General features: G+C 32.4%; 14 protein-coding genes and 1 pseudogene across 18 annotated transcripts in view; 9 read left to right on the forward strand and 6 right to left on the reverse strand.

The window, feature by feature from the left end:
• The first annotated feature begins 355 nt into the window (after nt 1–355).
• LOC107023794 (cell division cycle 20.2, cofactor of APC complex-like) lies at nt 356–3,233 on the forward strand. Its single transcript, XM_015224602.2, has 5 exons — nt 356–786; nt 1,422–1,697; nt 1,857–2,126; nt 2,209–2,790; nt 2,876–3,233. The coding sequence occupies exons 1-5, from the start codon at nt 688–690 to the stop codon at nt 3,014–3,016; spliced, it is 1,368 nt and encodes a 455-aa protein (XP_015080088.1). The 5' UTR covers nt 356–687; the 3' UTR covers nt 3,017–3,233.
• Nucleotides 3,234–3,490: 257 nt separating this feature from the next.
• LOC107023795 (late embryogenesis abundant protein At5g17165-like) lies at nt 3,491–4,321 on the reverse strand. The gene is made up of 2 exons (XM_015224603.2): nt 4,102–4,321; nt 3,491–3,953 (listed from the first exon to the last, which is right to left on the reverse strand). The coding sequence occupies exons 1-2, from the start codon at nt 4,191–4,193 to the stop codon at nt 3,713–3,715; spliced, it is 333 nt and encodes a 110-aa protein (XP_015080089.1). The 5' UTR covers nt 4,194–4,321; the 3' UTR covers nt 3,491–3,712.
• Nucleotides 4,322–12,515: 8,194 nt separating this feature from the next.
• Nucleotides 12,516–13,817, forward strand: LOC107021762 (late embryogenesis abundant protein At5g17165-like). The gene is made up of 3 exons (XM_015222470.2): nt 12,516–12,615; nt 12,703–12,833; nt 13,243–13,817. The coding sequence occupies exons 2-3, from the start codon at nt 12,715–12,717 to the stop codon at nt 13,502–13,504; spliced, it is 381 nt and encodes a 126-aa protein (XP_015077956.1). The 5' UTR covers nt 12,516–12,615; nt 12,703–12,714; the 3' UTR covers nt 13,505–13,817.
• A 2,775-nt stretch (nt 13,818–16,592) lies between these two features.
• Nucleotides 16,593–18,166, reverse strand: LOC107022470 (annotated as a pseudogene).
• Nucleotides 18,167–18,523: 357 nt separating this feature from the next.
• On the reverse strand, nt 18,524–20,143 carry LOC107021835 (UDP-glycosyltransferase 73C4-like). Its single transcript, XM_015222554.2, has one exon. The coding sequence runs from the start codon at nt 20,105–20,107 to the stop codon at nt 18,635–18,637; it is 1,473 nt and encodes a 490-aa protein (XP_015078040.1). The 5' UTR covers nt 20,108–20,143; the 3' UTR covers nt 18,524–18,634.
• Nucleotides 20,144–24,256: 4,113 nt separating this feature from the next.
• On the reverse strand, nt 24,257–26,178 carry LOC107022697 (UDP-glycosyltransferase 73C3-like). Its single transcript, XM_015223294.2, has one exon. The coding sequence runs from the start codon at nt 26,147–26,149 to the stop codon at nt 24,671–24,673; it is 1,479 nt and encodes a 492-aa protein (XP_015078780.1). The 5' UTR covers nt 26,150–26,178; the 3' UTR covers nt 24,257–24,670.
• A 2,752-nt stretch (nt 26,179–28,930) lies between these two features.
• Nucleotides 28,931–31,888, forward strand: LOC107021917 (WUSCHEL-related homeobox 11). 3 transcript variants are annotated; one of them, XM_027917615.1, is made up of 6 exons: nt 28,931–29,723; nt 30,214–30,392; nt 30,650–30,758; nt 30,852–30,981; nt 31,126–31,202; nt 31,296–31,883. In XM_027917615.1, the coding sequence occupies exons 1-3, from the start codon at nt 29,210–29,212 to the stop codon at nt 30,665–30,667; spliced, it is 711 nt and encodes a 236-aa protein (XP_027773416.1). In that variant the 5' UTR covers nt 28,931–29,209; the 3' UTR covers nt 30,668–30,758; nt 30,852–30,981; nt 31,126–31,202; nt 31,296–31,883. The 3 variants fall into 3 exon arrangements, with proteins under 3 accessions (XP_027773416.1, XP_015078117.1, XP_015078116.1); XM_015222631.2 differs by having other exon boundaries at nt 30,214–30,758; nt 31,296–31,888; XM_015222630.2 differs by having other exon boundaries at nt 28,981–29,723; nt 30,214–30,758; nt 31,062–31,202; nt 31,296–31,888.
• Nucleotides 30,801–31,463, forward strand: LOC107022471 (60S ribosomal protein L13-1-like). Its single transcript, XM_015223072.1, has 3 exons — nt 30,801–30,805; nt 30,852–30,981; nt 31,296–31,463. Exons 1-3 carry the CDS (start codon nt 30,801–30,803, stop codon nt 31,461–31,463), a joined length of 303 nt encoding a protein of 100 aa, XP_015078558.1.
• Nucleotides 31,889–32,884: 996 nt separating the features above from the next.
• LOC107022472 (aluminum-activated malate transporter 4-like) lies at nt 32,885–36,258 on the forward strand. The gene is made up of 6 exons (XM_015223073.2): nt 32,885–33,230; nt 33,629–33,766; nt 34,284–34,547; nt 34,640–34,776; nt 34,870–35,016; nt 35,289–36,258. The coding sequence occupies exons 1-6, from the start codon at nt 32,885–32,887 to the stop codon at nt 35,934–35,936; spliced, it is 1,680 nt and encodes a 559-aa protein (XP_015078559.1). The 3' UTR covers nt 35,937–36,258.
• A 1,348-nt stretch (nt 36,259–37,606) lies between these two features.
• LOC107021422 lies at nt 37,607–39,344 on the forward strand. Its single transcript, XM_015222078.2, has 4 exons — nt 37,607–37,878; nt 37,967–38,002; nt 38,066–38,236; nt 38,928–39,344. Exons 1-4 carry the CDS (start codon nt 37,651–37,653, stop codon nt 39,144–39,146), a joined length of 654 nt encoding a protein of 217 aa, XP_015077564.1. The 5' UTR covers nt 37,607–37,650; the 3' UTR covers nt 39,147–39,344.
• Nucleotides 39,345–43,348: 4,004 nt separating this feature from the next.
• Nucleotides 43,349–45,322, forward strand: LOC107022008 (the record flags this gene model as incomplete). The annotated part of the gene is made up of 5 exons (XM_027917458.1): nt 43,349–43,564; nt 43,786–43,893; nt 44,122–44,518; nt 44,612–44,719; nt 44,895–45,322. Coding segments are annotated over 5 exons (1,209 nt in total), but the record flags the coding sequence as incomplete, so codon positions are not given.
• A 2,222-nt stretch (nt 45,323–47,544) lies between these two features.
• Nucleotides 47,545–54,679, forward strand: LOC107022473 (ABC transporter B family member 19-like). Its single transcript, XM_027917964.1, has 9 exons — nt 47,545–47,826; nt 47,981–48,035; nt 48,162–48,337; nt 49,127–49,386; nt 49,496–49,809; nt 49,988–50,211; nt 51,690–51,975; nt 52,090–52,545; nt 52,697–54,679. The coding sequence occupies exons 1-9, from the start codon at nt 47,545–47,547 to the stop codon at nt 54,169–54,171; spliced, it is 3,528 nt and encodes a 1,175-aa protein (XP_027773765.1). The 3' UTR covers nt 54,172–54,679.
• Nucleotides 54,680–54,943: 264 nt separating this feature from the next.
• On the reverse strand, nt 54,944–58,144 carry LOC107021787 (zinc finger-containing ubiquitin peptidase 1). Of its 2 annotated transcripts, none has more exons than XM_015222494.2 (6): nt 57,848–58,144; nt 57,649–57,757; nt 56,537–57,321; nt 56,271–56,382; nt 55,323–55,418; nt 54,944–55,242 (listed from the first exon to the last, which is right to left on the reverse strand). In XM_015222494.2, the coding sequence occupies exons 1-6, from the start codon at nt 57,907–57,909 to the stop codon at nt 55,159–55,161; spliced, it is 1,248 nt and encodes a 415-aa protein (XP_015077980.1). In that variant the 5' UTR covers nt 57,910–58,144; the 3' UTR covers nt 54,944–55,158. The 2 variants fall into 2 exon arrangements, with proteins under 2 accessions (XP_015077980.1, XP_015077979.1); XM_015222493.2 differs by having other exon boundaries at nt 56,537–57,339; nt 57,848–58,142.
• A 1,226-nt stretch (nt 58,145–59,370) lies between these two features.
• LOC107021158 (autophagy-related protein 13a-like) lies at nt 59,371–63,703 on the reverse strand. 2 transcript variants are annotated; one of them, XM_015221766.2, is made up of 4 exons: nt 63,559–63,703; nt 61,717–63,187; nt 61,399–61,583; nt 59,371–59,901 (listed from the first exon to the last, which is right to left on the reverse strand). In XM_015221766.2, exons 2-4 carry the CDS (start codon nt 63,025–63,027, stop codon nt 59,583–59,585), a joined length of 1,815 nt encoding a protein of 604 aa, XP_015077252.1. In that variant the 5' UTR covers nt 63,028–63,187; nt 63,559–63,703; the 3' UTR covers nt 59,371–59,582. The 2 variants fall into 2 exon arrangements, with proteins under 2 accessions (XP_015077252.1, XP_027773847.1); XM_027918046.1 differs by having other exon boundaries at nt 61,717–63,196; nt 63,559–63,688.
• A 4,830-nt stretch (nt 63,704–68,533) lies between these two features.
• LOC107022869 (protein RESPONSE TO LOW SULFUR 3-like) overlaps nt 68,534–68,964 on the forward strand; it is a 609-nt gene continuing 178 nt past the window's right edge. Inside the window, exon 1 of the mRNA XM_015223448.2 lies at nt 68,534–68,964. This exon is cut by the window's right edge and continues 178 nt beyond it. Coding sequence (XP_015078934.1) covers nt 68,637–68,964 — 328 coding nt within the window. The 5' untranslated portion in view covers nt 68,534–68,636.

Here is a 68,964-nt window from a genome sequence, read left to right on the forward strand (position 1 = left end):
TCAATTTTTTGTTGCACATAAGCCTACTAACAAATTAAACAAATTAGTTCTATATTGTAATGGACTCAATTTTAAATCTTCAATCAAAGATAAAGCAATCTTAATCACCATTACATAATCATATTCCTTCCAAATTACCTCAACATGATAAATGTTTTTATTGTCTCTTTTCGGGAGCAAAATTTGTCCGATTAAATTGAATCTTTTTAAAAACTTCAATTCTCGTGTAAGTTGTCTTAAGACTTCTTTTTGCTTTGTGAAACAAAAAAACACCTTACATTACTTGCTTGAGACACACAAATAAAGCTTCTCAACAAATTGTAAAGGAATATAGCCGTTGGAACCCTAGAATCCTCGTGGCGGCGACTAGCCGTTGGGATACAAAAAATAAAAAAGAAAAACCAACATACACAATACATAAACTCTTGATCGGTCCCCATGAAGCAATAATCATAATCATTATCTTTGTTTGCAGGACACAACTCGGGTCCCTCCATCTTCTTCTTCTCTCTCTCTCTTCTCAAGCAAATCCGCAACGCGCACTTCCATTTTACTTGCTTTAATTTGTTCTTCAATATTGTTATTGTTATTATAACCCTGATCTTTGTTTTGCAGGCTGTAATAACCTTGTTTCGTTTTTTTTTATTGTGATCTCTGGTTTTGTATCTTTCTTTTTGTGCTAACACCATGGATGCAGGATCATTGAGTTCTGTCTCAGCAAGTAAGACCAAATCTCGTTGCCCTCTTCCGGAACAATATCTACAAAAGAGAAATTCTCGGGATAATGTAAGTTGTTCTCTACTTGCTTCCGATTATTGACTCTAGAAAGTACTAATTGTTTCAATTTGTTGGTACAATCTGTGTTACACTTGGATTTTGAAATTAAGAAATAGGCTAAAAGGGAGATGGGTTTTCATATACTTTGTGTCATCTGGGGTTGGGTTTAATTTTTATAGAACAAATTTGAGGTTTTATGCTTAGACTTGCTTTATGTGAGTTTTTGATATGTGTTACTTTAGCCAAGTGTCTTTCAGAAACAACCTCTAGGGTCAGGTTGGCATGCACTCTAACCTCTGGGTATATTGTTGTTTTATGTGAGTTCTAAAGAGGAGGGCATTAACATAGACATTGATTGCTGATTTGGGTTATTACAGTTGGTTAGTTTCATTGCTGTTCTACTAACCACAGGTTATTGTCTCTAAAATGTACCACTTGTTTCGTTTTTTTTGGCACAATTTGTATTATATTGAATTTTGAACTAAGAAAATGGTCAAAAGGGAGATGATTTTTCATCACTTTGTCATCTGGGGTTGGCTATGATTTTGTAGAACTAATTGAGGTTACTTAGACTTGTTTTATGTGAGTTCTTAGAAGAGGAGGGCTTTGGCATGGACATTGATTGTTGATTTGTGTTACTACAGTTGGATAGGTTCATTCCTAATCGTTCGGCAATGGATATGGACTATGCACATTACATGTTGACAGAGGGAAGGAAAGGTAAGGAAAATCCAGCTGTTGATTCTCCCTCCAGAGAGGCATACAGGAAGCAGCTTGCGGAAACATTCAACATGAACAGGTCACGAATATTGGCATTCAAGAACAAGCCACCCACTTCTGTTGAGGCTATTCCGAATGACTTCTCATCATCTGTTCACCAACAGGCGAAGACTGCTAAACCCCGTCGATACATTCCTCAGGTGAGTTTACTTAGGTTGTCTAATGTTAGCATTACATTTCATGAGTTATTGTGCCAATTGTGCTTAACTTTTGAGTATCGCAAGATTTAGGCATATTGCTGTAAATAGTAAATGTTACTGAATCCCATCCTTATCAGTTTCATCGGTATATTTTTTCAGACCTCTGAAAGGACATTAGATGCTCCAGATCTAGTGGATGACTACTATTTGAATTTGTTAGATTGGGGCAGCAGCAATGTTCTTTCTATTGCTCTAGGCAGCACTGTATATCTGTGGGATGCATCTGATGGTGCCACTTCAGAATTGGTCACTGTTGATGAAGAGCATGGTCCTGTCACAAGTGTTAAATGGGCTCCTGATGGTAGACATATTGCTCTTGGTTTGAACAATTCTGATGTTCAGCTTTGGGATACAACGGCAAATCGGCTGGTTTGTTTCTTGAAATTTTCTGTTCATGTTGTTTATTTTGAGCGATTCTTATGCTAATATATGGTTTTATACATCGGTGCAGCTGAGAACTATGAGAGGTGGTCACAGATCCCGAGTTGGCGCTTTAGATTGGAACAATCACTTATTAACAACTGGGGGCATGGATGGTCAGATCATAAACAATGATGTGAGAGTGAGATGGCCAATTGTTGATACCTACCAAGGACATAACCAAGAAGTTTGTGGTTTAAAATGGTCAGCCTCTGGTCAACAATTAGCTAGTGGTGGAAATGATAATCTCCTCCATATATGGGACAGGTCAATGGCTTCTTCCAACACATCAACAGAGTGGCTTCACAGGCTTGAAGATCATACAGCTGCTGTTAAGGCCCTTGCTTGGTGTCCTTTCCAGGGTAACTTACTAGCCTCTGGTGGTGGTGGAGGTGACCGGTCCATTAAGTTCTGGAACACCCATACTGGTGCTTGCTTGAACTCTATCGATACGGGCTCTCAGGTTTGTGCCCTGCTATGGAACAAGAACGAACGTGAGCTCCTAAGTTCACATGGTTTCACAAAGAATCAGCTCACTCTTTGGAAATACCCTTCCATGGTAAAGACAGCCGAGCTCACTGGTCACACATCCAGAGTTCTTTTTATGGCACAGGTAAATGATTCTTAAGTAATTTTGTTGCATTTTTTGCAGTACATAAGAAAGAAAGGAACTAATTTTCTGGTTAAATTTGTTGCAGAGTCCAGATGGTTGCACGGTGGCATCTGCAGCTGGGGATGAAACTCTTAGATTTTGGAATGTATTTGGTACTCCTGAAGTTGCAAAGCCTGCACCAAAGGCAAACCCTGAGCCATTTGCTCACCTTAACCGTATTCGGTGAATTGTGAGGGACACACCATATATTTATTGTGAGAGTGATTGAATTTTTGTCAAGTCTATTCAGCTCAAAATGCTCATGAACCAGACAACTGCTGTATTTATTGTGTAAAAAGAGATACTTTGGTTCATTTTCTGTATATGTTCGTCGGTGAAGTTCGTGTAAATGGAGGAGCTATTTATTTGCGATAATCTTTCTTGGTCACATATAGTGACAAAAAGCATGTGCAAAAAGATAAAAAGCAAAGGTTCTTCAACATAAGAATATTGTATCATTGTGAAACCTTTGGAGGGTTCTACTCCCTGAATAAGATGCATATATATACATTTCTTACTCCCAAACAATTGGCCTAGATTATTAAAAATGTGTCCCTCCATCAGTCCCATTGTGTTTTCCTTTTTCAACTCTATCAACCTGCACTTTACAGAAACAATTTGATCCACCCAAATTCAGCCCAATCCGCCCATTACATCTCTCTGAAGTTCTTAAATCTGTCGAGTTCTTTCTGTTTATCAAATTTTCAGCAACATTGAAAGAGTAGTTTCTTTGGGAGGATTTGGATGGTACAACTTTTCTTCCCCAACACAGAGAGTAAAAGGTTCATATTATTTATAATACAAATATTTGATAGCATCTTATTCTGCACTCCTTACTACAGATTCAAATTTTAAAAAAATATCACTACAGATTGAAAGAAGTTCAAACATAAGCTGGCTTCTCAAGATCCTCGAGTGGGCGGAAGAAGGCCTTCTGTTCCAACACAGAATCTACACTAGCACTCACAGCCCTGATACCGATATGATGATCAGTGGCTGGTCCAAACACACCAGTATGAGGATGAGGAGTCCAGTACTTATCCGATTTCGCCTTGATCACTTCATCTGGCACCAGCACAGACTCCTCCAGATTCTTATCGTACACTGATGCATGCACTGCCCTCCTGCACAAAAAACACACACATATAAATAACGATCAAGGATCTGAACTTTACGACACAACTCATTCAATTCCCTGAGTTCGAAATCAATGAAGTACTACTTATTTAATGATTTTCTAATACATACACAAGATCCGAGCCAAAACTGTACCTGGTAGAGAGGATAGTAGAACTTTGATTAATATAGTTCAAAAATCCCTTCTTCAAGCTAACGAATCCACGGTTCTGTAAACTGATGGCCATTCAAATATGGATTACTAGTTTGAAAAAAAAGGATTAAAGTTCTTAATTACTACTTTTCAACACAATAAAGCAAATGAGAAAGAAGAATTAGATGAAATGCTCAATGTAATGATGATTTTCAGTCTTTGCCTCTATTTCTCTATTTATAGAGAAAAACTCAAGACTTCAGAGTGGACTACAGTAACAATTTACTAATTTTATTAATTATTACTATTATTGTTTGTTGTATATTAAACAAAGATTACCAAGGATGTATTAGCAATAATATTTGATTACTCTTGCATTAATTCAAACTAATCTTTGTGCTGTCTTATTTTTTGGTCACATAAAGTCTGTGGACTAGAAAAAAAAAATTCTTTGTGCCGTCTTATTAATTTTATTATTTTTTTAATATGCCCTTATAAATTATTACTTCATTTACTTTTAATTGTTTAAGGTACGAAAAATGTGAAAGATAATTTTTTTTTTCCTGTTCTTCCTTTAGCATTAACTACTCATTCAAAATTATTTTTTCAATTCAATTCAATAATTTTATAAGGGATTGAACTAGTTGCATTTATTATGTTTTGTTTTACTACATAATTGTATAATACGAGTAAATGCATAATTATGGCTAAATATACTTATTAAGGATATTATCAATATCGTATTAACTTATTAAAAGATGAGAACCATTGTAATTTTTATTTATGGTCATGAGGGATCATACTTAAACCTCTGTCATTGAACTAAATGAATTATTAATTTATGAGAATATAGTGGCATGACTTTTATCTTTTAAAAACATGTGAAGGTGGATGGCTGGATAAAACTTGTGACTATATAAAATGGGGGGGTTGGTATAGAAAATAATAATTGGGATCATTTTGACTTCGATATTAAATTTAAAAAATGAATGTACTCTTTAAAATTAACTTATGAAAAAATGATATTGTTTAAAATTATATAAGAAATCCATTTACCCGGCCTACAAATGGACTCCAATATTTTATTTCATTTTCATAAAATTGAATAGAAGAAAATACTAAATAAAATATCTAGTATTCTAGCTTTATGATTTTTTTTTTAAAGTTTATATTTTTCTATCGACTATGTAATAGTAAGGTCCCAATTAGAACTCTTGATAAAGCACCAGATTAAAGTCAAAGCTCACATGTTTAATTATTGATTAGCTAAATTAGCCTCTAAGTGCGACATTGTGATTTTAAAAGATTTTTGCATAGATCTCCCCACTCCCACGAGAGAAAACTAAATTTAATTATAAAATTAAAAGATATATGATAATTGAATTATAATGAAAAAATTAAAAGGTAACGTATATTAACTTTATAGAATTTTATAAAAAATTTGTTATTATTTAGTTATTTCTTCTCATCTGTTTTAATTTTGATGATAAAATTATATGATATTTATTAATAGTGGGATATGAAAAACACTTTGTGAAATTAATTGAAGTATGCATAACCTAATTCAAACACAGTGATTAGAAAAAGGGATAATTGTATAGAATGACAAATTAATAATATAAAATAAATACAGTAGCTGTCCTTTGATTTATTTGTGTTTCATAACATACGGTTTGTCAGTCTCTCTCTCCCTCATATTCTCGTTCGTCACTTTCCCTCTTTCGTTCGCTTCCTGTCGTTCACCTCTCTCGCTTTATACAATAGAATTGTATAAATTGTGTTTCTAATTGGATAAAGCGAGAAAAAATTGTATAAACGCATGCAAATACATATATCTTCGTCCTATACACTTATAATTATATAATACAAATATTTTCCTGCACAAATCTCTTTTGCCTTTCTCGTTTTATACAAATTCAAATTGTATATAATTTCTCTCTTTCTCATTTTATACAATTCGATTCGGTTGTATATTCCCTGCACAAGTCTCTTTTTGTCTTTCTCTCTTTCTCGTTTTATATAAATTTAAATTGTATATAATTTCTCTCTTTCTTGTTTTATACAATTCAATTCTGTCTTTCTCACTTTCTCATTTTATACAATTTAAATTGTTTATAATTTTTCTCTTTCTCATTTTGTACCATTCGTTTTATACAATTCGCTTTAATTGTATATGTATAGCGAATTATACACATACAAGTTTGCTATGGAGCGCAATCATGCAAACTTTGTTATAACATACAAATATGAATTTTATGTTTGTTATATATGAATTTTATGTTTGTTATATGTGAAAGTTGCCCAAAAAACACTGTTGCAACTTGCAAGGGTCTCGCAGCTTCCACAAGCAAACATTTAACTTTATAAAATGATACTACAAGATCGTGAAACACCATTAAATGATAAACTTTTGTTTCTTAAAAGCAGTATGTATTTTAAAAATAGTTGAATTCCAAGATATTTTACGTTTCAGTCTAAATTGTTAGGCCATAGAAATAAGTAGTGCAACTAATTAAAATATATCTTAAAGTCTTATTTAGGAGCCTGGTAACCAAGTTTGAAAATATTTACTTCAAAGTATACATATGATGAAACATATTTAGATATGATAAGTTAATTTTTTTTTCAAAAAAAAATATTAAATAAAGTAAAATAAGTTAAAATATATTAAAAAATTTGTCCCGCCTTATTTTATTTACATTTTCGGCTTATAATTATTTTTGTGAGTAGTGAAAATGTCAAATTATTTTTGAAGATGAAATATTCGTATAGAAATTAAAGATAAAAGGGCATATGCAAAGTTATTATTCTATTAAACGTGTGGTGGTCACATATATAATACTAACGTGCCGTTGAGTACTAATTATAATATCCATTGATTGATTATTGCAGTATTTATTCTAAAACTTTAAGTAGCAACCGATAATACATTAAATCTAGTGGGACAGGAGAATAAAATGACATTGAATTGTACTTTCCTTAGCAACATCAACACGCGTTTTATTTATATGATACCAAATATTAAAACATTTGGATTGGAGATTGATAAAAATAAAAGTGATAATACATAAGTATTCTTTTAATTTATGTCTAAAATTTCAGAGACACACTTATACTATACTAAGGTTCTATTATTCCTAAACTTATTTTATAAATAATTTTCTACTCCTTTTCGATCTATGTGACACTATCTTGTGGGTCCAATGCTGGCTGATTTTTTTTTCCCTTCAAACTAGTACCACATAAGCCAAAAAAGAATAGAAACTTATTTTGAGAAATAACTAACCAGAAGTAACTTCACAACAAGTAACTTCACAACCTAATAAAATATGTGTGAAATCAATAATGAAATTGATAAAACTTTAATTAAATAACATGAAAGACAGGTTCCTCCATCAGTTAGAGCCTCTGCCAGATCAAACAGTATCACTTAAGCCTCTCCACATTTAAAAAAAGAAAAATGCATAAATATCTCGTAAATTATGACCAAAATTTCGGAGAGACATTTCTAACCAACTAGATTTTCTTATAAACAATGAGATTAGCATGAAAATTTTATTTTTGGCTGATTCAGTGTTTTCTTTGGAAAACATGGTTTATAAAAATGTTTGATGAGAAATTGTTGATTGAAAGATTTTCATACACTATCAATATAATTTAATATATAGTGTTACTTATTAATTATAACTTATATCCAGGTTATAATATATAACTTATAATGATTTATAGGTGTCTGTATACCCACATGTTGCATGCATCAATTTATTTTACATCGTTAACATATAAAAAGCTTAAATTCCTACCTTTTAAAAACTGTACGTTTTATAAGTACTCCACATGTGTCTGTGAGAAAGGATAAATGGGAAGAGAATCTAATTTATGGAATTTGAATCCTCTTTACATGTAAACCAAAAATAAAAAATCTACATATATAATAAGAACGTTTTTTTAAAAAAAAAAAAAATCTTCAAAATGATCTATTCCTTTCCCATGTCAAACAACATGCTTCATACCTGTATTGTTGTATAATCTTTCGATGCAAAACAATATTTTCTTTATAAAAAATATGGAATAAAATCTAGCCTAAAAAGTTATAGCATAAATTTTAATTAAAAGAAATAATATTTAGGAGCTAAAATGTGCTATTAGGAAAAGAAAATTAGTTAGTCAACAACTTCCAGCTCTTGTTCTGTTGCATGCATGACAAATGCCAATTAATTAGTGACGTATGTTATGAGCAACTTCCCCACTTATTTAAGAAATAATCGACAAAAATGAATTGTATGTTTTGCTTAAATCACCTTTAATTTATAATAAAGTAATTAATTTGGATTTTGATTAGGAAGTTTGTACTGTACTTTTGCTAAGAGCTACAAATGTTATGTGATCTACTGTGGTTTTAAATATAGTGAGAACATAATTTTGATGATCCAAATTGAGTAGTAATAATAGCAAGAGTACTAAAACTAGTGGTAAAAGTAAAAAAAATTGCTACGATATTCAAGATTTAATCCTATACTTTTGTGATGAATTGTCATAAAATTATGTTTGCTACAAGTAATTTAATTAGTTTTGGCTACGTACACCACTAAGGCACCAACTAAAAGAAGTTTAAGAAATAGCTAAAAGTTATATTGAAGTAAGTGCTAATCACCTTTTATCCTTAAAAGAGATTCATATTTTTTATTTCGAGCTCTAGAAATAAAAATTTTTACGATAAAAATTTTTTTTTCCCAAAATAAGATTTTTAATGCAATTTGAATTACTTGAACATCAAAGTAAATATCAAAAAACTCACGAAGTATGTGCAAGAATTTTTTCTTTTCTCATCTCCAAAACCAAAAGCTTAAGCTTAGGAGAAAATAGGAAGTTGTTTTGTTCTCTAATCCACTAAAGTAAATCAATTAATGATGACATGCAATTAATTAAGCTTCAGAATAGATACTACAATACTTAATCACTATTTGATCACTAATCACCAGAAATTAATTTAGCAGAACAAAATGACTTTAATTTCTCTTTTTCGAATGATATTTTATCTTTTCATTATATATATAAATAAAATCTACCAAAAAATGCATGTGGAGTTTGACTCCACTTTAGTACCTTTCTCAAATCATGTTCTCAAACAAAGCAACATGTATTCACTAAAAAGAATAATTGAGATTAGATTATATCTCCTATTAATATTTTCTAGTAGTACTTTACTTTGTATGCAAAAAATAAAGTAAATTAAGATAAATGTGCATCCTAATTAAAAACATGAATAAGTTTTAGCCAGCCACGAGTAATGACACCACTTATATTCATGCGTAAAGAATATTAGCACCAAATCTTGCTAAAGATATAATATAATAAAATAAATAAAAGTATTAACTTTTGATAACTAAAACTTTTTATTTTGTTAACAATTTTATACAACTGAACATGTAGAAGAGGGAACAAGCAGAGGTTTGAGTACAAGTTTGCCCCAAAGGGCGCGTACCCTTATTTCGATGATTTTCGTATGTTATAGCAAATAATTTTTTAGTTGATTCGGATTTCATCGTTAAAAATGTCAAAAATTTTTGTGGAGGTCCTTCAAGACCTTGGCTATGCAGCCGGTTGGCCATCACGGCCTGTCCGACCCATTTTCAAGGTCAAACGAGCCCCAAAACGCGCATACCCCCCATTTAGACGATTTTCGTGCGCTATAGCAAACCATTTTTTGAGTGATTCGAATTTCGACGTCAAAAATGCCAAAACTTTTTGTGGACGTCCGTAAAGACCTTGGCTATGCATCCAGTTGGCCTTCACGGCCTGATTATATTTCAATATATTTTTTACAATATTTGAAACTCTTTAACAAAGTTTTTTTTTTGAATAATTACATAGACCTTCCTACAAGTTTGTTTCACAAAATTTAGTGATTTTCAATCCTACACTCATCTTCTTTGTAATATTTATTTAACTTAATTAATATTAATTCAAAATAATTAAAATATGATAAATTTGTCGTTTTTAATGTTATACTTCCAAAACAAAAATTATCATCTTTATATGATTTTCAATACAAATCAATATCTCATTATCTCTTTTGTCTGCTAACTATGAAAACCGAACAATGGTTTTATTCTCTCTTTGCCTATTACGGAAATACCATCCGTCCTATATTAATGATTCATTTTTTTTCTTTTCACGTCATACAAAAATCATATATAAGAAGAAATTTTTTCTAATAAAACTTTAAAAACTTGTTTATGCTTTCAAAAAAGAGAATCAATTGAAAGGGTAAGATGGAAATTTTTAAAATTAATGTTTTCTTATTTTGTAATTTAGTAAATAATTTAAGACGATTATTTACAATGAGATTGACAACTAAAACGCAATCGTCGCCTAAATTTGTTTGGATGGACGTTGTCATCAAAGCTCTCAATGATTTCAATTTTTTTTTTTTTATGATTTCATTTCTAAAAATCAAATTTAATGGTTGTTTGTAGAAGAGTGGAAATTAATTGCTACACACAAGAGTTGACCATGGATTTGGGAGAACCTAGCTAGCTACTCCAAAAAAGAAATTTTAAAATTTGAAAATTAAGATTACACCAAACAAATATACCAATTTAAAAAGTTTAATAAACGGAATTAAGGACAATTCGGTCAAATTACAACTCATTATATTAATGATAAATAACATTTAAAAAAAACAAAATAAAGGAAATAAACATAATAGTAACACAAATCACAAAGGTGTTATAAATACTACTTTATCCGTCTCAAATATAATATTGTTTCACCCTATAATTATGATATTGAATCCTTCAAGATGTCTCAGTTGGTTTGGAGGGTGACTATCCATACGAACGATCTGGATCGATCCCCTCACAATGTCTTTTGAGTCGAATATGTCGCATATGAATTGACTAATGCGATTTACATTCTCTGTGAAAGGTTTACATAGTGCTTAGTAATTACAGATTATCTTAGGATTTCAAAAAAATATATATATATATATACGAATATTGACTTATGCTTCACCAATTTATTTCACAACAATTTAAGTCGCAAGTAAAATAGGATGAGACGTTGATGGAACCAACGTGTTAGTGATTGTACACGGAGGATTATATTATGGACAACTTTAATTTCCATGAGTAATCAACATTAGTGATAAACTATTTCTAAATAATAATTTTTATCTCTACATCATGGCAATCCCTGTTATAGATTTAATTCTATGTGACGTTGTTGTACGATTTTAATTAAAATGATTAAGCATGGATACTGCGTTAATCTAACGGAATGCCTAACTTGGTGAAAAGGGACCAAATAAGAAAATGCGTGATGGAAAAAAATTAATCCTTTTTTGCCACACTCCAAAGCTCAAATGTTATTGAATTTATGTTATGTTTTTATAGTATTTTTTATAAAAATATATTTTAATTAATACTTTTTAATTAAAAATGGAAAAGAAATTAGTTTATTTTAAAATAAAAAAATGTTATGAACTTTTTCGGCCAAATTTTCTGATCATTTGATTATTATTTTTTTCAGTTGGAGATTTGTCTACGATATATATATTAAATAAACGTCGAGTCCTATTAAATTTTCAATCGGTCTTTAAGAATATTATTCTCCTCAATGCATTTGAGGTAATAAAGTATATCTTTCTAAGATAGAATAATTTGCTCACCAGTCTAGCCATACCACAAACTCTAATGAACAACTTACGAATCACTCGACAGACAACAATAAATCACACAAGATTAATTTTTAGAAAAATGCAAGAAGAAGAAGATCTGTTTGTACATTAAAAAAAAAAAAGAAGAGAAAATCACTTTATTTATGATTAACAAAAACTATGATTAACAAAAACTAGTATGACTATGTGCTTATTGTGGTTTATCGAAAAATAAATAAAAATAACAGTCCATAGAAAAATTTCATAACTTATCAGAAAAGTCATAATTCAGTCAGTGTCAACAGATGCTATTCAAATTGCATCTTTATCTTCATGTCTTTTCGAAAAGAAAAAAAATATTTCATTTCTCAGACACATTCTTTAAAATCCAACAAAAATATTATCTCGATTTAATTAAGTTATGTAATTTTATCTAGATTAATATTATTATACTCCCTCATTTCATTATTGTTTGTCATGTTTCAATTTTTAGAGTCAAAATATATGTATTTTGATTAACATTTTAAGATTTAATTTTTCATCATATTGATATGCAAAAAATTACAATTTATAAAAATTTTCATATAGTTTTTGAATATCTAAATTTTTAGTTTAAAATATCAAATTAATATAATCTAATTTAACTTTAAAAGTTAATCAAATTGACTTTAAAAAGTAAAACATGACAAATAAAAGTGAACGGAAGAAATACTGTTAAATCAATGCTAAATTAACACGGTCACCCACTTGAGTCACTTTTTCCTTTTTATTTCCGAGTGACATATGAAAATGCACACTAATTCCATTCCCTCTGGTGTTTTCACTATTATAAATAAGAGAACCAGATCGCTATAACGTATACTTTTCTCTTCTTATAATTATTAGCTCATAATTTACTTATAATTACTGTTTAATAGCCATTTTTAAACATCTTCTTTTTCAGAATTGCATTTGCATGGCCACTAATTTACAGAAACGTGGACTGGTAAGCTTGGGGAAACGATTTGTGAACAAGATAACTTATTCAACTTCTCGAAATTCTGCCAACTCATCATCTACTACACTCTCCGGCAGGTATACTCTGAACCAGCAGCGGTTCAAGCATATTAATAGCCTAAAATAAAAATTAAATAAACTTTAAATTTAAATTGTTAATAATTTTATATAATTGATTTCTTTTAGTTTTCCATTGATAATATAATCATTTTTATTTTAAATTATTTTTCATGAGATATAATATTCCAAATATATCAAATTTCTTCAATCTGAATTTTGAATTTACAAATTTTGAATTCTTATAAACATCAACTTGTACTATTTTGGATTAATACTTATTTATACGTATAAAATAAAATTTTGATTACAGTTACTAAGTTCTACCTTAGCCGAACCTGTAACTTTCTCTCTAACTCTGCCCTTGATCAGTTCGAGTTAATTACTTTCAATTTGCTTTTTTTTTTAAATCTAATTATGTGATGTGCAGGAATGTGGTGCACACGTCAGTGTATGACAAGAATATAGAGGAATATGTGTCATCGTGGGTACCTGATGAAGTAATCGAGATAGAATCGGACAAATACAAGTACTGGACTCCTCATCCCCAAACAGGGGTATTTGGGCCAGCTACTGATCACATTATAAAATACGGTGAATATGGTTCTCAATTCTCCACGGTAGATTCTGTGTTGGAACAAAAGACATTTTTTCGTGATTTTGAGGATCTGGAGAAGCCTAGTTATCCTTAAGTTTCACAAAACATCACAACAGAAAATACTACTAGCAGGGAAGGTGAAAGAGGTGTTTCGTTTGTTGTGTTCTATGAATATGTGATATGTTTAGTTAATTAATGGAAGTATAATATGGAGTATGTATAGAATAAAACTAGCTACTCTGTGTGGGCTGCTTTTATATGATCATATGGTGCAATACATACTATCAAACTTCTCTGTAATATCGTTTGTTTGTCCAAATTAAAAAAAAAAGGTTAGTATTGTATAAAGAATATGTAATAGAACATAAGATTAAAAGTTGGTTCCAAGAAGCTAACTATTGTAAAAATGAAATACTGTTATAAATGATGACTGTTATAGAGAGCTAACAACAATAAAATAACCTTCTGGCTAGCTTAATTGGATTATTGTAAAGAATACTCCCACTAGTTAGTACTAGAGCTATCAATATGAATTATTCCACCTCATCCGAGCTAATTTATACAAGTTTTGATATTTTACGAGTTAGAATGAGCTAGTTCATTTTTGGTGTGAGCCAGAAAATGGTCGGACATGGCCTACAAGCTTGTTGGGTCAGTGCACTTTTTTAAAAATTATATTTTCTATAACTATTAAATCCAATTTTAAATTAAACTAAATAGAAATATTAACCTAATTGTTTTGAGTTTGGACACTCTTTAATTTTAAATTTTAATATTATATTATATTTTTTAGTTAATTTTTATCGACCCACGAGTCGACCCTACGTACCTATATTTCTCAAGCTCTACAAATCAACAGACTTATTGTTGAATCCATCCCATTTTTTGGTCAACTTTAGCTATTCAATTGGTACAAGCAATTGTTAAAAAGGAATAGTAAGTGGAGTTGAAAAGAAAAGATTTGGTAGTTGGCAAATTGGTAAGATTTGCAACCATTTTTGACTTTGCTATATTTACCTATGTCATTAATGACATAAGCATGGTTTTATCCTTCTATAAATAGAGCATTCTTGCTCATTTGTAGAACACACCAAGTTAGAGAGAAAAACCATTTTGAGAGCAAAGTGAGGGATTCCATAGACTATACAAGGAAATAGTCTGTGAAGAAAAATAGAGTGTGAGCGATATTTTAGTAAGACGGAAACCAAAAGAGTGTTGTTCCTTTTGAGTGTGTAGTAGTCACTTTGAGTATTGTATTCGTGACTACACATTGTAAAATTCCTTACTATAGTAATATCAGTTGCTCCTCTTGGCTCGTGGTTTTTTCCCTTATTCAGAAGGGTTTCCACGTAAAATTCTTGGTGTCGTTATTTTCCCATTTTATTTCCATTACTTTTACCATATATATTTTTGTGCTTGTCCGCGTTTTCCCAACACTTATTCAGGCCGGACTAAAAAGCCTTTTTTTTAAATGCGGAGAAGGGTCATATTTACCCCTGTACTCTTAGAAAAGGGTCATATTCGCCATTCTTCATACTTTTTTGATAAATTTACCCTTGTCATCCAACTTTAAAGTCATATTTACCCTTCATCCGTTAAATCTCCATGTTTTCACATAAAATTATTTATGTTAAGCCTATGCGGATTTTATTTTTATATAATTAAATCTAAATATTATTAAAATTATTTAACTTGCTCCATACATTAAACCCAATCCACTAATCAAAATAAAATCCAACTTGATTCTTCTCTAAAAAAATTTATGGGCATCTCTATTGAAACAAACGAAAAATATTATATAGAATCTCCTCTTTTACATGAGACAACACTCTACTTTAAAACTAATACAAATTTTAGCATTCAATTTGATATTTTTGTTAAGTAAATAAAAGCCAACTATTATCGCTAATCTTGACGAATAAAATTGATTAATCTGCATTTTATTTAAAAAAATAAGTAGAATTTCACAAACATTTTACATGTGCTCTGTCTTCTCGATTATTTCAGAAGTGAAAAATGTGAAGTGAGGTTCAACAACGGAGATAAGTGATTTAAGTTGGTTTTTGGTAGGTATCAATGGTGAAAGCTCCGATGGTATTTCAATTTTTCGATTACAATCACATTAACCCATCTGTCCATATAAATATAAAGCCCAAACCCATGATAGTTAAAGACTTGTTCCTGGGTTCATTAGTGGATGGGGTTTAATACAATGAGGGTGGGTTTAAATGAAATTAATAATATTTTAATTTAATTAGATAAAAATAAAATCCACACATGCATAACATAAAAAATATTAAGTAAAAATATGGAGATTTAATGAAAGGAGGGTAAATATGGCTTTAAAGTTTGATGACAAGGGCAAATATATCAAAAGAGTACGACGAATGGCAAGTATAACCCTTTTCTAAGAGTGCAAGGACAAATATGACCCTTTTCCCTTTTAAATGAACTCCAAAAATTTTAGTCCAACTCTATTAAATTTCAGATTAGATCAGGTCAGCTCAACGAACCTAACTCATATTGACGGCTCTAATTAGTCCTATATAAATGGATTGTTGGGACATGACACACCCTTTAATAAAGATATTTAAAGACATTAATTAATTAAAGCGTAATTTTGTCAATATTATACTTTTGATTCTTACCGGGATCTAGATAGGCAGTGATGTGAATTTTGAGTTAGTGCAACTTGAAAATCTGGGAGAACATAACCGATAAGTATGTGCACAATAATTAAATAATTAAAATTTCTGTTTTTATCACTAGACTGTCTGTCTTTGTTGTTTGAAGAGTGTTCAATTTATAATATATTCAGATACTATATTTTGCCTATATATTCGATATAATTTTTCAAAACAAAGAGCGTTCATCTGACTATCTTTACTAGGCTGTAGCTCCGCCACAGGTTGTAATTGTTTGTAGTTTGAAGTCTTTGTGTGAATAAAAGTTGAAATTGAAATTTCTTGGTATTTACAAACATACATTGAACTACTAAACAAACAAAGGATCAAGTATTCCTTGGAAAAATTAGGGAGGTCATAATTCTCACATACAAGCTGAGATTTTGATTGATGAATCGTGTATTTCATTATTTACAAGGGTTAAAACATTATGCACCACAGCAATAAGGTGACAAAAAGTATAGCGACTTTTTAAGAAGAGGGATATGATAACTGGAATAGGTAAAACAATAGTAAATATTTTGCATTCAACAACCAAATACAGAATACCATAACACATTTATTTTCTAGGAAATCATTTTCCATGGAAGATGACTTCTATCACACGAAAAAACAACAAACATGAAAAAGAAATAGTAACATTTTCTAATCAAAGAAGTGCATTTTTAGCTGATTGGTTCAGTTGGAATTCTTCTTCACCCAAAGGCACAATTGTCTGACATCCAACACCCGCAGCAATCTTCAATACTTGTACTAATAACTTCTCATTAAGAAACTGCTCCGCGAATAAACAAGGCCATGTGATTCAAGGTACACCAGCACTAATCCCTTCAACAGTTGAATTCCAACCACAATGAGTCAAGAATCCACCAACTGCAGGGTGTGATAGAATTAGTACTTGTGGTGACCATCCGCTTATGAAAAGCCCTCTTTCTTTTGTTCTTTCCTCAAATACATTTGTCGATATCCACTCCTCAATTGGTGCTTGTCCTTCCCCTGTTTTTATGACTAAAATGAATGGATAACCTGATGCTTCCAGGCCTAAAGCAAGCTCCACAAACTGTACTTCTGTACAACGACCGAGGCTGCCAAAACAGGCATACACAAGAGTCTCAGGCTCCCAAGAATCAAGCCATTTCTTCAAACTGTCCTCTTGGTCAAACGAAGCCTTATTCCCTCTCTGAACTTTATCAAGATCGTCATCGTTATAAGAGATAAAGGTCCAATGCACCAAACTCTACCATTTTTAAGTTTTCAGAATTTGTCTACATACCTTTGTTCCAACTCCTCGAAAGTATTGATCACAACCCCATATGCTCTTTTTTCAGCTGCTCTTATTTTGTCACGAATATCTTGTATGAAAACTGCTCCTGCTGGATTGAAATGTGGAGGCAGCTGAGCTTTTGTGACTTCAATTCTATCTGGCAAATCAGGTATGACAAAAGTCCCTGATTCAGGAATTTTGTTTTGATCCCTCAAAATGTACATATTATGCATACACATTTGAGTAAAACAACTCATTCCATCAAAAACAATTCTTGGAATCTGAAACTTATCAGCTGTATCAGCTGTCCAAGCAACATATGCATCAGAAATAATGCAACTCGGTTTAGGCTTCATCTCTTCAAGTAATTTTTCAGCCTGTTCTTGCAGCATATCAATTGCAGCAAAGAACTGTCTTCGATAGTTCAGACCAGGCACATCATTATGGTTTTTCGCACCCCTCTGGCAGTCCTGCTTCCTTACCTTTAAACTCGAGCTCCACTACCCCAATGAGGAATCCAGAATGAATGGCACGATCAATCGCTGCAGTGAATCTGGCGGCACTTAGAGCTGTCGTGACTAACGTGACTGTCACTCCTTGCTGCGCTAACAATTTAGCCATGTCCGCCAGGGGTATGAGGTGACTTGTAGAAAGTAAAGGTATCACAACAAAGTTCAGCTCTGCTAATGCTGGCACTGTTGTCATCTTTACTCAATAAGAACTGAAAAGGCTATAGTTTGTTGAGTAGTTTTGCTCCTTCAAGTTTTTCAAAAAATGAGTACTTGTGATATCCATCAAACTCCAGCAGTTAATATTTAAGTGCAAATTCTACACCTCAGAAAACTCTTCACCACATATTTGTGAAGAGTTATTATGTCATTTAGACGCTCATGACATGATAAAGAATTGGTTATTTATATGATGATAAAGTTAGGGGAAAAAGGAGCAAAATGAAAGACAAGTCCCATTAACAGTCAGAATTTCGTGTCACATGTGTATAGGTGAGAGAAATCCTATAATTGCCAGGCAGTACATTTCATTTTAGAAGGGGACTTGCTATATCAATTATTGAGTCATGGTAATGAAGAGGAGAATTTTTGTGCTTATATTCATTGCTATGCCATTTGAGTTCGTTGGAGTTCTGTAATTTGTATGGCCGCGGTTATAATTTTCTTAAGACCACACAAGTAACTTGTGGGCTCAAACTAATTGTTAAACAGTATAACACACTATAATTATCAAAAAGTACATTCCATACTACTAGTGCATTTTCAATTCAAGATTTGTTGAGTTGGAATTCTTGTATTTCTTTGATTAGAAGTATTAAACTAAGATGAGAAGATCCATCATTTTCTATTGCCTTTTTTGCAATTTGTCCAACTTCTTTCGCTCTTTCTCTCCTATCGTTTCCTTCTTTCTCTTTGTTCATCACTTTTTTAATGGCTTTAGTCACTTCTTCTTTGTTCACTTGGACTTCAGGTTTCTCTTCCTCTCCCAAATGCATAACTCCTTGACATCCAACACTCACACCTGTTTTTAAGACATGCACTAAGAATCTCTCGTTCAGAAACTGTTCGGAAAATAAAGGCCAAGTGATCATAGGCACATTAGCAGTGATCCCCTCGAGGGTCGAATTCCAACCACAATGAGTTAAGAACCCTCCAATAGCAGGATGTGATAGGATCAATACTTGTGGTGCCCAGCCACGGATCAAAAGCCCTCTTTCTTTTGTTCTTTTCTCAAATCTATTTTTCGATACCCAGTCCTCTATTGGTGCTTGTCCTTCCCCTGTTTTTATGACTAAAATGAATGGACAACCTGATTCTTCCAGGCCTAAAGCTAGCTCAACAAATTGTACAATTGTAATACGGCCGAGACTCCCAAGACATGCATAGACAACAGACTCAGGCTGCCAAGAATCAAGCCATTTGTTTAAACTGTCCTCCTTGTCAACTGACGTCTTATTCCCTCTCTGAGCTTTATCTAGATTGTCATTGTTACATAGAGACAAAGGTCCAATACACCAAACTCTTCCATTTCTAAGTTTTCGGAATTCATCAACGTACCTTTGTTCCAACTCCTCGAAAGTATTGATTACAACCCCATAGGCTCTTGTTTCAGCTGCTCGTATTTTGTCTCGAATATCTTGTATGCAATGTTTTCCTGGATTGAATACTCCAGGCAGCTGACCTTTGCTTACTTCAATTCTATCTGGCAAATCAGGGATGACAAAAGGCCCTGATTCAGGAATTTCGTTTTTATCCTTCATGACGTACAAATTATGCATACATAATTGAGTGAAACAACTCATTCCGTCAAAAATAATTCTTGGAATCTGAAACTTATCAGCTGTCTCAGCTGTCCAAGCAATATGAGTATCACAAATAATACAACTTGGCTTAGGCTTCATCTGTTCAAGCAATATTTCAGCTTGGTCTTGTAGCATATCAATTGCAGCAAAGAAATTTCTTCGAAATGCTAGAGCTGGCAGAAGATCCGCACTTTCACATCCCTCAGGCAGTCCTACTTCCTTGGCTGGAAACTGGAGTTCAAGTACCCGAATGAGTAGTCCAGAACCAATGACACGATCAATTACTGCAGTGAATCGGATAGCATTGAGGGGCGTCATGGCTAGAGTGACAGTAACGCCTCTCCCTGCTAACAATTTTGCCATGTCCACCATGGGTATGATGTGACTTGCAGCAAGTAATGGTATCAAAACAAAGTTTAACTCTGTTTCTGCAACCATCTTTAATATGATTCAGTTGCAAATGAAGAAAGATGAAATGTACTTTTATATTATATTAGTAGTGTTAGTACTTCTTAATGTTATGATGTAAGGGCTTACATCTGCACTAAGTTAATCATGTAGCCTCAAGTGTAGTAGTCCATTACGGCACTTCGAGCAATTATATAAGTAATCAAGAAATTCTGACCATATGCAATTCGACATTTCATGAGATAAGTCAGCTAACAAAGTTGAATGAGCACCAGTAAAATTTACTTAATTGGGATATGTTGTAGTGCGTGTTGAATTTTGGCAAAGTTACATTATGAGACAACAGTTCCTTTTATGTGGCAATACAGTCACCAATCACTTAATTATCATATCATATATTATTATAAGAGGGAACAAAAAAAGTTAAAAGTGAATTACAATTTTACCCTTACTATAAATTAAAATGTTATAAAAGCATTTAATTATTTAGTTTAAATATTAAATTGTATCATTTTAATAAAAATGTAGATGACTTTTGCATTGCCTTAAATTAATTCTTAATTAAAATATAAATAAATAATTAAATGTTTGGAATGTGAAAAGATATATTTTAATTGTACATGTTTATCCCAGAATAATTAATGACATATGAAAAGAGTGACCCTCCATTTATTCGATTAATGCCACTGATTTTATTTATTTGATTTATTATTACTAAGATATTAAAAGTGTGTTACTATATATGATGAATTAGTAATAAATTATTAAGATGACTTGTGATTACCTCATTTATTACTAATTACAATGATTTGTGTTTTTCATCTTTTTAATTATTCATTCAAAATAGACTAGATTCCAAGTTCAAAGCAATAATTATTAGTGGTAATGTTAATTCTCTTATTAAGTTTAACTACGATTTGTATTTTTCATCTTTCCATCTATCTATATATTAAAGACTATTATTTAGAACTGAAAAATATAGAATTTAAACAGAAATTTTTACTACTATTTAAGAACTAGGTGATAACCATTGAAAAATAAAAGAAATTGGCATTCAACTTATAATTAAAAAACTATTTCATCTATGATAGGCAAAAAAGCCATGAAAAAATAGAATACATGAGGTGGGGAGAAGAACTTGAAGACTTCTTTTTAGACATGCCTAAGTCGGTAAGTCCTCATATCTCTTTCGATATATATTCTCCATCACGAAGATTATTGTTGTTTCTAATTTCTTTTGCATTTCTAATAAACTCATTGTGGTGTTGTATTCTTGTAGCTATTATTATGAGCTTTTGAAATAGATGTATGTATGAAGTTCAGTGTTTAACTTATATATTTGTCAGTTTTATATTTTAAATGTAATTGCTTTTAATCTTGTATAATTTTGATAGCACTGTCTTTTAATTTTAGAACCTTACTTAAATAATGTAAATATTTCACTCTATCGTTTCTCATTAAAATAAAATAGGCAATCTTATCAATAAGTGAGCATGTATTTTTAATATTCATTTATGGCTATAAAAGGTTATCACTGATATTTAGATCATAAAAAGACTTATACAAAGTTAAAGAAGACTATATTATATTAATTAATTTCACATACTTTTTGCTTGAAGCCAGATGCGTAATTCGTTTTTATTTATTTTTGTTGATACATGAAATATGATTGGTAAAATTTAATATTGTTGATTTAAACATTTTCTATTTGATAGCACAATTTTTTTAAATTATATAACAATAGTAAAAATTAAACGTGCAACGCACGTTGTCAGAAACTAGTATTATTATAAGTGGGAAGCTCCTAACCTCAAAGAATTACCATTTTATCCTTCACTTAAATAAAGTTGAATTACCATTTTATCCTTCACTTAAATATTTTTTCTATTATTTAAAATGTAAAAATATTTTTAATAAATAATTAGATAATAAACTTTTAAGTAATAATGTTATAATGAGAGATAAATAGTCATCAAATGAAGTTCAAACATTTCAAAACATCTCTTATTTAATTTTAAGTTAAAGAATTTGAAGAGTTCCATTGATAAAATTATATATCTGATTTTTCCAACAAAATACATTATTTTGATGTCTTCTCATGACAATAGCATGTGAATTGATTTATCTCACAAAATTCTTCTCCAAATTTTTCATGTTTCTTTTGATCAATATATTTTAGACATATATGTATATAGAATTATAGATGGAACTAATATTACATGTTTTGTTTCATTCTTTTCATCAAAAATTTATGTTTTTAACGCAACAGGTGATAAATAATTATAGAGAGTTTTTCATTTGGACAAAAAATCTGCTCAACATTCATGAGGTAGAACAAACCTACTTGTGTGTGAAAGAATATGTATGTTGTTTCGTTAATTTATTGGCGGTAAATTCTTGAAGAATATAGTATCTGAATTAGAATTTAATCATTTCAGTGCATTCGAGGCATTCTTCAAGAAGGTTAAAGGCGTCATGGGCATCTATTTGTTGTTTGGTACGTATCATTTTTCATTTCAATGTTGCATATTTTTACTTAGTTCATTTGTTTGTTACATTCAATTTTTCGGTTGAAGGAAGGTAAATTGACTACTTTTTCTTAAATAATGGCAATGAAAAAGAAAATAAAAATTTTCATTTACATATCTGATGTACAAATCTTCTTTTAAAGATTATGTTTGTTATAACAAGAGTATTATCATGTAGTGAACACTCTAGGTTATTGGATAAGAGAATTGAATAATTTATGTAATTAATTTTTACTCATAATTAAATCTACAAAAATTAGCATGCATTATATTTAATGTGCTTTTTAAGAATTTATAAATGATTTACTACTTGTATGAAAATTAAATCATGGTGTGATTTCATATTTGTAAATAAATACCCCTAATAACGAAAAACGAGAAAGCATTGAAGAAGAAAAACGATATTGCTAAATATTTTTATATTCTGCAACTTTATGTTTTTATTGATTAAATTTAGAACTTATTATTTCATTTATTCTATCTAGAAAAAAAGTAGTTGGATAAAAAATCTCATAGATTCTTTATACTCATTTTAAGGAGTATATACTCCTTTTAATTTTTAAACATTAAAACAATATTATTAATAATCTTTATACTTTTTTTAAAAAAATGTGTATTGACTGATATAGGTAAACGAGCGGAGGGCGAGTCCAGAAATTAATATTATTTTTATTATAAGTGAGAAGATCTTAACTTTAAAACAGGATTATGATTCTACCCTTTTACTAATTAAAATATTATTGAAGAAATAATTAATAAAATATTACTTAAATAATACTTATATGGTATTAATCCATTATGTTTCTAGGTAGGATTAATTAAAGAAATATTTAATTTATTTTTTATTCTAAAATAGAGTTCGATAGATGAAGTGTTTCGTAACTACAAAAGGCAGTAAATTATATTCAAAATATCCTTTAACATTAAAGAACAAAAATGTCCTTTGAATTACCATACACCTTAATATGGCACATATTTAGATTTTAGTAAGAAACTTTACATATTCCAACTTTAAACAATCTAATTCTCATAGACGTTATGTATATCATCAATTTTTAAATGACTTTACAATTCCAAACTTGTAACTATAAATACCAAAAAATTATCTTCAAAATCACTTTATATTAATGCATACACTTAGTTATTCCGATGTATNGAGAATGAACGTGATAAAATAGAATGTTTACTCTTTTCTTTTTTTTTATGGAAAAAAAAGGTGAAACATATAATATTAGATTAATGGTGGATAAGTTATGTATGACAAAATTAAATTTTATATAAAAATAGTAGTTATTCATAAATATCCTGATTTTTAAAATTTAAATAATAAAACTTTTTACATCTNCTGCTCTTGTTAATTATTGAGGAAGTTCTTCTATTCTTATAAACTAGAACTATTTCTCTCTTTAATTTTTGTTATTTAAAAGTTTTAGAATTCNGTAATACAATACTTAAAACACATTCATTAAAAAAGTTGAAAGGTTTTATTTTCCTTCACTCAAAGTTAATCTTACACTATCTAGCATTATTCTACCAATAAAACGGAACTATCAAGAAATTTAATTTAGATAGTTGTTATTTTTCCTTTTAGCTTTGCAAACTTATTTTTTGAATTACAAACAACGTTTATTTTATTAATTTCTCATATTATTATCTCGATGCATTCACTTGGAGGTCAGAAAATTGGAGTGTCACAATTAGTAGTAAAACAAAGTAAGAAATCTCAATTAGACATATTTTATTATTTAGTAGTATTATCTTTTAAGAAATAATACACTCGTGGGTTACACGCGCAAAGCGCGTGCCCGGAGACTAGTACTTTATATAAAACTCATTGTTGAAAGTTGAAACTGGCAAAATTAATATATATATAACTGTGTCTTGACTGTATTCGTGTACAAAAAATAATGGATGATCTTAGTAGTTCAGTTGATTGGTTGTCTGAATTTTCACCCGTGAGGGTTTGATTCTTCACTTTCTAATCCCTTCCCCAATTTCGCTTGCGCTACCAAAAACATAAAAATCAAAGAAAGTACACTGCGTACTTGTGCATAATCATTTTAAGCTAATTGGTTAAGTTGAACTCTTGTACTTCTTTGATTAGTAGTGTCAAACTGAGATGAGAAGATCCACCTTCTTCTATAGCTTTTTTTGCCATTTCTCCAACTTCTTTGGCTCTTATTCTCCTATTATTTGCTTTTTTCTCTTTGTCCATCACTTCTTTTATGGCTTTCGTCATTTCTTCTTTGCTCACTTGGACTTCATATTTCTCTTCCTCACCGAAATGCACAACTTCCTGAGATCCAACACTCACGCCCGTCTTCAAGACATGTACTAAAAATCTCTCGTTTAAAAACTGCTCCGCGAATAAAGGCCAAGTGATCATAGGCACACCAGCACCAATCCCTTCAAGGGACGAATTCCAACCACAATGAGTCAAGAACCCACCAATCGCAGAGTGTGATAGAATTACTACTTGTGGTGCCCAGCCCCGGATCAAAAGCCCTCTCTCTTTTGTTCTTTCTTCAAATTTATTTTCCGATATCCATTCCTCTATTGGTGCTTGTCTTTCCCCTGATTTTACGACTAAAATAAATGGATAACCTGATGCTTCCAGGCCTAAAGCCAGCTCCACGAATTGTACAACTGTGGTCTGACTAAGGCTTCCCAAACACGCATACACAACAGACTCAGGCTGCCATGAATCAAGCCATTTCTTCAAACGTTCCTCTTCGTCAAATGACGTCTTATTCCCTCTCTGCGCTTTATCTAGACTCTCATTGTTACAGAGAGACAAAGGACCTACACACCAAACTCTACCATTTTTAAGTTTTCTGAATTCATCAACATAATTTTCTTCCAACTCCGCAAAAGTATTGATTATAACCCCATAGGCACTTATTTCAGCTGCTCGTATTTTGTCTCGAAAGTCTTGCACGTGAAGTGGCGGGGGATTAAACGCTCCAGGTAGCTGAACTTTAGTTACTTCAATTCTATCAGGCAAATCAGGGATCACAAAATGCCCTGATTCAGGGATTCTGTTTTGATCCTTCATGATATACAAATTATGCATACACAACTGATTGAAACAACTCATTCCATCAAAAATAATTCTCGGAATCTGAAACTTATCAGCTGTTTCAGCTGTCCAAGCAATATGCATATCGGAAATAATGCAACTCGGCTTAGGCTGAATCTCTTGAAGCAATTTTTCAGCTTGGTCTTGTAACATATCAATTGCAGTAAAGAAATTTCTTCGATAAGCTAGACCGGGGAGAAGATCGACACTTTCACATCCCTCTGGCAATCCCGCTTCCTTGGCTGGAAAACGGAGATGAAGTACCCGAATGAGGAGTCCAGAATCAATGGCGCGATCAATTACTGCAGTAAATCGGATAGCATTAAGAGGCGTCATGACTAAAGTGACAATCACGCCTCTTTGTGCTAACAATTTGGCAATGTCTACCATGGGTATGATGTGACTTACAGCAAGTAATGGTACCAAAACAAAATTTAGCTCTTCTATTCTTGACTCGCAAGCCATTTTTAGTAAGAACTCAACTGAAATATATGTATTGTTGAAAGATTTTTAGTTGTAAAAAAGAAGAAAGGTGTTTATATAAGTATTCTCTTCGTCTAGTATAGACATTTTCCTCACAAACCAGTAAATATTCGTATTTTTAATTGTCATGTTACATTTCTTAAAGTTAATTTAACTAATTTTTAAAATTAAATTAAATATTTAAAAGCGATATAAAAATACAATCAATTGCAATATTTTGCAATATTAATATTATGAAAAGACATATAGTAAAATGTAAGTTATGTCTTATAAGTTAAAATGTCTAAGTGACTTTCTATAATACTCAAATATGATATAGTAAAATTATCTTTCTATAAACTTCTTTCTTTCACTTCTAATTATCATAATTTTCTTTTTTAAAATCAAATGATAAAATTTTTAATTAATATTTTACGATATATTTTCTATTAATATGTAAAATATTGTACTATTTATAATATTTTCTGTACAATTTCTACGTATATACATTTTGTTAAATATCAAATTATATTGTTTGTTTAAATATCACATCAATGTAATATAGTTAAACTTTAAAAATTAATCAATGTTAAGTTAATGATGTAAGGGCTTACATATGCACTAAACTAATCTGCATGGGTTTCTGCTGCACAATTGATTGTTATGTTTCCAATGTCGTGGAGTCTTTTGTCCTACTTTCTTTTTTGAGTTTTCTAAAAATTAAATTAAATTATATTAATTTAATTTTTTAATTAAATATTTTAAATATTTAAAAAATCATGTGAAAAATATTATAATTTGTAATTTTGTATATATTAATATAATAAAATAAATATATTATAAATACTAATTAAAATTATTATATTTAATTTTAGATAAGCCTCACGTGTAGCTAGCTGTCCATTGGGGATGGCGGCTACAGCCTACCGCTTATAAAATTAAGTTCTAGTGTAAAACAATTAAATTATTTTTATTTATTTTAACATGATACAATATATTATTCTTAGACATATATCAAATTCACGTTTTAAGTCCTAAGAAGATTTATTTGTACTGTGATTTGAATGACTTGATAGTATGCAAATTTATTTATTCCAATAGCGTATAGATTTAAATCTTTATAAAAAAATGAGAGAAAACAATGAATTTTAGTTATGAATGAAAATTGTGTCCGTGTGTTTATTCACATAGGAGGTATTTGGTGACTTGAACAAGGGGTTTTTGTAAAAAAAAAAAAGAAAAAATTTAGAATTTCATTTAGGGAGAAAAATTTGGGAGGGAAAAAAAATTGTAAGAAACAAAGTAAAATCATAACATTGAGTAAATTGAAAAGAAATGAGAAGAAAAAAGGGAAGTAACTAAAAAGTTCAAAAGAAAATAAGAGAGATGAATAAATAAGACAATTTTTATTGGGCTCATAAATGGCAATACATTCAGCCCAATAGACACGACCCGGTCCAGAACACTAGGGCTTTCACTCTTTTGGTCGGAGACTCGGAGTAACGCATACCCCCGTGTTGTAAGTGCGGACGGAAATATACATCAAATTAATGTAATTTATATTTTTAAGTGATTTAGTAAAGTAAATATATGTTAATTAATTATGATTAAATAATAAATTATAAATTTAAATACATAACATGCATATATTGACTTGACGTATATATTCGGTGCGAGTAAATTTTATCTAATACCGACTTCAAAACTATCCTAATTTTTTGAATTTCGTGCTTGAAATATTAAAAATGTAAATTTCCTACCAGAATTATCACTATATTGAAATAGTATAAGCATTATCTTATTTAAATTATTTTAGTATGAATAAAATGTATTTTAAAATTAAATTATTATCATTAAATGTAAGAAAATCATATTTTACCCCTATTAATCATAAATTGAATAATTAAAACTTAAATATTTTTAAGAAGTTCTACCTTTTTCAAGGTAATTACTTGAGAATATAATAGATAAAAAAATATTCTTTTTTTATTTGTCAAAATGAATAAATAATTAAGAATAACTAAAAAAAAATATGGACAAATAAATTGGAATAGTAAGAAAGATGTAATTAGTGTTGTCTTGATTTAGTAAGATAAATAGGAGACAATTATTTTTAGCAAGACTACTGCTCTGTCCAACACTAACTGTCCACTATACTATTTTGAAATGCACAATAATATTTATATATTCTATAAAATTAGTGGACAATTTTATACTTAGTTTCGAATTTATCCTTATCATTAATTATAGTTATTTATCTATTACTCCCTCTGTCTCATTTTATATTTTATATTTTTCTATAAATAGCAGACCCATAATACTTGTCTATTTTATAAAATCACTGCATAAATTATCATATTTTTTCTTTTTTACCTTTGTAAGTTATTAGCCTTGAAAATATAAATTCGATTAACTTGGAAACATTCAGTAAATAGTTCATTTTTTCATTTTTTAAATTAATCAAAATTAGTTAATATATATTTATTGATTGAAATCTTGAGTTCCAGATAACTAAATAAGGGTAAAAAAAGTAAAATTACATCATTTTTTTAATGTAAGTGCAAAGTAAAAATGTGACAAATAAAATAAGACGAAAGAAATATTTTTTTCAAGACATTATATTTATTATATTTAAAAAGTGATATAGTAAAATTAATTTTTTTATTTAAATTTTTTTAAATCAACATGTAATATTAAAAGGTGTTATTAGATGGAAGGGCGGAGTATGGGACGGTGGGATTATTAAATAGGATTAATACAAAATTGTTGAGTTTGGTAGTTCCCGTGAACTAATTATTAACCATTCCCCCTTAGGAAGGAAACATTCCGAATCTCAAGACAAATCTAGTCTTTATTCCAATAAAACTCGACGCCGAAAAAATGTACGAATACACACACACCTTTGCAATTGCAATTGAACTGAAAACAGATCTAGACTTGAAAAGGACAGCACAGTAATTTTATCTAATATTCCCTTTATTCTTTATATACCCAAATGATAATTCCCCTTTTTTGATGTCATTCTTCTGTTTACTTTGAGTTTTTATCATTTTCACTCCGGCCATGGATGATGACTCTAGCTCGTCAAGTCAGTCTTGTGAAAGAAATGAAACAGTGAGATCAAGGTGGAATCCGAAGCCGGAACAAATCGTAATACTTGAATCCATTTTTAATAGTGGGATGGTAAATCCTCGAAAAGACGAGACAGTTAGAATCAGGAAAATGTTGGAGCAATTTGGGGCGGTTGGAGATGCAAATGTGTTTTACTGGTTTCAGAATCGGCGGTCAAGGTCTCGCCGTCGTCAAAGACAAATTCAGGCGAGTCTTAGTGCTGTTAGTAACAGTAATGAAGAACAATCTGCAAGGTCTAGTGATGGCGGTGCAATTCAGTTTCAGACTAATTTTGTCCCCTCCTCTGTTTCTTCTTCTTCTTCTTCTTCGCTTGGAGGTGGTGTGGGAAATGCAAATGATGGCCTCTTCCTCTTTTCGGGTCCAATGGGAATTGATCAAAACTCTTCAATCACCTCAATTTTGTGCTCAGCGACAGACAATTCTAACTTGAATTGCTCTTCCTCAGGTTCTAAAGATCATTTATGAATACATTGTTTTAAATTAATTACAAGTAGCTAGAATTATTGTTGTTGATGTTACTTTGCTTAGTTTGTTCATGTTTGAATTTCATAAACACTATGAGAATTAATAGAAGATATTGTTACGAGATTTGTGAAGTAGAATGATCAAGATGGAGACATATTTATCAAATTTAGGCTAGGATCAAGTTAGTTATATACATAACGAACTCAGCATATGCACCAACTTGATGGAGAGTGATATTCGTAAGCATGCAGGGAAGATTATATTCACTGGGAAAATTGTGTTATTCTATTTGTTTCTCGTTACTGTACGCCCAGTAATTCATACTGTAGCTTCTTTCTCTGCTCTTGCATTTGATCTTCTGCTCATTAATTCTTCTTTTTCACTTATTAAATCCAAAGTACTGTAACTGCATACTGTTTTGCTATTCAGTTATGTTTCAGCACATGTTTATGACTGTCATACTGTTACAGGGTTTATCACAGTTTTTATAAATGGAGTAGCAGCACAGGTGCCCAGAGGGCCACTTGACATGAAGGCTATGTTTGGCCCCGAAGACTTAGTCTTGTATCATTCCTCTGGGGTGCCACTCCCAGTTAATGAATATGGTTTTGTTGTTCAGAGTTTGCAGCATGGTGAAAGCTACTTCCTGGTAAGCTCTCATCAACTTCCACAGGTAGCGGGTGGAAGGGTGTCGAATAAAAACATGAATTAGTATACCTTCCAAGCTGGCCTAGACACCTTGCTTATATAAAAAAAAATGTATATGTTGATGTTTGTTGTCGATTGATTTCTCATATTCTCTTTTAAGGCTTGTCCATGCATTTTACTATACACACGTAACGTTATATATACTGTAATGATTCTTGTTAAGTCACAATCTATTACAACTCTTATTGGACAATGTAGTTGAGACATGAAGCATAACATGTTACCCCTAATGGGCATTTCAAGAAGCAAACTGATATCCGTGTGAAGACCTGGTTCAATCAAACAGCACGCAAGCAGAGAGGAATTGGTATATAATTCTGGTTTTCTTGTTTTTATTTTGATCTCAAATATGCAGTATGGCGAACAGAATTCTGACTATTTTTTTTTAATCCAATTGCAGCAAGGCAAGAGATGGCTGTGAAGATCCCCCAACAACTGTTGGAGCTCTCCACCCTGTTATCCATGGTCAGACACTCAAATACAACATGGAAGTTAAGGTCTGGTATAGGATTTTTCTTGAGGAACTTCAGGTATGTTTGATTGAGTTTTATGGCCTAATTTCCCATAAAATCAACTGTGAGATGAGCATGTTCTGAGTGCGAACTGCCAGGCTGCAGGCATATCCCTAAGAAACTGGCATCAACAATTGGTATCGTTGTTGATCATTGTTGCAGGAATCGTTCACTTGAGGAGCTTCAAGCTGATGTCTTGAGGACCTACAGGGCCAAGTTTATTAGTTGTCTTAATCAAGGTGAGATAGGTAGTAGCTAGTAACTGGAAGCATAATTGTGTATACTTGAAATGTTTTCCCTGTTTGTTTCCTAATTGTTGCAACTGCATTCAGGTTGGTGTGTCTGCCCCCGAGGAATTGGCTACAGCAACACAAGTTGATGCCTACATGCCTGTTGCGCGTGACAAGCCATCTGTAGATCTTGTCAAGGTTATTGAAGAGATGAAGTCATTCAATGCCTCTACGTGTGGAGCAGATGAATGCGCGTCACATTGGTGCTAAGAGCGATACCCTCAAATTGCAATTCCTTTTTGTTGTTCTAATAATAACATGCTCTAGTCTAAGAACAAAGCACAGAAGCGCTCACAGCTGATTTGGATGTTTTCAATCAGAAAGATATTGACAGAAGAGCTTGTATACAAGTAGAGGCCGTGTCAAATATTAAGAGAATTGAAAAGAACATATATGCTAATGAGATTTAGCATATTTATTCAAAATCTCTCTTATTAATATTGTTGTTATCATTAAATTTTATTATTTCGTAGAGGTTTATTTCTATTTAGAGAAAACAATATCGATGATAAAGTTGAACATAATATAATAATTTTAGAACCGTGTAAGAAAACATTTATTGCATTTTAGAGATCCTGATAATTTTTTGTGCAGAGAATTTGGATGTAATAAAAAAAAAGAGAAAATGCAAAAATACTCCCAATCTATATTCGAATTCTTAGAGACACATTTATACTAATATTAAAATTCTATTATCTCCTGAATTTATTTTTTAAATAATTTTCTATCCTTTTACGGTTTACGTGGTGATATCTTGTGGGTTTAACGCGTATCGATATTTTTTTCATGTTAATGTCACGTAGTCAAAAAGGGGTAAAAAATTATTTATAAAATAAGTACAGGATAATAGGACCTTAGTATAGTAAAGTCTGTCTCTGAGATTTCGGACATAAATTGGGGGCTATTTATGCATTTTTCCTTAGATGGACTTTTGATTTTTTTTTTAAAAACATTAGAATTATATTTCATTAAATTGTTTTGAATATTTTTCTAATTTTAAAGAATTATTAACTTATATTTGTACTCACTTCGTTTCAAAAAATTCTAGTTTGACTTGGAACGGAGTTAATAAAAAAGAAAGAAAATTGTGTAACCTTGTGATCGTAAATTAAATTTATGTTAAATATATTAAAATGTCATTTAATTTTGTGGCCTTAAATATATCATGTAAAAAATTAAAATTAAAAATTTTATAAAAAAAAAATTATTTTTCTTAAACAAACTAAAAAAGAGATGCCACAATTTTTTTTTTAAAAATAGAGGGAGTGTATGTTATTATATTATCGAAATCAACGATCCTTTCCCCTAGCACAAATGGAGGAGAAAAAAGATTATCTGAGAAAGTTTACTAATTTACCGAGTATTAAGTTAGAAAGTTTCTATTTCGCTATTTTAGGGATAGATATGACATTGCTAATATCATTCTCTCTTCTATCTATTTTTTAAAAAATCATGCAAAATTTTTCCATCAAATTAATGATTGTTTCGTGAATAGCCTGGATATTGAGGAATACACATTTCGGAAATCGACCTGATTCTATCTCTTTGAAAGAAGAATCCTAAAAGAATAATTAATCTTGTTGCTTCTATGATAATTCAATTTCATCTCACATAACAAAAAAAAAATAAAAATGGCGGCGCCATTGAGCCAAAACTTTAACGAAACGAGCAAAGAGAGATTGATTCCCAAATATTCAGAGTATGGATTGGATCCATCCTTTTACGTCGAACCCGAAGGATTTTGGCGTCGATTAAGTAATAGAATTAAGAAATCATGTAGTAATGTTAAACAGGGTTCGATCAAGGCAATTGATATGGGTCGTAAGGATCCTCGAAAGGTCATTTTTGCTGTTAAAATGGGTTTAACTCTTTCCCTTGTTTCGGTTATCATTTTCTTCAAAGAGCCCTTATCCTATGTTGGTACATATTCCATTTGGGCCATCCTCACTGTTGTCGTCGTATTCGAGTTCAGCATAGGTATATTCAAATTTTGTTTCATATTCCAATGATTCACTATTTGAAGGAAATGAGAATTAGTGTTCAAGTAGTAAAAGGCAAATCAGCCTAAATAGAACCAAATGATGATTACTTATGGCCAACCTGAACTACTTGGGATTGAGATCTAAATTGTTAAAAGCGGATTTGTATTGATTACTATGTACTCGTATTTAATTATTTAGTCCTGTTAATCCTAACTGGTTTTGGGATTGAGGCATGGTTAATTTATAGCTCATGTTTACGCAGGGCAGTAAACAGTTATCATGAAATTGATGTGACACTTTAACCGTCCATTGTTCTTTTACATTAATGTATGTTACTATTTGAGTCTCCGTAGCTGATATACATAATCTGATTGATGTATAAAAAAATGTTAGGTGCGACACTCAACAAAGGATTCAACAGGGCTTTGGGGACATTGTCTGCCGCAGGACTAGCTGTAGGCATTGCTGAATTATCTGTTATGGCTGGAAAATGGCAGGAGGTTGTGATTGTGGTCAGCATTTTTATTGCAGGTGTCGTTTGAATTTTCGAATTTTACATCTTTACTTTTGCAATATGAGAAACTTCAGGCACATAGGGTTCAATTTTATTTCAAAACTTAGCAATTGATCAGTTGAAGTGTCAATCTTTCTATTCATTTAAGAAGAGGGATTTCTTGCTGCTGCGAGTAGAACGATAAGATCAGACTTGAGAGGAAAAGGAAGTACACAAGTCTAAGAATCAGTCGCGAATCTTCTCCATTACCACTTTTACTAAGGCTACATAACATACCAGAGAAGCACCAAGTAGAATAACTACCTATTTCTTCTCGTATGCATAACCAATAAACGGACAATCCAATAACACGAATAATGCAAAGTATAAAATTGAAAGCAGGTTTGTACATGGTTACTACATGGCCAAAATCAAGGAAGGTGAACTGTTGCATATGTTTGAGACTAATGCATATCTAATGTTATATTCTTTTACCTGTCATTTCCTCTCCTTGTGTGCAGCTCTGGTCTTATTACTTTTTCTTTTGATTTTCAGGTTTTCTTGCAACGTACTTGAAATTGCATCCTGCAATGAAGCAATATGAATATGGTTTTCGGGTATTCTTGTTGACATATTGTATTGTGCTGGTATCGGGAACTTCACATTTTTTTCACGCAGCTGTTTCGCGATTGTTGCTAATTGGAGTTGGTGCTGGTGTCTGTTTGCTTATAAATGTTGGCCTCTACCCTATTTGGGCTGGTGAAGATTTGCACAAATTGGTGGTAAAGAATTTTAAAGGTGTTTCTACTTCTTTGGAAGGTGAGGAATTTCCTCAATATTCTTCAAATTGTCTTTGAATTTGTTATATCTAGGCTACTGCTTAACTGAATACCTGTAATGCTTCTTGTTAGGTTGTGTCAATGGATATTTGCAGTGTCTTGAATATGATCGGATACCATCAAAAATCCTTCTTTACCAGGCCTCTGATGACCCTGTGTATAGCGGATACAGGGCTGCTTTGGAGTCAACAAGCCAAGAGGATTCTCTGGTATACATATATTTTCATTGGTGATCACAGCTGGTAAATTTTGGGATATTACACTTTCTTTTATTACTAAAATTTTCAATATTCCTGGTGCAGCTAGCTTTTGCTGAATGGGAACCCCCTCATGGCCGTTACAAGATGTTCAATTATCCGTGGGCTGATTATGTTAAAGTCAGTGGTGCGTTGAGGCATTGTGCTTTTATGGTCATGGCTATGCATAGCTGTATTCTTTCAGAAATACAGGTAAAGCTTCAATCTTCAAATCCTGCATAACACTTGCACATCCTTTTTTAGTGCAGATGCTTTTAAAATCATGGACTTGTTTGAATTAGGTGATTCATTTTTACTACTAAGAACATATGTTTTATACTTTTTATCTATTCCAAAGGTAGATTCTTCGGAGTAAATAAATACAAAAAAATAAAATAAATGCCAGTCTACTCATTGAAGAGTCTGAGAAAATGATTTATAGACTCAAGGCTTCATATTAATTCATGCAATTTTTCCTTTTCTAGGCAGCATCTGATTTGAGACATATCTTCTGCAAGGAGATCCAGAGAGTTGGGATTGAAGGAGCTAAAGTATTACAACATCTTGGAGACAAAGTTGAAAAAATGGAGAAACTTAGCCCTCGAGACCTTCTTGAAGAAGTTCATGGGGCTGCGGAGGATCTACAACTGTTGATTGACCAAAAATCTTATCTATTGGTTCAGGTGGAGAACTGGGAAAATGCAAAACAAGCTAACCAGCTTGAAGATCCTGAACATATTCAGGAACTGAAAGACAATGAAACTAAAGTGATGGGGATAAACTCCTTTAGTGAAGCAGGTCTCAATCTAAGGTCTGCTCATACATTGAAACACATGGATGCTTATACTCGAAATTCAAGTACGAATATTTCTGGTGCACAAATGTGTTCCACTGGAAACGTGTTCAATCAGATGGTGTGGCCATCACGACTTTCAATTCTTGGAGATGTGATTCTAAATGAACGTGAAGTTCGTACATTTGAAAGTGCATGTCCATTGTCATTGGCCACTTTTACTTCCTTGTTAATTGAGTTTGTTGCAAGACTTCAAAATCTTGTAAATGCATTTCAACAGCTTAGTGAGAAGGCAAAATTTAAGGAACCCATAGATGCAGCGGAGGCAGCTAACTTCTAGAAATTTAGTCGAGAAAACTCAGTCTATTTGTGCTAATGCTCATCATGAAGATGCTATATGCAGCACATCACTTAGGTAAGTATATAAACTGTTCTTAGGAAATGGATTTTTCGTTCCAGGGCTCGAGATCACAGAAAACCGATTTATTGAGCCAAGCTAGAGAATTCAGGTAGATGTGATTACTGTAGTTATTGTTTCATAAATAACTAATGCCCAGTTGGGACCTTTTCTTATGTATATTATTAAAGCTGTAAGGCTTTGATGAATTATTATCTGGAACTGAAGTGTTGTTATACATGAATTACAGATATTAAATTGCTTATCAGATATTCACCTGAAAGTTTTGAAAAATCATAAGCAAAAGTCATCTGTTTTACTTCCCAATACCTAATGTTGACAAAAAGTAGTTCTTTTTTCTTAACAAGTACATTGTGGTTTTAAGGTAAAAACTTACCGCCCATATTATGCTTACACTAAAATCATAAAACTAAAATAAGCGTCTTTTGATATAAAACCGTAATTGTTTAATTGCTTGGTCAAAATATAAATTATCATATATTTATTTTATATTCATTTAAAAAATTATAAATATAAAATATACTTCGTCTGTTTCACAAAAAATGACATGATTTGATTTGACCGAGAGTTTAAGAATATAAAAAGAACGTTTATATCTTATGGTCCTAAATTAAAGTTAGATTAAATGTACAAAATTTTGTCGCCTTAAACATGTCACGTGAAAAGTTGAAATTAAAACATTATAAAAAAAAAATTCTTTTTTAAATAAACAAAAAAAAAAAATTCATTTTTAAACGGAGAGAGTACTAAATTACTAAGTTTACTCTTGTTTATTTAATAAAACTATATCGATTGTTTCTCGTAAATAGTGTGCACTTTCTTACAATTAGAAATAATTATCTTGAATTTGTACCGTGAGTCAATTATTTTAGGGCAACTTTCACATATAGCAAACAAAAAATTCATATTTGTATGCTATAGCAAACTTTGCATAATTGCGCTCCATAGCAAACATAAAAACTGTATAATTCGCTATACATATACAAGTGTATAATTCGCTGGCCTAAATTGTATAATTCGCTGGCCTATTTCGCTGCAATTGTATAATTAGCTTTGCATACAGTTGAATCGAATTAAAATGTATGTATATTGCATAATTATAAGTGTATAGCAAGAAGATATATGTTTTTCTCGCTTTATACAAAAACAGAAACACAATATATACACTTCTGTTGTATAAAGCTAGAAAAAATTGTATTTCACTGCAATTGTATAATTCACAATTGTATAATTCTTTGGCCTTTTTCTCTTCAATATTTGAAGTAAAATGTTTGTAAATTATATAATTAAGTGTATAACACGAAGATATACATTTTTGCATGTGTATATACAATTTTCTCTCGCTTTATACAAAACAGAAACAGAAATTATACACTTCTGTGTATAAAGCGAGAGAGGCGAGAATGGGAGAGTGGCGAGCGAGACTTCTGAGAGAGAGACGCCTGGCAAATTTTTGCCAACGTTTGCTATGGAGCACAATTAAATCAAACCCTAGCTATTCCATTTAATTTAGGTTATTAGTTTGCTATTATATACAATTTTCCCATTATTTTATTATTTAGCTGTATAGCCAAATAAAATGAAGAGATTGGATTAAACGCCCAGTTGAAGCTCTGACAAAAAAAAAAGAGGTGGAATGGCTGGTTCTGCTACTGCTCATGGCTTCCCAACTAGCTTTTTTCTTCCTCCTCGCAGCGCGGGACACTTTACTTACTTGCTATCATCACTACAAATTCAACCTAAAAGGAGCAATTTCAACTTGCTCAACACTTGCCCTTTATCGCATTTATCAATCAAATGTTCATCCTCGACTAATGGATCTATCACGGATGATAATTTTTTCCAACAAAACAAAAGTTTAGATGTCAGTCTCTCTCTCACACACATATATAGCATTCTTCTGTTGATTTTCTGATTATTATTTTTTTGTTTCCTTTTCTGTGTGGGATAAGAGCCAAGAGAGCAAAGGGTTTTGGAAGAAATGGAAGGTATGGTAAACCCATATTTTTTTTAATTTGGTGAAAACTGCTTTGACATTGTGTTTTAATCAGGAGAACTCAGCGGAAATGAGTGCGAAGGTAGCAAAGCTAGGCCTTGCGGCAGTTCTTGCTTATGGCATTATTGATGGTGTCACATACACTAGTTTCTTTGTGCTTGCATTTATGGGCTATGAGAAGACCACCGGCAATAATCCTGCTGCAAACCTCCAATCTTTGTTGGGGGTAAGTAGTAATTCTTAGCCACCAATACTTTATTGAAGGTTATTAAATAGGTATGAAATATGCAATTGATAAAAGGGGGAATGGTTTTTGCTTTTATTTAGAGAAATAGAGACTTGATTTCCTAGAATTACTTCTCTTTTGAGCCAACGGTCTATTGGAAAAAACCTCTCTACCCCCACAAAGATAGGAGTAAGGTTAGGTTCGCATACATCTTACCCTCCCCAAACCTCACTTGCGTTGTTGTAGACTTGATTTCCTGAACTTTTTAGTGCAAAGGTAAAAGGTACCATATTATGGAAATATGTGGTATTTACATTTAGGATACTGGATGAATGCTTATCATAGCATTTTCATTTGTCGTAGAATATCCACTTCAGTATTTACATACCAAAATTGTCTTTTGCATTTCTTTAGATCAAAGTTAAGACCATCTTTTCCTTTTCACCATATCGTGAGTTCCTTTATCTTAGATCAAATTTAATGTCATTCTTCTCCTCTTTACCAGAAAGAGCATCCAGAGTTAACAATAACACTAATGAGAATCATTTAGCAACTATAGGGAACTCGGAATTTTCATGGTGCCCCGTGTCAATCTGCACCTTACTTCCCCAATTGGACATGTGCTATTTTAATTGAGCACTTCTGTATTTTCATTTCTCCTTTGCTCAAAAAGCACTCTTCATAACGGCAGATTATAATCGCAATGTGGACGGGAAATAATGTGACCAGGCCATTTAGGGTTGCAGGAGCAGCTGCTCTGGCACCTGCCATTGACAAGGGACTAAAGAGAATACAGAAATACTTAAACTTTCCAAGTCTCGTATATGCTTTTGCTTTAGTGGTGACTATAGTTGCTGGGACATGTTTCACCATTATTGGTTTACTCATCCTTTCAAGATGGGGAAAGTGAACGATTCCACCCATAAGTTAGCTGGATATTTGTTGTAATCTGTTGAGTGTTACTTGTATCATTGAGATAGTCCTCTGACTATATAATTTTTCCACTTATATGGTCTCGTAAAAGTAGTTGGAAACGTGTGTTTAATTATTAAAAAAATTTCTTAAGTTCAGAGTTACTTAATTGAATGACAAGTTAATGTTGTTATATTTGTGTTTCTCTGCAAAAATAAATGCCCAAATATAAGGTTAATCGAAAAATACAATTCCCTGTAGTGCCTATTCCTACTGTTTCATTTATGTTACCGGTATTTTTGCTTCATGCACCTACTCTGTTGTTCTTCTTCTGAAGTAACCTTATAAATAGGGTCTAACTTGAAGTACAATTGAGATGAGGTCCAAGTATTTTAGGTTGTTGCCTTATTGGGTTGAAAATCAAACGTATATTACATCTCGTAGTTCCTTCTGTAGTAGATGTGCATTAGTAGAGGACTAGAGGCTGTGTTGGATCACCATCCGGCATCTAAGACACATAAATATGTAAACTCGATCAAAATAGTTTTCTAAACTTGTAAATGAAGATTTTAAGTATTTATATCTAGTTGAAGCTTTAAAGGGAAGCGTAGATCCCAATGGTAGATCTTAGACAGCATAGGCATGTGGCAAACAGTGAACTAGGTAAACCTTATACCATATTTAACATGCTACACAAAGTTAAATAGAATTGCTGATATCCTAAACCATGCTCGCTTCAACCTGTGAACAAACCTTTCCCTAGGTTAAGGCATTATTGAGCACTGCAAGAGCGCATCTGAACTCAAACTTCATCTCTCATAATAAAACATAGGGTGCTCGTCATGTAACAAGGGAAGTATCTTTTTTTCACTGAACTGAACTTTGTGAAAAATTCATGAAGTAGTGCAAGGCTTTGAAATGTAGCCTAGAAATATATCATACTTTTGCAGAGTCTATCCATGCAGGATACAGTGAGTTAAAGCAATGTATCCTCGTTCAACATGGACTTATGCCTTCTCTCCAACAGTTGCTTCAGTCAATGTTATTCTTAGGCTCGTACTCTGGAGGTTTTCTACTGCCAAGAAAGAGGCAAAGTGCACGTATTTAGCTTCCAGCTGTTATGGGTGGAATTCCAAGACTAAGGCTAGTATAACAACATACTCAGTATAATCCCACTCTATGACTAAGACTAGTAATGCTTAAAATTTTGTTTACCTCTAGTATACTCATTATTAAGGTTTCTTCTGTGAGAATGGCTGTGGATGTATTAGAGGTACCAAATGAAAGGCAACATTCTTCTTCTTCTTTTTTTTTTTTTTTCAAGTCAAATTGAACAAAAGCAGCATTTGGTAGGAAGAATGGTACCATGAAAAGTAACTATTCCTGCAGTTGGCAAGGCAAGAAAGATTTTTTTTTTCTTAATCGTGTGGCTTGCAAGCACCTCCCACCAGCAACAGGTACCAGGAAACTTTGTCCACAGTAGTAAAAAGAAAACACCTTGTGTTTTGTCTTTGCTAGGAATTGATAGGCAACAAGGCAAGAAAGAAATTCAGTCTTCACTGTATCTGATTAGTGTGTGATTGTTCCTTCTGATGTCTTCTCGATAATATTTTCATTTAACTTAACGCATTTATTCAAATAAAACTTTATTATTTCGTTGAAAAATATATCAGCAAATGAAAGTATTATTTGTCTTTTAAGTATTACTAATTTCATAGATCAAGAAAGATATTGCACTACAATCTAGATTTTCATATCAGCCAATAAAATTCTTGAGAAAGAGTATGATATACGTTGTTAAATTTAAAATTCTATGTTAGCTGCTTTGTAATTGTATTTCAGGTGATTAATAGTATATACAATTAGTTACCTGAAAAAAAAGAATGCAATTATATTCAAGAACAACTGATAGTATTGCGATAACGAAATTTGAAGTGACATAATTAATCAAAAGGCAAAAACAGTTTTCTAAACTATAACAAAAAATTAACTTATCATATTTTAATTTCTTTAACGATTATATATTTAGTAATATGAAATAATTGAAAAAAAAAATGATCTCGAACATTTCCCATTGAGAATATTCTCCGTATAGCAAAAAAAAAATTCCTCAATTAAATTCTTAGAAGGTCAAAAAGAAAAATCATATTCATACAAATATAGTAGACCATCGGAAGTAAAATACAAATATAACAGACCGAAAAACCAATTAAGCAATCTTTTTCTTAAATTTAGCGTTTAGTGGGGAACTGATAAGTACTTTACTTAATCACTAAAGATTTTGATTTTGAGTTCTATATATATAATCAACCTATTGTAGGGACTGTTTTATCTCGAAATAATACTTTTCAACGCGAATCACGGAAAAAAATTTAAAAGAAAAGCAAAAAAAAGTTGCTTCCATACAAATGATAAATATGTTTTCATCTTTAGTCAAAGATGTCTTGCTTCAAAATTCTGGATATATAATCGCTTTTAATAGAAATTTCTTTTTATCTCAAAAAATGAGACTTTCTAGTGAAAATCTAAATTAGCCCTGCTCTAAAATCGTCACTCTAACACCTGTGGACACCAGGTGAAAAATCATAATCAAAAAAGAAAAAAAAGGTTTTGCTGATTTCTAAGTAAAGGAAGCGTAATTAGCGCCAAAGATGCCACACTTTAGGTTACTAATATGCTTCGGTCACCCATAATCAAGAGAAAAATAGGAGACATTTGCTGGTGTAGGTAAAAGTAGTTCAGTTATCAATAAACTGATGGAGTAATAAACCTGCAGCCACGTGCTGTAAGTACCCTTCCAAGATGTCAAACTTAAGCTTCTTCCCTTATTTAACTTCCAACACCATTTCTGGTGGAGGGTACACACACATAGTAACATAGCCAAGTGGCCAAATTGCTGCATGCCAAGTATACAGAACCGTAGGCATGCTAAAATAACCTTTCTTTTATTTAAATATATTGTCCACAACAATGCCATCCAAGTGGAATTATAAAAAGTTTGAACAAGTCCCTCCTATGCGAAAATCTATGGGACTTTCATGTTAGAGGTAAAGCAATGGATTTATCTTCTGGGTTGTCGAATCGGACTTGTCTATTGCTGATTACCTTTTCTATGTGATTTGTAAGTTATTATATAAGAGTGAGAATTTTATCTTGTGCGCACCAAAAGAATAGGATGCGACACTTGTTCAAATTTACATTCATGCGTTAGGCCTATGAATACCATCCCCTAAAAAATTGATATTATCACTATGAGCTATTGCTTTCTAGGAGGCTAAGTCTATTCCTTGGTTAACCTATTTTTTCCTTTCTGTTAATGATCGAATATTTTATCCGTTTTTATTTTTGTTTAACCCTTTTTTAACCCATTCATATCCGATCTAACCCATCCATTTGCCTGTCAAGAAAGGGGTTTTGCGGGTTCACTAGAATACATCCATTGTTTCAACGTCCAACTCTATGCATATAGCGAAAAAATCAAGTACAACACTCTCTCGATTCAGAACCTATAACGTTTAAGTTCTGGATCAACCAGTGTGAAACAGAGGAAGAGGAAGATCACCTTTTGCACAGTCTTCAACTAGTTTTCTTAAACTTAGTATATTAATTGAGCATTGTTAAAACTAAGATTGTGGTCCTAAACATAAAGTAACAATCGATATCCACATGTTGACCTAAAATCCCGTTGCCAATTGCAATAATATAAACATTTCTTTTACACTCAATTCCATCCAACGTTAGAATATATGAAATAATATATTATTCACAAATCACAATCATATCATATCCCATTAATTCCCACAATGCCTTCCACTAATAGAAAGTTTTTCCATAAATATCGACAATAACATAGACTTACACTCACAAACCATATAACAAAGTAGTCCTCTTGTGGTAAGTTTCATTCAATTACATATATGCAAAAAACTTGTACTTGTTTTACTATATATCTAAATCATTTACTTCACACATCTATGACCTTTCCTTTTCTGTAAACTCTGTAACTAGTAAAAATGTCTCATTCAGAAAGATTTTCATGATCGTGTCTTATAATTAACTACTTAAGAAGTACAAGTAGAGTTCCTGGTGAAAACGACGAAAATCCCATGCCACTCATGGCTCAGCAGAGTTCACTAGACTACAATGTGAGTTTTTTTCACTTCTGTTTTTGTTGTTGTTAGTGATTTACAGTGTTTCTGATTGTGTTTCTGTATATTTTTTGGTGTCAAAAAGGGTAAGCCAAAGAACAGAATTTTGACAAGAAGTAGAAGGTGTTTCGAGCCAATTAGCAAAAATAATTTCACTTCGTATAATCAAGCATCAGAGGTACCTAGCAGCCCTGCCAATGCAATGGAGTTCTTGAGTCGACCGTGGAGTCCATCTTCTAGTGATCTCCTGCAAATGTTTTCATCAAGTGTAAGTAACCAACATTCTGCTGTATCAGTTAGAAGCATAACTGAGGATTAAAGACTATTAATCGTCAAACATATTCGTTTAAAATGAAAAGCTAACAGCAATTACTGTAGTTTACATTCCCCTCTCTTATGACAATTGGTGCCTTGCTTGAGCATGCATGATAATGTCAATTCAAAACTGGAATTATAAACAACCCTTAACAGAGTTCTCTGCTTTTGCAGAATCTCTTGTTGAAAGACGCGGCAGGCAAAGAGGATTATGAAGAACAAGATGAGGAAATACTGGACAGTTCAAGCAACAGAGCTTTTACCAATAAACAGTATATTAAGGTGATCAATCACAAACTCTTTGCACCACCCCCACCCCCTAAACCGACACTTTGAAGCATCCACTACGAAAAATGATACAGTACAATGACTCAGAGATATTTATTAATAAAAGGGGTCTCACCAGTAGTCTTGGCTGGAAGTTACTAAATTAGAATGTCAAGCTAACTATTACGTGGAGTTGATGAAATCGAGTCTCTAATGTTGTACTCATGCTATTTCATATGATAGGTGGACTTGCATCACATGAAGGGATGGCTAAAAAGAAAATCTACGTTTTGGTTGTTTAGATCAGATCAAGAGAAGAAAGAGCAACTCCGATTACAAACAGCAAAACTACATGCTGTACTTTCTCTCACACAGCTTGCTTCAGGTATTGCTGGCTTTGCCAGCAATAGCAGTTCAGAAAAACGAGAATCACACCATATCAATTATGAGAGGGAAGGAACATGGAGCCATAATATGGGTAATGTAGTTGCTTCAGCTGCTGCTCTGATGACTACGGTATGTGCTGAGGCAGCAGAAGCTCTAGGAGCAGGAAGAGCTCAGGTTGCATCTGCAGTCAATTCTGGCCTGGCCATCCAATCTCCAATGGATATGATTGCAGTCACAGCAACAGCAGCCACATGTAATACTTAACACATATTTCTGTTGTTTTTTTTGTGTGTGTGTTACATTAGTGTTCGTTCTAAATGATGGAAGCTTAATGCTTGTTTACTAGGTTTACGAGGAGCTGCAATTCTTAAATCGAGAGCCATAGAGGATTCCTCTCCTAGGATCCCAGAGATGCTCACTGCAGGCACACGACTATGGATAATAATGCCCTCAGGTAAGAATCAAATCTCCTGAAAAATTTCTTATAGGTGATTTAGCACTTGAGCCGAGGGTCTTTGTTTACTCTCTACCTCCACGAGGTTGGGGTAAGGTATGCATACACTCTATCCTTCCCATACCTCACTTGTGGGACTACACCGCCTAAATATGTTTTGTTTATTACATCACAGGACATAAAGAAGACAAATGGGTGACCCTGCATTTGAAGCAAAACCAACTGATACTAAGCCTCAAAAGGAAGTACTTTGGGACTCTAAGAGCTTCAAAAGAATGTAATTATCCATTCAGTTTCTATTTATTACCTCAAAATTTGATGCTTCTCTTCTTTTTAGGCTTTATTATAAAAGAACTCTTAATACTAAAAAAAACTTACCGTTGTCCAGACAAGCTGATCAACATCATAAAAGAATGTCTGGAGGCTCAAGGCAAGTATTTTGTTAGCTTGATGACGAACAATGGAATCATCAAGCTTCTTTTCAAAGATGAAATGCAATCAAGCATCTGGATATCTACCATTTCAGGTGTCTTAAAGAAGCAAAGATCCTCTTGAGAAAGAGGTCTGATATATTGTACAAAAACGTTATGTCATACAGACAAAACCAAGAATGCATGCTACATATTTCTCATAAACATAATTCTAATGGAGAGATGAGCCAAGATTTGAACTTTATACGTTCTAAATTTTAAAATATAGTGATGTAATTAAATTTTTACACATATTTAATTAATGAATTTCTTAATACAATTTTAGGATTTGAACTAAGGTTATTAGATTAGACCAAATTACATCCTCCACCTCCGCATACTTGTAGATTTAAAGCTCAAGTGGCCTTTTATTTTTACTGCATACGACAACAAAGATCGACTGGTTAAATAGTTAGAGATAAGATACTTAATAAGCCCCTTCAAGTACGGGTAATTTCTTTTTATTATTCGATTACCTACATGAAATTTGTTGTAAATAAGTGGTGATAAGACTCAAAATCTTTGATATCTATTACTGTGAGCTTTGATATCATATTGAATATTTGTGAATACAATCTTCATAGCCGAGTGAAAACTTTTTTTATGTATATATACTATGTTTAAATTAATATTCGTCTAGCTTTAATTTTTTAGGTCGGAAGATTCGTAACAGTCCATTATCAATAATTCATGGATACAGCATTCGAGCAATTTGAGTTAATTATATCTGTAACTATCTATAGAATATTTTCACAAAAATGAAAATTATTCATAAACATCAAAAGTGATCAGGCAGACCCATATGGTACCGTGAAGATCTAAGAAAGTATCATATAGTGAATTGTGCACTCTCATAATCAAAACACGTGCACTAAAAGTCCTGAGTGGTGCCATCTTATCTTCAAATCTAGAGTTCATCTCACCGCTATTCATGAATCGAAATCAAGTGCTAACATTATTGATAAACGTTGACGTTTTCCATAATTTACAGTATAAATTTTATTAAAATAAACTAAAGGTCCGGTTATTGTCACTGAGTAGTTGTTTTATATTAGAATTAGTAGATCGATGACATAATTAATTTCCTAATACAAAGCAAAAAGACAGTGGAGTCCATCCAAAACAATGGTCATTATATGTTTTTTCAAATAATACTTTTTCTTAATTTCCCAAAAGAATCGCACCGAAAACTATTCGTCCGCTACACCACCTTGCACTTGCTTATAACTACTAAAGACAATCACAACCAATAAACCTTAATTCCCAATAGACAAATGCAAATAACCAATGAACTATTCAGAATAACTCTAGCTTCTTGTCACAAATTTCAAAAAAAAAATGTATCAAGTCAAACTACATCACATAAATTGAAACAGATGAAAATATTTGTTTCAAGGCAATTATTAAAGCTTAAATAAAAATATATAAAAAATTGCATGATCTAAGATTTCAAACCAATAGATGTTAAGCATACAAACATACCTATCTCTGTGTAGAGAAAAATGTATAAATTCAACTTTACACATATAATAGATATTCATTATTCAGCTGTCAATTCAAATGAATGGGGATGATATTTTCACTTATTAATGTGTATTTCTATGTGGTCTAAAGATTATTGTATCTTATTATTATCTCGTATTTGTATATGCTAAGGCCATTGAACCATACACTTGATAAACGTGTTCAAGCGAAGTCTGAATTAAGCAAAATGTACACAAACCTTATCCCTATCCTCAGGTAGAGAGGTTATTTCTAATAAACCTTTACCCGAACATGACATTATTGGATCAAAATAATACTCCCGATCGATTTAAAATGTCACCCTAATATATTTGTAATTAGGTTACATCAAAAGCAAGTGAAACCAATTATACTTCATAGAATATACCGCAGAATAACGAATATATAGCAGATCACGCATAACTATGGGAACTAGCTTCTTGGATTCCTCAGCTACATGAGAGGCTTGGTCCAATGACTCAAATCTTAAAGAAAATTGAATATATTATAACTGCTAAATCCTCAGACTTGAACAAAAAATATAAACAAAGTTACTTAGACTAAACTCTTTTGTCGATAATCTCATACCTGATAATGGAATATTGATTAATATATAACTGATCCAACACTACTTGACAACAACTCGTACTAATTAATCTGTGTTTATATACCATATAAGATAAGGTTAGAAAACATGATCGATTTTACTATATTTGTATATTATTTCCTTGGGTATATCCCAGCAAATATTCCTCGTGGACGTTATTAACTACATATTTGTATTCAATATATGTTAAAACACATGCATATAAATAGAGTAAGTACGTGTGCATGAAAGCAACAGAAAGAAAGATGGCTCAAGTTAGAGAAGCCATTGATGATCATGATGAGCAGAGAGAAAAAACTGAGGATACGGGCGATGAAACTAAGAAGGCTATGTCTGAGACTGTGCCATTTCACAAACTACTAAGTGAAGCAGATGCACTTGACTGGACACTCATGGCTTTAGGGACATTTGGTTCCATTGTCCATGGACTTGCCCAGCCTGTTGGCTATTATTTGCTAGGCAAAGCCCTTGATGCATTTGGAAACAATATTGATGACACAGCAGCTATGGTTAGAGCACTCAAAAAGGTATAACTAACTTTACTGGCATATCAAAAATCATGAAGTAGGTGTTCAGACAATATTTGAAGTTAAAAGTTGAAACAAAAGTATTTGGAAGTGTAATACATATTCACTTGGAGAAGGGTCTTAACTCAGCTGTTTTGCTTTTACTTAATTTCAGGTCGTCCCATATGTCTGGTATATGGCCTTCGCAACATTTCCATCTGGAGTGCTGGGTAACTACCTTACTACTATCATACTAAAGTTTCAATAAGCAAGACTCAAAATATCAATGATTTGGAACAGTAGAAACTCAACTCCATAAATTTTGTACTTAAAAAGTGGTAATGTGGAATATGCAGAGATAGGATGCTGGATGTATGCTAGTCAAAGACAAGTAGCACGTTTAAGACTGAAATTTCTAAACGCAGTGCTAAGACAGGATATTGGGGCATTTGATACAGAGATAACTACTGGCAAAGTACTTACAGGCATAAGCAACCACATGTCACTCATACAGGACACCATCGGAGAGAAGGTACATAAGCTCATCCCTGTAAACATTATTGTTAGCTTCAAAGCATTTACCAAAAATTTGAGCTAAGAAACATCTTTACGAAGAGAAGAACATTGGAAATGAAAAGCAGGAGTGAGTAAACAACCTAAAGTACTTATAAGGCGTAAAACAAACTTTTGGCTAATTCGAGCATATAAACATGAATAAACAACAACTCAAACACCTTCATGTCAGTAGCTTAACAACTCAAGAAGCCCTCCCTCTCCCAAACGAGATACAGTATTCTCAGAGATGCTTCTTATTTCCTGCACCAGTTGCCTGTCATACAAAATCAAGAGACTGTCCAATAGCAGGTGGAAAAAATTTGACTAACCAAAAATGGTTCTAACATCATGCACATCCAGAAGTTCATAAATATCTAATTTACAATCTAATATCCATATATACCTAACATTTCTTCTTTTCACGTGACAGTTGGGACATTTCCTATCATGCATTGCAACGTTTGGTTCTGGAGTCTTAATTGCATTTATATCCTGCTGGGAAGTTTCTCTCCTATCCTTAATAGTTGTCCCATTGATAATGTTAACTGGCGCCAGTTACACAAAGAGAATGAGTGAGATTTCAAATATAAAAATGGCATACCTGTCAGAGGCCACATCAATAGTAGAAGAGGTGACAAGTTATAGCAATTTCTTCAATAACAATTTCATGTTAGAATATGCATATTCTGAATGCCAATCTTAGTTTTTGCAATATCAAATAGGAGTAACAATTTATTCATATTGCGTATCTGATGCTCTATGACAGACAATCTCCCAGATCAGAACTGTATTTGCTTTTGTTGGAGAAAATTTATCAATCAAATCCTTCTCAGATTGCATAGAAAGACAAATGAGCATAAGCAAAAAAGAAGCATTAATAAAAGGTCTTGGAACAGGCACGTTCCAGACTATAACTTTTGCTTCGTGGTCTCTTATTGTATGGGTGGGAGCTGTTGTTGTAACAGCCAAGAGATCAACAGGAGGAGATGTCATAGCTGCAGTTATGAGTATTCTGTTTGGAGCAATGTAAGAGCAAAAACCTCGTATTCTTCAACAGATTCTTCATATCATGAAGAAAGAAACTCAAGTACCTTAAAAACAGCAACCAGATGAGTTTTTCTTTTTCAAATTTCAGATCACTTACGTATGCTGCACCAGATATACAAATCTTCAATCAAGCAAAAGCAGCAGGAAAGGAAGTTTTCCAGATTATTGACAGAAAACCCACGATAGATGCAGACTCAGGAGGGATGACATTTGAAGTAATAGATGGCAATATCAACATACGGGATGTACACTTTGCTTATCCATCACGGCAGGAGAAGTTAGTTCTTCAAGGGTTTTCTTTGTCAATTCCAGCAGGAAAAGTAGTGGCACTTGTTGGAAGTAGCGGGTCTGGTAAAAGCACCATCATGTCACTACTAATGAGATTTTATGATCCCGTGAGAGGTTGGTCAAAAATTCATTATTTACTTTTAATTGCTGAATTTGCAGAAGCATCTATCACAAAAGAAAGTTTCACATGTAAATGTCTAAAACCTTCATAATGTTCATACTGCATCAATCAAATAGAATAGATAAATTACACAAAAATTGAAAAACTCACTCAGTATTTGAAAACCATCAGGTGAGATTCTCCTTGACAACCACAACATCAAAGATCTTGATTTGAAGTTTCTCAGGAGAAACGTAGGAGTAGTTTCCCAGGAGCCATCTCTATTTGCTGGCAGCATCAAAGACAACATTAAGATGGGAAATATTAATGCAAATGATCAACAGATTGAAAGAGCTGCCTTGTTGGCAAATGCACATTCTTTCATATCCCAGCTACCAAATCAATATCTGACAGAGGTCAGACCATTATCGCTCATATACATGACCAACTGTTTCTTTAGGTTATTTTATAAAGGAAAAAAAGAAAAGATAATAACTGTCTACATAGTTTGTGGTATTCAGTTCTATATTTCAATAGGATGGATGGAAAAGGGACTAAAATATCTTGAACTATTGAAAAATGATACAAAACTACCCATCATCCACCTATTGGCTCCCAAATAGCCCTGCCAAACACCTATTTTTTTTTGAAAATGGTAACTTTGTCTATTTCTCAAAAGTCAGTACACTGATCAGTATTTACAACATGTACTTTAAATTCTACTATCTTTTCCTAAATTGAGTCTAGTACATCAATTAAAAAAAAAGTATCATTTGAGTATAATTGATTACACCAAAAACATAATAGCATAAGACAATTTAGTTTGAATTTTTGCATACTATTCTCAACACTATCGAAAGCTCTAGAGTTCCTTTCCTTCCATATTGCCCACCTATTGACTCCCAAATAGCCCTGTCATCCATCTTTGGGTCCAATATTGACCACTTTTATAACGGATTATCATTTAAATAATTTCTTTAAATATGTGGCGACCATCAATTGGATACAATTTAATGCTGGAAGGAACAGGAAAATTAATAATGATACAACAACATGCCTAGTGTAATTCCACAAGTGGGGTCTGAGGAGGGTAGAATGTACAGTGGCCTTACCTCTACCTTTTTGAGATGGAGGAACTATTTCCGATAGACCTTCGGCTCAAAAGAAATTTAACCGATGCAAGAAATAAGAAAAAAAAAAGAGACAACAGAACAACTGCAGCTACAAATATTAATATACATTGGAGGAAAAAAAATTAGTGTTCGTCATGTCCTCAGTCCAACACTCGACTACCTACAAAACTTATACCCTAATTCTCGACCACTATACCGTCCCATCTAATGTCATATCGTCAGCTGAAGTTGTACCATATTCTATCTAATCACCTTCTTCAGTTCTTCTTTGGCCTATACCTCTTCCTCTCCTAACTCCTACAGCCAACCACACACCTCCTCACTGTCAAAATTAATAACAATAATTTCTCATTATCTAAGACAGAAGGATTTTCTGCTTCTCCACCACTATAAACAAAAGGGAGACCGAAAGGCACATCTTAGGATTGAGAACACCTGGAAAAAGAAAAAACTGTGCATCTAGCAAGTCTCGTGCCTTTTCCTGATCCAAGGCAAAATGACTTATCTGTAAAATCCTTTTCGAAAAATTGAACCAAAGAGAATGTAATGCCTAAATTGAGGATTCTAAATTCTTCTGTCTCTAATAGCTAAAATATTTTACTGCTCATCTGTCATCCCCAAGCATGATAAGTTGAAATGAAAGTAGTTGTAGCATGATCAAAGTACATCCGAAACAATTCGTTAATTCTTGTATAGCAAAGCTCCCATGAAAAAAATGAAGCATGCTAAATTAGCTTTTGTGTTAAAATGTCCTACTCTAGGTAGGGCAAAGGGGTCTCCAACTATCAGGTGGACAGAAACAGAGAATTGCAATAGCAAGAGCAATTTTAAAAAATCCTCCTATTCTTTTGCTTGATGAGGCCACCAGTGCACTTGACACAGAGTCAGAGAAACAAGTTCAAGAAGCACTTGAGACAGCAGCACAAGGCAGAACAGTCATCTTAATTGCACACAGAATGTCAACTATTGTAAATGCAGACATGATAGCTATTGTTGAGGATGGGAAAATTGTGGTGACGGGAACACATAATAACCTCTTAGATACAAGTATATTCTACAACAGGCTTTTTTGCATGCAGAGCATCACGCAAGATTGTCAAACTAGGTCAGGTTAAACTCAATACCATATTCATCATTACAAATCAGACTGGTTAATTGATTAAAATGAAATACATCTAATTGATAGGTTGGAGGCTACAAATACAAAAGTTATTTCCATACAAGAGGATTCATCTCAGGACCATAAGCAACCTGATGAGCCCAATGAAAGCAAAACAGAGCTTAAGGAACTTCCTGAGAAGGAGCAGATCCAAAGAAAAGAAAGACACATATTTTTCAGAATCTGGTTTGCCTTGAACGAGAAAGAGATCATAAAGACAACTATTGGCTCCTTAGCAGCAGCTTTTGCTGGCATCTCTAAACCTGTTTTTGGGTTCTTCATCATTACAATAGGAGTGGCATATTATCATCCTGATTCAAAGGAGAAAGTAGCTCTGTATTCAGCAATATTTGCTTCAATTGGAGTGGTTTCTTTGTTTGCTCACACTTTGCAGCATTACTTATTTGGAGTAATTGGAGAAAAGGCCATGACAAATTTAAGGCAAGCTTTGTACACAGGTACCCTACTTATAAATTCCTGGAAGATCTGATCCATCAATCTACATTTCGTTTTTCTTCCATTTCTCTTTTCTCAATGCATATTTAACATTCAAGAATTTGTCCCCTATATAAAAGTTGATGCGTATCACATTTCAAAAACTTTTTACAGCCACACTACGAAATGAATTAGCTTGGTTTGAAAAGCCCGAAAATAGTATTGGATCACTTACATCAAAGATAGCCAGTGACACATCCACAGTCAAGATCATAATATCTGACCGCATGTCCGTCATTGTCCAGTGTGTTTCGTCCATATTGATTGCAACAACTGTCAGCATGAAAGTTAATTGGAGAATGGGTCTGGTAGCCTGGGCGGTGATGCCATGCCACTTCATCGGTGGACTCATTCAATCAAAGTCAGCTAAAGGATTTTCTGGTGATAGTAGTCTAGCACACTCCGAACTTGTTGCCCTAACTTCTGAATCTGCAACTAATATAAAAACTGTTGCATCTTTTTGCCACGAAGAACAGATACTTGAGAAGGCCAAACTGTCCTTAAAACGACCACTCAGGAAAGGCAAGTCAGAAAGCATAAAATTTGGAATTATTCAAGGCATCTCTCTCTGCCTATGGAACATAGCTCATGCAGTTGCCTTATGGTACACAACAATTCTTGTCGACAGGAATCAAGCCAGCTTTGAGAATGGGATAAGGGCATACCAGATATTTTCCCTCACTGTGCCCTCAATTACAGAACTATGGACACTGATACCCACTGTAATATCAGCCATAGATGTACTAAAACCTGTATTCCAAATCCTCGACCGTAGCACAGAAATTGTACCAGACATGCCAGATATTTCCAAACCCGAAACCATCAAAGGAAAAATTGAGTTCCTAAATGTCCAGTTTTGTTACCCATCAAGACCAGAAGTAACAGTTCTCAACAATTTCAGTCTACAAATTGAAGCCGGATTAAAGGTGGCACTTGTTGGGGAAAGTGGAGCTGGAAAATCTTCAATTGTAGCATTGTTACTGAGATTCTATGATACGAATGATGGAAATGTTCTGATTGATGGCAAGGATATAAGAGATTACAACCTTAGAAAGTTGAGAGCACAGATTGGATTGGTACAGCAGGAGCCACTCCTGTTTAGCTGCTCAATTAGAGAAAATATCTGCTATGGGAGTGAAAGAGCATCAGAAGCTGAGATAGTGGAAGTATCAAGGTCAGCAAACATACACGAGTTTATTAGTAACTTACCTGACGGATATGACACTCTTGTTGGGGAGAAGGGTTCTCAACTTTCTGGAGGGCAAAAGCAGCGAGTAGCAATAGCAAGGGCCTTGCTCAAAAAGCCCAGAATAATGTTGTTGGATGAGGCAACAAGTGCCTTAGATACCGAGTCTGAAAGGGCAGTAGTGAGTGCACTGGAATCAATGAAACTAAACAGCTCCGGGATCACAAAAGTGACACAGATCACTGTTGCTCACAGGCTTTCCACAGTAATAAATTCAGATACCATTGTTGTTATGGACAACGGTAAGATTGTGGAGAAGGGCAGCCACTCAAACCTGATGGCAGAACCAGATGGTGTTTATTCAAGATTTGTAAGGCTCCAAGGTATGGAGAAAAAGTATTGATGTACGCTGACAATTGCATCAAAGGTAAGAGTAGGATTCACCCTCATGTAAACTATTAACTTGTTGGTCATAGCACTGTTGTATTTGTGAAGAAAAAAACAGATAGGGCCAGTATGGGATTGATAGGTGTTGAATTATTTAATTAGCTTCAAATAGTGCCACTGTTATCAAAAGCAAAAGCGCAAAAAATGTCAGCCTGCTAAAGCATGGGCATAAATGAAAAAAAAAAACGGGAGGAAAAAATACAAATATCTATGTTAAGTCCAAGATTAAAATATATGAACAAAGATATTGAACAAAAATTACAATAAAGTGAAATATCAATTGTTTAGTGTCACTCTTCTAAAGAGGCTCATTGGCAAGGGAAAATATGTGTGAGAACCTTGATGAGGACGCTGAAGCTCACATTAAGTGAGGCAAAGTGCTCAACACGGTCTCGCTGCAGCGCTTAAGCACCTCTGACAACACTTATTAGAACTTTCCTAAGTGAATTTGGACTCTTCCTATATGTATTTTTTTAGGACTCTTGCTATTCAACCAGTGAGTTAACTCACTCTGTACCCCTCTATCTGAGATCAGGATGAATTTCCCTAAAACAGAAGAGATCGTAAACTCTCTGATGAGTTCCAGTGTCTGCAATTCCTTCAATGTATTGCCAAAATTCAGCAATCATAGCCAAGTCAAGGAACAAATCAAGGTCAAACCTGTGTGTTCGGCCTAACTTTCTCTTTAATAGTCCATTGACTGATCCAGTACTAGGGACCTTAACACACACCTCCAACTCCAAATCTTTTTCTCATTTTAATATATACAGGAGCTTAGTGTCACAGTAGCTAATATTTGCAGAAAATATATGGTAAAACAGTTAACCTATATTCATCACCAAAATGACTGTACACAAAACTGATACATGCAAGCTAAGAGCACCCCTTTAAAATAACTGTCTGAAATTCTAGTTGCATATTATACATCCTTGAGATTTTAGGACTAAGCTTCAACACGGATGCTGTGTAGATTCTTTAGGCTCTCAATCTCCTCCCCAGAAGCAATTCCAGGATCAAGAAAACATAACTGCAAGAAAAATAAAATGTTATTGATGACTCAAAAGAGGACAAACAATTAAATGTGAGACAGTTGAAATGCAATATAACCTGATATAATGGCTTCTTCAGAGTGTGTACACCTCTTTTTATTAGCTTTTGCCAACCGAAGTTTCCTTTAAGAGATTTTGCCAGGGATTCTGTTGTCTGAGACAAGGTATGGTGAAGCTTCTGGTAAGTAATCTATAGATAATATACATGACATATCCTAAAAGTAACATAACCCTGTAGCTGATAATAGGAAAATTGATACTTAGACAAAACTAATGAGTAAAAAGAACAATAAGAAACAGAAGTCATTAAGGAGAAGTCATCAAACTTTTTCCCTAACTTGAAAGGGAATAAATAGATTTGAAAGCAACAGCATTGTCAGTTTCCTTTTCAACATCTCAACAAGATTTTTGAGGGAGGAGAAACAAAATATTTTGATAACTACAATGACCATCCCATACATCAGCCATCCCAAGTGATGAAAACTAACAAAAAGGGAACAGATTGTACCAAGTTGATGGAGATCCTTTTATAAGTGTGCACATTTGCAGCACAACTCTATTAAAGGTAAGCAGCACGCACAATCACAAATCTCTCATATGTGCTTTCCTAGACCACATATTTTTAGATGGACTGGTAATTTAAGAATACCCTAAACAATATATTTACTGCAAGAGTCTAAAATTCCTTACATGCTTGGTCCTGGAACCGATTATACATAAGCAGGTTAAACAACGAAAGCCAATTGCCAATAAAGGAACTTATGGAGCATAAGGCAAGCTTCCAAATCCTCACCCGCCATCTAACATAATATGCTTTTACATCTTCAGTACATAAAAAAAAACATTACGACCATTTAACTAAGGAAAGGGAGACAATGGATTTCACATACACTTTTCAAGTAAAAATACAAATACTGCCATCAATATAGGGAAGCCCTAAAGACCAAAGCAATAATAGAACCTCGAGGACAAGACTTGCTTATGAATGAAATGTGCAAATACTTACATGACCTGGATCTAAGATCAATAGATTGTACTGCATTGGTCCATTTCTCTGGCATTTCATTTGAATCCCAACAATGGTTCTTGAATGGCCATCATGCTGGAAGTACAAAGGCCTGTTTCAACGAAGCTTATAAGAGACCCCATAACCAAAAAGAGAATGATGATGAAAGAAGAGATCAGTAACCAAGAAAATTTATGCACAAGTAAAGATTTTCACATACATCCAAGTTAATCAAGGAAATACAGTCACTCACTAAATTCACTTACGCTTTTTGACTGACTAGGATACCATGATTGCCGTATTTCCTGGATTTATTGTCAGAAAAGTAATTCCACACCCAATCAATGAGTGCCTGCTGGACATTAGGCTTAGCCTTTACATCATACGAAATCGGAACAGCCTTGGATACAGCATTTTTCCCTTTGGACAGATATACATCCATTGGTCCATAAACTTGTGGTGTCATGCTGCCCACACATTTACCAACTCCACTTGACCTAATGTCTATCTCCCGGCTTACAAAGTCCACTATCCTGGCACGAAGGCCAAATGAACGGAAGAGCGTAGCACATTCTGTAGTTCCGATCCAATTTCTTTTGCCATAAATTGCTCGATCAAAGTCTTCTGAGCCCTGTTTATCAAAGCCTCTTTTCCAAGCAATTTCAAGCCATCTTTGGAGTGAAGGGATGTCAGGTACAAACCCAGAACCTCCATACAAGACCTCCCTTGCTTCTTGTCGTTGCTTAAGCAAGTGAGAACTAAGCATCTGGATATTACGCCAGCCACAACCCCAACCATAATCCTCCGAATGGCTGCTTTGGAAATGATCAACATTAACACACAAAATAGTGGTGGTCTTTTCAGTCTCCAACTCTAAACAGTTCTTCAACAAATCCATTAACCCTTGTCCAATCTGAGGTCGGGTTTCATTAAGGTACACACTTGATAAAATCCTTACTTTTTCATCAATATCTTTCCCTCCAGGATTGCAATTTTTGGCCTCATACTTCAAAATACTACACTCGCGATCCTTTTGGGAACTAGTTTCACACTGCATGTCATCATCAACCTGATAATCACGAAAACAAGGATATAGAACAAAGCCTACACCTTTTAAACGTCTTCTATCACCTTCTATCCTTTTTCCAGTAACAAGCCATTTTTTAAGCAAAAATATACCAATTTAAAAAAGGCGAGAATATTATAACTTTATTTTTCCAAAATTTTCTAATGATTTGCAGCCAAATAAGTGTGACTCCAAAATTCTACGGAGGCAGGTTGATAACATCAGAATTGGTACTCTGGTATATTAAATCTCGGCGATTGATGATATAGTATAGAACAGAATAATTTACAAAGAGAAAAAAAAAAAGAGTACCGGGATATAAGGTGGACTTGAAGGGGCACAGGCAAGGTCAAGGGCAATTTGTTGAGCCAATTCGAAGTCTTTGTCAATGTCCTCATCGTCGAAGTGACTGTTAGCGTGCCTGTATTAATCCATCAATTTTACAACTTTCTCGAAACAAAAAATAAATAGCAATTGACATAGGACGTAAAAAAATCAAAAATAGAATCACCTTTCGAGTTCAGAGGTGAGAACTCTGAGATTACAGATAGGGCAAGCTGAGAAATCGGCCATTATCGAGCTCCGTGAAAAGGCAGGATTGTGGAGGGAAAACTCTTCTTTTTCCCAGTTTTCCTCTTTTTATAAACCCTATGGGGCAACGTAATTTTGAATTTTTTGAAAAAATAATTTCAATTTAATTTTATGCAGTACTCCTAGTAATTAACTACACATAAATAATTTATATTACTGTTTAAACAATAAATTTTGAGTAAATTTTGTGTCCGGTCTACATAGTCACAAGAAAAAAGAGGTACAAATATGACTTATCACCGGTGTTTCATCAAAGCATTGAACTAACAAGGATTGTGTGGTGGAGAGCAGAAGTTGACCTTTTATATTATGATCGATCATTATTGATGAATAAAATTTTTCTACGTCACTTTGTGTCAGCGATGTATTTAATCATTTGAAATACATCAAATCAAAAATGACATTGCGTTCCTGATAGAACACGACGATCCTTTCAATAAAACAAACTAATTCAAAAAAAAATAATCCCAAAGATGTATCGCTATAACCTCCCCACGAGTCATTTACTTAAAAGACTCTTCGTGTAGTCCGTCCTTCCTTGAATTATTTAGTCATGTAGTACTTATTGAATACAAAGAAAAAGATACATTTCGATTCAGCCATAGTTCTTAATCATTTTATGACACCGTGCGTAGTTGAACCATATACGATATACGGGGAGCCAATACGCACGGAAGAAGCTAAACTTCAATTAATTAGAGTTAATGTGAATATTGAATATTGAGTAGAAAAAAAAAATCTAAGTCGTAAAGTGGGTCTTGTTAATTACCTTTAATACACTTATTAGTTCTTTCCAAGAAATTTTAAAAAAAAAAAAAAGAAAAACTCACTTATTTAATTACACGATAAAAATTATAGAAAATCGCATTCAACATGTGACATAACTAAATATGTATCTTTTGCTAAATTGAAAACCAAACCATACCAAATTATATTCTAAGGTGAATCTACAATGTTTACTATTTTGGCACACCTTTTTTTTCTTCCTATTTTCATTTTCACTTTTATGTTAAAATAATATAAATATTTCGCTTTTTGTTAGTGCCTATTATTTTTGTTTAAAAGATTCAATTATTAATTTTATTTTTTGGTTCTTTTATAAATGTTAGTAGTTTACTTCTTATATTTTACAATATATAAACCTAAAACGCCAGCTTCCTTGCTTCAATCTTTAAAATTTGGAAAACCAAAAAAAATATATATATAAAAATTCAGTCTTATTGATAGTTTAGCACCATCACATTTTCAAAATACCAAAACGCCTCTATTCTGTTTTTCTTCTAATCTCAACTTACTCTTCTTTTACCTCATCCTCGCGCCAACTGTGTCCAATACTCTACACTGAAGTCTGACTAATCCAAATTCACGCAGGTGGCAAGGCTCACTCATGTAACTAATATAATACTAGAGGATAAAATTAGATATTGTAGTAAAAAAAAATAATTATTAGGAACTCAATAGAGCATATTCTTTTAAGATAACTACTACTTGTTTCTTCGAAACACAAATGTTTTCAAGTAGTGTCAAAATAAGGCAGCATATTGACTATCATACTTGCCATTTCTCATCATTTATGTACAGAATCTGTTAGTCCTCACTTCTCTCACACAGTAAACACTCCTTAACGTTACTTAGCAAACAAGTATATATGTACATCACGCATAGCTCCCATCCTCACTGTCTGAGCGTGTCGTGCTCTTGGGAAGTAACATATCTTTCAATTCAGTGTAAGCTTTGAGCTCCTCCAATGCATCTGATGCCTTCCTAGGAACATAGAACTGAGATGCAGTGCCAGTTTCTCCCTCTACCTCTCCCTCTATAGAATGTGTAGTATAGCAAGTAGAATCTTGACGCAACGGAGGAGCAGTTCTCAACATGTGAACAAGGGCACCTACAGCAGCATCTTGAGATTTTCTGGTTGTTGCAGATACTCTAGACGAGGCTTCTGGGCGCTTTCTGGATTCAAGGTTCTCTCTGCATAACCAGAACAGTAAATACTTGTTGAGTTGAAAATCTAAGAAAGAAAGAAAGAAAGAAATGAAGATAGATGTCCACAACAATTTGGTGGCATAAACATCTCAGCCCTAACATAATGTATCTAAGGCGTGATAAAATTAATACAGGTCCATATCAAACTACTTAAAGGGAATTTGAAACCCCGAACTTGTCCTGATTTTAAAGTACTCTACAATTACTTACCGCTAGTCAAATCTTGCATGCATAATTTTTAGCTCACCATTACTCCTCTTTACACCAAGAGGTTTATCAATAACAAACCCAACAACAAAAAACAAAGTGGTTTCTTTTTCCGAGAGAAACAGAGTGAGTTTTTATCAATTGATTAAGGAAAATTTATGCAGATGGCAGCTTTCCTAAAATCGAATTTTCCCTTGAGGACACTTGCTAAGAAAAGGAAGCAGCTTTCCTAGAAATCGAATTTTCCTTTGAGCACACTTGCTAAAAAAAGGAAATAAAAGTGAGTGTGATTCCCAATACAGTTAGCTAAACTAAGTTTTCACCCAAGAGAATTTTAGACTTTAAAATATCAGATATGCCTAAGATACATCAAGCACTAATTGCATATTACATCAAACACTATGTATATTGACAACACCAACTCATATATAGCACAACAGGCAAATAACAAGCATTCTTACACTCTTTCAGTAGAATTTACTGTTTCATCAAACTACTTCCAATGAAATTCTCACTTACATCACACGAGAAAAAACTAAAAAGTGCAAACCTAAAATTATGCAAGAAAACCCAAAATAAGGTGCTTTTTCTCCAACTTTGAAATTGACATGCATAAATTGACAGCATTAAATTAAAAGCAGCACAGCACTAAAAAGTAAAACATGATCTAGAAATAGGTGATATATAAAGGGCAGATCAGAGACGAAAAGGCTAAAAGAAAGTGGACAACCTTCAAGGACAAAGTAAAAATGAAAGCAGGATAATATATAGCTAACACAAGCCTTTTATCTCGCGGAGAACAACTACAATTGTAATGTCAAGCAAAAATTGGATGGACCTAAATTCACTGACGTTACAACCTCATTATCTATATCATATTACTGCAATAGCTTTCCAGTGACTCATTAAGAGAAAAGAGAAAGGCCCTTCTACTTGATAGACTTTTTGCATATTGGAGCTAAAACCTAAAAAAGAACTTCCGTTGAAAATTCATATGTATCCCTGAGAGTGATAGCTACACGGCCTCATTCTATAGATCAAATGCTAACATTCTCATCAATGTTTCATCAGAAGCTCAATTCTCAAAACTACATTAAGTCCAGTTTCTTATAATGTCCAACCTGTTAGACAACAGCTAATTGACCACACATAGTTGGCTTCTATAAAAACCAATTATCCAATGACAAAAAAACTTCGACAAAGATGAATCCAAAGAAGTAAGGTTTGTAAGAAGATGAGTACTTCAAAAGATACAGTACGCTCTAGCAAAATTACCTGGCTCGGGAAACAGAAGTATCAACATCATCAACTATAAAAGGACAGGAAAAATCAAAGTCATCCAAGTCATCCTGAAAAGATAATCTGCTGCTAGAACTTCTAGAAAATCCAACACGTGGTGAATCACTTGAAGAGAGCACACCTGAGAACCGTCCTGAATCATCTCTAGCATCTGTAGGCACCTGAAAATGAAACACACAAACAAAAGTTTAGAAGCTGGCTGAAGAAGGCTCAAGCAGATATCATTTTCAAAATAAAAATATCAACCAGAAAATGCACACATTTAGTAGAAAACTAGAAATAGAAACTGCTCACCTTTTGTCCAGGATTAGTAGTATCTGACTCTGGAACCCTTAGCAAATCTATTTTCCTTGATGATCTGATTCCAGAAGGGGATTCATGGGATGAAGAATCATGCTTTGTGCATCTAGGTGACATAGGTGGGAGATAATGCCTGTTTGGATCAGACAAATTAGGAGATAGGTGTCTGGAAGTTCTGCCTATTAATGGATGAGGGATACTGACAGGATCAGTTTCTGAACGCAAATGAGTCTGCACAAGATTTGCACCTGAAAGATATGTGGGTGGAGATGGTGATGATGAAAATGGAGGGGAAAGCTGGTCATCATCAAAACTAGTTGTTTTCTGGTGAGTCGAATATTTGTAGTTAGGTGGAATCCTCTGTCCATATACATTACTGACTGAAGTTGAAAGCTCATATGGTGCATGGCATAAAGGTGGAGATCCTACATACGGCTGAGGTAAAGAAGGTGCCCTGAAGAGACCACTTGTCCAACTCTGCGGGCGCTGAACAGGTGCTGAACAAGAGGACTGTGTCCTTCTCAATGGAAATGAAGTATTATGAACACCCTTATCTGTCGAGGTCAAAGGGAATGACCTCAGAGGATCAGTGAGTGGACTACCAACATAATCTGTAATGATCTCAGGTGGAAAGGATGCAGAACTCTCCAGGTTAAAGTCCACCAGATTTTCACGATATGTCACAGATAAGGAAAGACGGCCTTGCTGGGCATCAACTGAAGTAAAAGTAAATTGTTTCATCATCTCCTCCTCTGCCCTTGAGAATGGCTCACTAAATGAAGATACCTTAAAATTAATATCAAAACAACAACTCTGACTTGACGAAGATAGTTTCCTGAAGGCCTTGAATGCAGGCAGGAGCTTCAACATCGAATAAACGGAACGAAGTAGTATGATAGACTTCTTGTACATTTTCTTGTAAGAGGAATCACCCATTTGAGGAACCATTGACCTCCGATTCTCACATTGCACGACCCACCTCTCTATAATGGTTTCTGTATATGCCCCTGCAAATGCTTTACCTGAACTGTGCTTCAATGAAGTACAATCTTTATCTTGAACAAGTATTATATCTATTATCATTGGCTCCCCATGCAACAGATTCAAGTTTTCAAAAACCGCAGGACGATCTCCCAACACCATATTAAACCACTTGTCACTCCTCTTCACTTCTTCAAACCCACCATACGCTCTTATCGAAGGAACCCTCAAGTTCAAAATAATATGCAAGCTTTTTAGAAGATATTGAGCAAGTATTTGCTCAAATCTTCCATACCCACCCTGTAAGTTACTCTGAAAATCCATCCTTTTTGTCTTTCAAACAGATGCCACCACTATCTTTTGGTCCTCAGCAATATACAACTTGGTCCAGTATATTATCCCTTCCAAATAATGCATAAACAAAACAGATAACCAACTGGCGATTTGATCCTTCATGTGGGACGCTATTTAATTGAACAAACACCTGAAAACTCTAGAAAAATCAAACAAAATCTATATACAACTCCCCCAAAATAAAAAGAACCCATGTAATTTCGGATTAAGGCATAGTAGTTTTTGATGATATTCACCCATGTAAAACAGACACAAACACTCAAAGGATCCAAAAAAAGACAAAAACTTTAACCGATTTTATCAAATTAAAAAACAAAAATCAACAACCCCCAAACAACAACAAACAACCAAAGATAAATATGGGAAATTTACACGTATAAGCAATAAAAATTGGAATTAAAACTAGTAATTAAACGATTAAATTTAATTGACTACAGAATGGATTTAACAAAAAAAATAGCATGATATAACAGATGATGAAGTTGAGAAATATGAACTTACTTGTAAAGTCGCAGCAGCAATGAGAAAAACCCTTCGTCGGAGATAATTAGAAGCAAACAGAAAGAGAGATTCCGTATAGCGCGGAGACTGGCTATGAAGAGAAGAAAGAGACCACATACATAAGGAGACTACTAATAGGAGTGAAATTTTCATATATTATTTTATTCAAATAATATCCCAAAAAAAAAAAAGCATTCAAAGTTTGAAACAAAAAGTTTATTCCTATTAATGTGAGTCTGTGACCCGTTAATTAGATTAACTTAATATTTTATAATTATATTTAGATAGTTAAAATTTATACCAAAAATATTACTCAATTCATTTTTTAAAATAAAAAATAATTTGTTTAAAAATTAATATTGTTTTTTTAAATAAAAAAAATTAGTTCAAACTTTTCACATAATATATTTAAAATCATAAAATTAAAGATATTTAATACTTTGACATATCTTCTAGTCTTTTATTTAACATAATAAGATTTTACAAAAACATATATTTTCTAAAATTCCTTATCAAAATTAAAATAAGTTACAGGAATTGAAATGGAGTATGTATAAATTGTAACTTTCTCTTACTAATATATAATAAAAACAAAAGTGTTAAATGTTAATAAATTTAAAAACTATAATATTTTTTATTTAAAAATAAATTAATTTTTTTTCATTTTTAATAAAAAATATTAAAAATAAAAGGATAAAAATATTTTTAAAAGTAAAATTACATAGAAGAAATTCATTCTAACCAAATTTTTTTTCTATAAAATAAATAATTTTCAAAGTATTTATAATTAAAGTTTACTTAAACTAAATTTTGATAAGTAAAAAAAACGTGTGAAACAAAGAAAGTAAAATTGAAGGGTAAAGTCGAGGATTTGTAGTTTCAAGGTACAGGCTAATAGGTTACAATTTAAATCCTCATACCGTAGATTCAAATCCCCAAGAGTCGGTTAATGTTCTTTTATATATATATATATATATATATTCTGTTTAATGTTTTTATATTAATATATATAATATATATATATATATATATAGTCTTATAGACAAGTTTATTGTATGATTTTGATTTCATTTGGTTCAATATTACTCTTTTTTGGGAGAGTACAATTGAATAATCTTGTTGAGGTTCATTGATATTAATTAAACTTTAAATGACTTTTAAAATATAGTAGTAATATTTTTAAAACAAACAACTATTAGATTCATCATTAGAATATATTTAATAAAAAGAAATATATTTTTCCATTTTATTCGTCACAACCAGGGAAAAAACCAGTATATGGGCCAAGCCCAATTTAGGAAGCTGCTAGTTTTAAGAATTTAGCTTACGCGCTACTTTTAAATTGATACATCTATTATGGAAAAAAAAATTGATATAATAAATTTATTATCTTTTTAAAAATAATTAATTGAGGATATAAAAAATAAAAAAATTTATTCTTTTTTTGATTTATTTAAATAGACAAGTAATTAAGAATAAAACGAGTATAAAACAATTGAGTGATTTCGATTTTTGAACTACAAGTGTGGATTTTTTCTTTTTAAAAAAGTAAAATAAAATAATTAAAATTAAATAATATTGATTATTGTAAAATAAGCATTATCATATCAAATTAATTTTTGATATAATTCAATTTTGATATAATAATTATAATTTTTCTACTTAAATTTGCATATACTCATATATATATGGAGAGAGAATTATAACTTCAGTTCAATGTATCATATTAACACCCTACGCACGTAGACTGCAGACATGCAATTAATCAATTGCACAAGGTGGACATGGTAGTTAAAGTTTCTAACTTTTTAAATGCTAATAATATAATTCATATATAGATTGCTATATCTACTTCAATATTATATTAGATACTTTCGTATTCATCTTAGAAGTATTGAATACCAATTTTTTTAGAAACATATATTAAAATCCCATAATATTGAAATTATAGTATTAAAAATTACAACTTTGAAAGTATATTCAATATTTACCTTACCACATGTATTTTCCTAATGACAATAGCTTAATTGCAGTAAATATATCTTTTTAGCAATAACTAGCATTTTTTATAAATATTCGTAAAGGTTATAGCGACTTTAGATATATTACTAATATCAGTAATATATTTTAACACTTTCTGTTAATATATATATTTATAGCCGTTAAAAGTTATTTTTATTCGGATATAATTCCCTAAAAGTCCGAAATATTTTCTTGTAAACTTTATTTGAGACGTAATTTTCCAGTGATATATCTTTGTTTAATTTAATTACTCCATTAATTATGGAGGTTCCCCAAACTTTGTGGAATCTGCTGTTTGATAAGAAGTCCCGGTCCATGTGTGTTAATTTTGGCTATTACATATAAATAAATAAATAATAAATCAATGCATATTTATAATATTAATTTTTATGTATATCAAATTAAATAGTGTCTAACAGGTGTAATTTTCAGTTAATATAATATATAAATAATTTGTATTCATATCTCAATATTTAGCATATTTAAGTATGATTTACTAATTAATTAATCTGATTTCTTATAATAAGCATATAGGTAAGTGTTGTTTGCCCTTGGGGAAATATTTGTGTTAGTGATAGTACTCTAATCCTTCTAGAGTCCATTATTTTTGGATGTTATATCCCAGAAATTTCGATAGAATACTATATCAAAAATATTCTTTAGCGGTAACAATTTAATGGTCGCTAAATATGTATTTTAGCGGCAATTAACATTTTTTGTGAGCATCTCTAAAATCTATAGCGATATCAGATTTAATGACAATTAACTAATGTCGGTAAAAATTTATCACTCTTTGTTAATATGTACTCCCTCGTCCCATTTTATGTGACACTTTTCGTTCTTTGAGAGTCAAACAGTTTAACTTTGACTTAACATTTGCGTATGAAATTTTTAATTTTTTTCAAATGAAATATATATATTTGTAAATCTATATAATTGATAATTCAAAATATACTATAAGTAAGAATAATTGATAATTCAAAATTTTACAAGGATCTATGAAAAACTTACAGTCAAAGATAGACTTGTTTGAATCTCGAAATGCAAAAAGTATCACATAAAATGAGACGAAGAAAGTATATTTTTTGCCGCTAAAAATATTTTTATTGTATATATAGCATAAATTATTTATGTTTTATGTACCTGTAAGTTCTGGCGGAGTATAATTGTAGAAATATCATGATAGATTTAAGATGTGGAACGGTAGATAAATTAACATGACTTTTTATGGTATATTTTTTTGGACACTTTCGATTTTGTTACCAGTTAATTTTAATTTGAGCTTTTGTGATACTTAGATAACTATATTTGGATTTTAAAATGTGTTTTTGATCTCTTTATATACCAAGGAAATAAGTTATATTTAGACATTTTTAGATTATATTAGTGTAAAAAATAGAGTAACAACTAACAACAACTAATAATCATGGTATATTAGTGAATATTTACAAGCAAATGAGTCACAAGCTTAATATAACCATAAAATTATCTTATCTATATTTATGATCATAAATCTAATATATACTTTCGTTATGTGCTACTTTGCTTTTTCAAAAACTTTATATTCATTCAAGTATTGGGGTTATTATTTTAATTTATTTTATGTCTACTAAAAATAATAATTCAGAGAAGATGATTTTTTCTATTAAATAGGAGCACTAGTTTCAACATGTTAGTTTTCTGACATTAAATCAAAATGTTAGGATATTAAGGTCTTCACACTAAAATTGTTAGATAAACTTGTTTACAAAAGTTGTACTTCTGACTTTGTTATTTGGACCACAGCAAAAGCTCTTTAACAAGTTTATTATTTTCTATTTATTTACAAATCATACTGATTTATTTTTAAAGAATGGTTACAGGTAAATAAAAATAAGGAAAATAGATGTAATATTGTAAATTATAGAGAAAATAAATATTACAAAGCGAAATTTAAAGAAAGGTTTCTGAAATTATCCCATAAATAAATATACACATTTATTTTAATATTTGCTAATTTAACAAAAATAGATTAACGGTTTTAGTTTATTAAATTATATTAGGCATAGAGCATAGGCTGCATTTTCACACTATTTACGTGTCCAATGACATGACGAACACATTACTGTTTGTTGATTCATAACGTGGAGTTTTACTCACTATATTATTTTTTTCAATATCTTTTATTTTTTATATTAATTATTTATTTTAAATATTATGATAAAATAAGCATTTTAATTTATTTTATGTCTACTAAAAATAATATTTAAGAGAAGATGATTTTTCTATTATATAGGAGCACTAGTTTCAACATGTTAATTTTATGGCATTAAATCAAAATGTTAGGATATTAAGGTCTTCACACTAAAATTGTTAAGTAAACTTGTTTACAAAAAAGTTGTACTTCTATCTTGTCATTTGGACCTCAATAAAAACTCTTTAAGTTCATTATTTTCTATTTATTTACAAATCATGTTGATTTATTTTTAAAGAATAATTATAAGTAAATAAAAATAAAGCAGGTAGACATAATATTGTAAATTATAAAAAAAATGAATGTTATAAAATAAAATTAAAAAAAAATTCTGAAATTATCCAATAAATAAATATACACATTTATTTTAATATTTGCTAATTTAACAAAAATATAATAATAATTTTAATTTCTAAGCGCGTATCACGGGACTCCCTCTGGGAAATTAGGGTGAGAGCATAGGCTGCATTTTCACACTATTTACGTGTCCAATGACGAACACATTATTGTTTGCTGATTCATAACGTGGAGTCTTTTGTCTTAGTACTAGTTTTACTCACTATATTATTTTTTTCAATATTTTTTATTTTTGATATTAATTAGTTATTTTAAATATTTATGATAAAATGAGTATTTTTGTATCTAGGAAGTGTAATAGATACATTGAACCTGGACATACTCGTTGTGTATAAAATCCAGTCCAACTCCACCTTCTTTTTTTTTGCATCAGTTCCAAACTGCAAAACAAAGCTATACCTCTGTTCCTGTACCCTAATTTGGAGCAGATCAAAATTAAATTCATTCAAAGCTATCGTATCTAAAAATGGCTCCGACTATAGCAGCAACACTACCTTTCTGTGCCCAATCGAAACCTGCCGGCGGTGAAATCTCCGGCGTACCGGAGGCGGAGATGCTTAGAAAGAGAAACGAAGAGCTGGAGAAAGAATTGAAGAAGAGCGTAGAGAGAGAAATGAAAATGAAAGAAGAGCTGGAAAAGACATGGAGGAGGCTGAAGGTGGCGGAAGAGGCGGAGGAACGCCTTTGTTTTCAGTTAGGTGAATTGGAGGCGGAAGCTGTAGATCAAGCTCGGGATTATAGAGCCCGTGTTGTTAATTTAATGGAACAACTTTCAGCCCTACAAAAACTTCTTC

Source organism: Solanum pennellii, chromosome 6 (assembly GCF_001406875.1).
Source record: "Solanum pennellii chromosome 6, SPENNV200".
Classification (NCBI taxonomy): domain Eukaryota; kingdom Viridiplantae; phylum Streptophyta; class Magnoliopsida; order Solanales; family Solanaceae; genus Solanum; species Solanum pennellii.

Coding starts and splice junctions, on each gene's coding strand:
- LOC107022473 (XM_027917964.1), top strand. CDS start 47,545: ATGGCTCAAGTTAGAGAAGCCATTGATGATCATGATGAGCAGAGAGAA. Junction 49,387..49,495: donor AGTATTCTGTTTGGAGCAAT/GTAAGAGCAAAA, acceptor TTCAAATTTCAG/ATCACTTACGTATGCTGCAC. Junction 52,546..52,696: donor AAGGCAAGCTTTGTACACAG/GTACCCTACTTA, acceptor AACTTTTTACAG/CCACACTACGAAATGAATTA.
- LOC107021917 (XM_015222631.2), top strand. CDS start 29,210: ATGGATGATGACTCTAGCTCGTCAAGTCAGTCTTGTGAAAGAAATGAA. Junction 29,724..30,213: donor CTTGAATTGCTCTTCCTCAG/GTTCTAAAGATC, acceptor ATACTGTTACAG/GGTTTATCACAGTTTTTATA.
- LOC107023794 (XM_015224602.2), top strand. CDS start 688: ATGGATGCAGGATCATTGAGTTCTGTCTCAGCAAGTAAGACCAAATCT. Junction 787..1,421: donor AGAGAAATTCTCGGGATAAT/GTAAGTTGTTCT, acceptor GTGTTACTACAG/TTGGATAGGTTCATTCCTAA. Junction 1,698..1,856: donor CCCGTCGATACATTCCTCAG/GTGAGTTTACTT, acceptor ATATTTTTTCAG/ACCTCTGAAAGGACATTAGA.
- LOC107023795 (XM_015224603.2), bottom strand. CDS start 4,193: ATGGCCATCAGTTTACAGAACCGTGGATTCGTTAGCTTGAAGAAGGGA. Junction 3,954..4,101: donor TCTACTATCCTCTCTACCAG/GTACAGTTTTGG, acceptor TTTTTTGTGCAG/GAGGGCAGTGCATGCATCAG.
- LOC107022697 (XM_015223294.2), bottom strand. CDS start 26,149: ATGGCTTGCGAGTCAAGAATAGAAGAGCTAAATTTTGTTTTGGTACCA.
- LOC107021158 (XM_015221766.2), bottom strand. CDS start 63,027: ATGGATTTTCAGAGTAACTTACAGGGTGGGTATGGAAGATTTGAGCAA. Junction 61,584..61,716: donor CTACTAATCCTGGACAAAAG/GTGAGCAGTTTC, acceptor TTTCATTTTCAG/GTGCCTACAGATGCTAGAGA. Junction 59,902..61,398: donor ACTTCTGTTTCCCGAGCCAG/GTAATTTTGCTA, acceptor CTGGTTATGCAG/AGAGAACCTTGAATCCAGAA.
- LOC107022472 (XM_015223073.2), top strand. CDS start 32,885: ATGGCGGCGCCATTGAGCCAAAACTTTAACGAAACGAGCAAAGAGAGA. Junction 34,777..34,869: donor CAAGCCAAGAGGATTCTCTG/GTATACATATAT, acceptor TTCCTGGTGCAG/CTAGCTTTTGCTGAATGGGA. Junction 35,017..35,288: donor GTATTCTTTCAGAAATACAG/GTAAAGCTTCAA, acceptor TTCCTTTTCTAG/GCAGCATCTGATTTGAGACA.
- LOC107021835 (XM_015222554.2), bottom strand. CDS start 20,107: ATGGTTGCAGAAACAGAGTTAAACTTTGTTTTGATACCATTACTTGCT.
- LOC107021762 (XM_015222470.2), top strand. CDS start 12,715: ATGGCCACTAATTTACAGAAACGTGGACTGGTAAGCTTGGGGAAACGA. Junction 12,834..13,242: donor TCTACTACACTCTCCGGCAG/GTATACTCTGAA, acceptor TGTGATGTGCAG/GAATGTGGTGCACACGTCAG.
- LOC107022471 (XM_015223072.1), top strand. Junction 30,982..31,295: donor TTTTTCTTGAGGAACTTCAG/GTATGTTTGATT, acceptor AACTGCATTCAG/GTTGGTGTGTCTGCCCCCGA.
- LOC107021787 (XM_015222493.2), bottom strand. CDS start 57,909: ATGGCCGATTTCTCAGCTTGCCCTATCTGTAATCTCAGAGTTCTCACC. Junction 56,383..56,536: donor ATCCTAGTCAGTCAAAAAGC/GTAAGTGAATTT, acceptor TCGTTGAAACAG/GCCTTTGTACTTCCAGCATG. Junction 55,243..55,322: donor TGAAGAAGCCATTATATCAG/GTTATATTGCAT, acceptor TTTTTCTTGCAG/TTATGTTTTCTTGATCCTGG.
- LOC107021422 (XM_015222078.2), top strand. CDS start 37,651: ATGGCTGGTTCTGCTACTGCTCATGGCTTCCCAACTAGCTTTTTTCTT. Junction 37,879..37,966: donor AACAAAACAAAAGTTTAGAT/GTCAGTCTCTCT, acceptor GTGTGGGATAAG/AGCCAAGAGAGCAAAGGGTT. Junction 38,237..38,927: donor ACCTCCAATCTTTGTTGGGG/GTAAGTAGTAAT, acceptor TCATAACGGCAG/ATTATAATCGCAATGTGGAC.